Below are 72,089 nucleotides of genomic sequence, written 5' to 3' on the forward strand. Positions count from 1 at the left end.
GCAAGAACATTGTACAGATGTGGACAGTCTAAAGCAGCCCCGAAACATCACCTCATGCCAATGTGTGCATTACCCTGAAACCTAATTTTCACCCTACAAAAACCATTTTCCTCATTATCCTCAACATCCAACATATTCCTCAACATCCAAGATTGTTTGCTAGTCGGATTTTTGACAGACAGGATGCATCTTAAAATAAAAGAATCACTCTTCAAATTGTCTTAAAGTGCTTGATTGTCATTGTCAATATTATAACATCCAAAAAAAATATAATAGTTTTCATACCCTTGTAACCCCATCTTCAGCTTGTTTTATGGACAAGTTTCTCCATGGGCCTGCTCCTCTTTGCAATGATATTTTTCCACAATGGTACAGGGGCAACTATGAGAGGGGAACTTGTGGTGTCTTTTAGACACACTACATTTGAACAGGCTATGCTGTCAGGAAAAGGAAGTTAATTTTGACCCTAAGATGCATCTCTGATGAGATGTTCCAGGTGTGTACCACTGGGAAGAAACTCTGTGGAAGACCCAGAACATGCTGCAGGAACTACATCTCAGCTGGACTGGCAATGCCTTAGGATCCCCCCCCGGATGAGCTGCAAATGGCTACAAGCAGGGAAGTCCGCGTTTATACCCCCATGACTTGACCCCAGATAAATATTAGAGAGTGGATTGATGGATTTTGTATTGATGTTCATCAACATGCACTGTCCCAAATAATTAGACAAATTAAGTCAAATAAAAATTTGAAGTATATTTAAAAGATTTTTTTTTTTTTTTTTTAATAAAAAAAGGATAAAATGGAGACTAATGACACAGAAAGCAGTTTCATACAGTAAATAAACAAAAACATGTACACATGCAGTATATGCAATGATTCACTAGAGACAGATTATATATGATCAACAAAGCAGACATTTTACCACTTCAATGCCTTTAAATATTTGGACATAAACATTTTAAATTGATCCTTAAATTCTTTATTAGATCCTCAGATTAACACAATCTTTTATTTTTCAGTATCGTCAATGTAACAAAATGTAGGTAAAATACAGAAGCAGAGTGGAGGAAAAACTTTGCACACATGATTAAATGTTGAAAGATGTTCATTTTCTGTATGATCTTGTCTCCTACACTCCCTCCTTTGTATGAACCATTGCGACATTATGTTGTCTTTTTTGACCATTCTGTTATTGATTTGTTTTTTAAATCTTTTTCCTGGACATGAGCCATGCATTTTCAGCCAAGCTGCCAGACAGATAGCTTCAGATTGGAGTCCTGTGGCTGCAAAACAAACCCAAATCATCATCCGTCCAGACGCTTGAGTTGTTTGTGCTGATATGTTTTGTCTGCTGAAAATGTGCGTTATGGCCAAACATCTGTGTTTTTATCACATCTTTTCAAAAAACCTTGTTCCAGAAGACTTGTGGTTTGCCAAGATGTGACTTTGCAAACCAAAACTGTGCTGCCGTGTTTATAGAGAGAAGCTTTTCTTCTGGAAAATGATCCACACCGCTTGACCTCTTTCTGATTGTACTATCAGGAACTTTAACATTTAACATGCTGACTCAGGCTTCAGGAGTCTGAGATGCAGGTCTTGAGGTTAAGTAGGTTTTCTGAGCACTGCACAATCTGACCCAGAGATGAGCCTCTTTAGACAAACACCAGTGAAAACTAATAATCGTCTTGAAAGTTTTCCACTGGCAAATAGTTTATTTGCAGTATAATGGTGGACCTTAATGTTTAGAAATTGCCAGATTGATTTTTCCAATATGTTTTAAACCTCAAAAAAATTTACAGAGGATATGCTTTCTTTCCACATGACTTTTCAGGATGTACCTTATCTTCTTACATATGCTTTGCAAGAAGTCATTGGAACCACCTGTGAGGGAGCACCTCAGTGTATTTGGTTTTATTTATTAGTTACAACAGATTATTTCATTTAAACACATGTAAAAGAATGAACACTAAAGGATCCCATCAGGTTTAGTGTGCTGGAACTTTAAAACCAATCCATATTATGGTACCAAGCTTGCCATCTAGTGTTTGTGGATTTAGAACTGCAACTCGGGAGCTTTTTATGAGATATGCACGGGACCCCCTCAGGGTAGTAGGGTACCAAGATTCTGGTGGAGGTTCCCATTAATAAACTACTGTTCTTCAGCAACCGTCAGAGAAACATGCTAATGTAGGAGGAAGCCATTAAACAACAGCAACATATGTGAACAACATGGGTAGAAGCGCAAGGAGCAAAAAGACAATATTATAACCTTAGTTTTCATGCAGATATACAGACCATTTGTTACAATTCAAAAGTATTGAGGGAGTGTAAAGCAGGCAATAGTGTAAGGCAAACAGTCTTAGAATATAGACATTAAAGTTCAACCGTTTACAACTTCAAAATTCGACATGTTTATGTTAATAATGTATTTACTTGTTGTGTAACACCTACGACTTTCCTTCCAGCAGTGTCTGCTTTTGCTTGTGAACAAAAAGTTTTATTGTCCCTTGAAGGAAACTGCTTCACCATGGAGCCTATAAAATAACCAATACATAAAAACCAGACATGCGTTTCCAGTAAAACCATAAAGATCAAGAATGTGTATTACAAAACTTGTGTGGCTTCTGTCCAAAGAGGCTAAAGCTAATTTTCAGCTGGAGTGCAAATGTACTGCCCACAATTGCCGACCTGACAGACACATTTAACTTCAGTGGGACTCATAAAGATGTGTTGCTGGTTTTTATTTTAAAGAGAGATGCTTTAAAAAAAAATTTACCAGCAAATCAAACCTAAGACCTGAAATGTTTGATTTTTGCAAAAAGATCCACAAACTGAGTAGGCTAATCAACTTACTTGTTGTATTTGTTTGTTGTGCATACTTCTGTGGGTCAGTATGCATTCCTACAGCACACAGTAATGTGATGAAGCAGAGGAGTAAACTGGGATTTATCTCACTTCAAAACATCTTACAGAGCATATCTCCCGCCCTCTCTGTCATCTATATAAACAGCAACTGAGGTGGGTCTGGTTTGGTCATGAAGGACTCTTATTTATCAGGAGTAAAGCAGCTGAAATCCTAAACTACAGAAAGAAAAAGGAGATTCCTAGAATAATCTTTTCATGTCTTCAGACAGCTTGAGATGTCTCTGTTTGGTGCCAACAGAGTGACAACAGGAAACACATGGAGCTTAGAAATAAATCGCCTTCATTTGCTCTCCTGCCAACTAGTCAGAAGTTCTTTATTAAACATTTTAATACAACCCATACATGGAAACACACAGTCTAAAATTGGTAAATGGAAATATTGATTTATTAGCTTTATATTGTATATGTGTAGTATGTGCGAAAGTAAAGTAATAGGTACTAAATTTGTTTGGAAAGTTGTCTTTGATTCACTTTATTTCAATAGCAGTAAACACAAATTGTAAACAACAGAGGATATGTGAAATTAACAAAAGAGCAGCTGGCAAAAGGTTCCCTAAATATCACAACCATGTAAGATGTTTTGCACAAAAAAAAAAACCACGCATATTAATAAGTTTTCATCTAATCAGAATACAACAAGAAAAGCAGCGACTCCAAGACACAGATAACTTAAGCTGAACGTAGCTCCACTAACTGAGCGAGATAACAGTGAGGAGGAGGCTGTGATGGTGATTCCCGGCCTACAGATATCACAGTTTTCACCACAGAAGAAGCAGGAGTCCATGTTCTGAAGAATGTCTGAGTTATACATGCTTGCTGCTCTTCTTGCTATAAAATAAGAGAACAACTTGTATGTCAATATGTATGTATTTAGTATGTCAAACTCTGTATCTAACATAAAGCAGGCCAGTGCAACAGGGTTTGACAGCATCACAGTTAAATAACATTCTGCGTGTGGAAATGTGTTTGAAAGGGTACTCACTAGGTTCGTAGTAGTCATAAACCTGCACCGTAGCATCCTTCAAATGGGCCACTTTGTAATTTCTGATAACAGGAAGCTGGATGCAAACCTCAGACTTGTTGATCTGCAGGTGATTCAAGAAAATTTAAGTTAATTTTTAGATAAAGTAAATGTAGAGCCTGTATACACAGATCAACCACATGCTAAAAACACTGGCAAGTCACACTTATCGTCTTGTTAATATTGCACCTATCGAGTTTCAGTACATATCAAGTGAATGTGCTGTTGACAGTAAAAAGGGCAAGAGTAATGATCTGAGCATCTTCAACAAGGTGAAGGATGCACTGCTGAGTCAGAGCATCTGTAAAACCGCTACTCTCAGAGGGTGTTCTCAGTTTGCTGTGATTGATGCAAAAGAAATGTGGTCAACGGAAGGGCAATCGTTGAACCGAAGATGGGGTCAAGGGTGCAGGAAGTTCACTGATGGGAGGTCAGAGTGAAAGAAGGGGTCTGAAGTAGACGATAGAGGTAAAACACATCACTGCTGGGATAGTTAGTTAGCATAGCTTCAGAGCAGTAAGAGGATAGCAGCAAGTTGCACAATGGAAAGAAAGCAAACCAGTAACCTTTGACTTATGGGATTCTTGATTAAGCTTCTTTAACATGTATTGCAAAACTTATCTGAACATTGTTGCAGACAATGGAGTTTGGCTGTGGAAGGCATCTTGCCTTGTTCTGGTATCTGAAAAAAATCTCGTCCTTCTACCTTAAATGACCAGAGGCCAGTTGCCCAACCAGCCCACATCATGAAGGTCTATGAGAGATTTGCCACAATACAGTCAACACACCTCAAGTAAACACCTTTTCTGGTTTGCTTTTCATACTACCCCTGTAGCTGAGAATGCCATCTGCTTCATCTGCTCATCTGGACAAATCAGGCAGCAGTGTGAGGACCATGTTTGATTTGTGAGGTGTTTAACACAGTTCAGCTTGCTCTGTTATATGAACAGTTCCATTAATACCAGGTTGATACTGCCACAACCTGGATTTGTGGCTACCTAACAAGTTTGTGAAACTAAAAAGTTGTGGGTCTGAGAAGGTGCTCAGCAACACAGGGGTACCACAAGGGACTGTACTGTCGCCATGTCTCTTCACACTGTACCTCAGGCTTCCAATACAACTCTGACTCCTCTCATCTGCAGAAACACTGATGAGCCTGCAGCTGTGGGACTACAGAGCTCAGTACAGGGAACTGGTCAGACAATTTGTGGCATGGTGCATCTAGCATACAAATAACAGATTATTGTAACTTTTAGAAGGAAGGGATGCAAGAAAGCTGCGATGGACTGGCGAGCTGTCCAGGGTTTACCCTGCCTGTCGCCCAATGCCAGCTGGGATAGGCTCCAGCTTCCCCGCGACCCTGAATTGGATTAAGCGGTTTAGAAAATGGATGGATGGATGGATGGATGGGATGCAAGAAAGTCATTGTTTACATCCTGGTAGGAAGGGTGGAGTTGTTGATGAAGGACAATCAATACCTGGCAGTTCAGGTGGGCAACAGACTAAATGTGAAATACACTCAGGATGACATTAAAAAGGGTCAGAACAGACTACTTCTTGAGGAAACTAAGATCCTTCAATATCTGCCTCAAAATGTTGCCAGATATCTAAAAGTCTGTTGTGGAAAGTCAATCTGCCATGAAGCCATCTGTTAGAGTAGCATCACCACAGACTTACTGAACAAACTGATTAAGATAGCTGGGAGCGACTCTGCAGCTTCTGGAGCTGATTGTCTCGAGAAAACATGCTGCATAAGCTGCTGAACATAATGCACTATTCTTCACAGCCTCTACACAACAGAGAGAGGGAGAACACCAGAGTGTGTTTAGTGAGAGGCTTCGTCTGATCAGCTACAGCCCAGAAGGTACAGTAGCCATCACGCCCTCCAGAACAAGGGGAATTAAAAACCACAGTGAAGACTTGGCCTTCGTCAGATCAAGCATCTGTGTGTTGTGTCAAAACAACTCCAACCAGTAGAACCCAACTTTGTAACTTACAAGACCCGAATGATCTGCTGCTTGCTACTACAGAGAGTCTTGTGGGATTTGTGAATATACAAATCACATCAGTTTGGCAACCAAGCGCACCAGCTGTACACACTATCTTAGTAGTATGTGGTACACTTTCAATGTTTTCATTTTTTTTTATTGGGTAACACCTGATTTTTCTTTGTTTTTATTTTTGGCTGTGCTGACTGTTTTTAACAGACTAAAAAAAATCACAAAGGGTTTAGATAAAAAATTAAGAATACATTTACAAAATGTAATATACTATGGTGAGAAGTGGGGTTATTTTAGTGGGGACTCAAAATAAATCAAGTTTCTGTCGCCATCTGCTGGAAATTATAAAGAATGCAGATTTAGGAAATATATCAAACTTCTTGCAGATCTTTTACATTTAGTCTGTTTAGACTTCTATTAGAAATGAAGGCAGGAACGGGATTTAAAAAAAAAAAAATAGAAAGAAATGATCAACACTTACTGAACCCAGGTACAAGATGACTTTCTCTGGTGTCGTTTCCATCATCCTGATGAGAGCTGTTGGGAGAGCAGCTCCAGGGAGGAGGGAGAAACCACTGAGCATGCCCACCTCCACTATAACCATACCCGTCTGAGATATTGCCTGACTTTCCTGCAATCTACAGATGGCAAACACAAAATATCATGACTTTAAAGACTAGCATGCAATGAAAAAAAAAAAAAATAGAAATAAAAAAAAAAAAACATATCAAAAAGTGATCATTTTCTCATTTTATTTGAAACTTACATTTTCAGTGCAACAATCTTTGTTGCGGTTCTTACCTCGTGCATATAGATAACATCATGTGACTGCTGTCGTTGTCATCTGTAAGATCAACTTTTAATGACAATGCTTCTTCTTCTGTGGCTTTGCTCTCCACGTTGTAAAAAACATTCATCTGTAGGGATGCGTACGGAGAAACTGATTTGAAACTTTCAACTAGTAGATTAAATGTGCATTTTTTGCATTCAGTCTATGTATAGTTACACATTTCTACATACGGTACATGTATGAAGGTGTACATGGATCAACAAAATGAATTTTACTTGTAACAGTTTCTAATGCAAAACATGGCAAAATTACTTCTCTTTTACCACCGTCTTCCTCCGACTGATATTATCTAGACACATGAAAACTAGACATCTTAAGTATGAACTCCAGATGGTGGCTGCAAGGAGTCCGTTATCAGCCTACATTAGCATTTACAGTTTTAATCTGGCATTTATAATGTGGGGCATTGTGCAGGGAGTAACTAACATGCACCAACACAACCATCAATTTATTCACGTCATGCTCCAGTGGTTAAACTGTCCACCAGCCGTATGTTGTTCTGAACATGATAAAAGTATGGAAACACAACAGCTCTTTGAGGAATAGTTGGCAATTGTTTAAAGGTTTACTCCTTAACTCTACCTGAAATACTGCAAATCCTCTTCCTTCCATGTATACACTTAGAAGTAAATCTTTATCAGCATTAATCTGAGAAATAAAGAAAGAAAGATTAAATTCATAAGAAGATTCAATGAAATACTAAAATCAGGTTCTGAGAATAAGGATCAGCCTTCTTCAGCTACCTCTTGGCTTTGACGCATCCGGTAGTTGGTGGAGTTGATTTGAAATACAAATGAAGACGTTGGTGAGGATATATTAAATCTGAGGTCGATGGCGTTGGCACCACTGAATGCAGCATAATAAGCCAGAGCCTGCAGGGCAACTACTGTGTCCTGCATTCAGCAGAGACAAAACACATGCGCGTTATATCAACATTCATTTTACAACTACAGTTTACTAGTAAAATGAATTATACACATGTGTTTTTAAACAAAACTTGTCTAATTTCCCTTTTTTGTCACTAAAAATCAGTTTAAAACCAACATGAAGCGTCCAGTCTCACCTGAGTCGTCCCAAAGCCCCCTAAATGGTTCCTCTGTGTACTTAACCACTTCATAAGTGTAATGCCTTCAATAAAGCTGCCACGCTTAAATAGAGCCAGCAGCACATAGGAGGCCATCTCAATCTGTGCTGAGCGTGGCTGCCAGTCATGTGACCCCAAGCCAGCAGAGGAACTCCACATCATGATACCATCTTTAGAAAAAAAGAGAAGTTACATAAAATCACTGAAAAAGAAACTATTTAAAGGAACATCTGTTTACAAGTTTGAAATAAACAGGTGGCTACTGATAGCTTTAGAGAATATAACGCATATTACACACATATTAATTGACAGAAAATCATTTCTTATCACCTCTGTTGTCTGCTCTCCTGTTGAGCTCTGTAATCACTCTCCCAGCTACAGGACTGTTGCCCAGAGCTAGAGCATAAGCCGCCAGACACAGGCTGTAGTTACTGACCACACTGCTGGACACTTTGCTCTCCAGGTACCGCAGAGCCAGAGATATGTTGCTTGCATACATGCCCTTCACACAGAGAAACCAGACACAAGATCAGTGTGTTTCAACCTGTTCTAAAGAGCCAAATCTAAGCTTTCCAACTGGAAGGAACATTACAGATACACTGCTAACTTACTGCATAGGTCTCGTCCTCTAGAAATGCTAGTAGCACGTAGGCAGTGAGAGCCACTGGGCCATCATCCAGCCCCCCTTGCATCTCTGTGTGGATGAGCCTGCCGACTTCAGTGAACTCCCCCTGCGGTCCCTGTTGTTTCAGGAGCCAGGTCATGGCCATGGTCAAGACGCCTTGGTTTACCTGAATGTAGGGCTGAGCCTGGATGAAGCAGCGCAACACGAAGGCAGTCAGCCTGGCAGCACAGATCGCAACGTGGGAGAAAAGATGAGTCAAATGTATCATACTGAGGATTAACTGTAAGAAAATGTTCCTGAAACTTGTCACATGTGACCTACCATGTGCTCCCAGAGGCATCACTTCTTCCAAAAGCACTGAAGGAACCATCGTCTCGTTGGAAGGACAGTTGTTTTTGGTATCCTACGTCATTAAGATTATCTAAATTAGTATATGAGCTATGACGCAATAAAGTTCATAGCAAAAGGATGGAAGAGACATCTTCTACATTAATAGACATCTTGGGGATCACCAGCTGTGTATCTACAACAGTCTGATTGCAGCGTACCTTTCGCGATGAGTTCCACAGTCCTTGCACGGAGTTCTTTGTCATCCTGGGTTGACTTGACTAAGTACTGGAGAACATAGACACTTGGAGCAAAGTGGACCATATTCTGCTCCCCACATCCAGTAGGGACTTGAACCAATGACTCCAGGTTGTTGATTGACAAAGCCAAGATATCACCTATGTAAAGTAGTACATGGCTAAAGGAAAAAAGATTCAACTGACAGCACCACCCTAGGACTATTCAAACCAATGCAACACTGCACATTTGCTTAGTGTTTGATGTCACAGCAAGCAGAAACAACTGATTTGGCTTCAATTGAGGAAAACCAAAGCACGTTTCACCAACTTTCCTAAACCTGATGGAGCAAAGCCGAAAGATTAACAGTCGTGCAGAATCTTCCAGCTATAATGTTCCCTATCCAATATCTATCCTTACCATTTTTCACTATTAAGTATATTTGCAAGCTTACTATCAACAAAAACAGCAAAAATGTGGGTGTATTTAACAAATCCCCAACTAACCACACAAGTAAAAACATTAACTGCTCTCAGATGGGACGACCTTTAGTAGAAGAAGGACTACATATGGTAGACGTACCTCCCAATGCCACATAGGCCTTCTGGCTGCCTGGTACCACATTAGGTGGAAATGAGAAGGAGATGGATGTGGAGCTGTTGTACTTCTGTGGTAACATCTCCAGAAACAGAGTCTTTGAGAAGGACTTTTCAACTCCTTCAGGCTAAAGGAGAAAGAAAGTGTTATCCCAGGATTAACTAAATATCAAGCAATAGCCCATCTAGTCAAAGTGCCATACCTTCACCATCACTGTCCGAACAAGGAAGTCTGATGCCTCTGCAGATACGGCATCCACAGATATTTCCATCTCACCCAGAGCCAAAGGTCTTATAGGAAATAGGGCTGAGGCAGACACATGACTCCCTAAGGTGAGTTTCTGGGCATTTATAACAGACACATCCTTACGGTCCGTCAAAACAAACTTGAAAGCTTCACTCTGTGCCAGCAACACAATGACCTGTGCAGAGAAAGGGTCTCTTAGATCTGTGTCTGAAGAGGGAACCAGATGATTTACTTGTCCCAGTCTCATCCCGTAAGTTCTCTTCATACCTCAATGTCCGCGTCCAGATGGTTAATGATGCTTACTTCCAGCACAATTTCCTCCCCTCGGATGAGGTGTGGAGGAACGGCAAGAGACAAGGAGAAATCTTTGGATATGGTCAACTGTCAATAAGACAACATCCACAAACAATATTTATTGAGATAACTGATCAGAGTGCCTTTTAGTGACAGTTTGAGAAACACCACCGGCAGCAAAAAGCTTTGTTACCATTCGCGGCACAGGAGAGAAGCCCAAACCCAGGTTTTCTGACATCACCAGTGCAAAAGCTCCCAGAGAAGAGAAACCATCAGGTACTGTTATCTTCTCGCTGGTCCACATCTTACCACTGAAAATCAAAAGCATGTTGTGAACAAAATGTGTCCACTCATCCAATTCTGATCATTTAAATTCACACCTTTTCCCCACGATGTGCAACTTTCAGCTCTCACCTAACACTGGAGTCTAACCACTGCAGGGATTCAGAGTTTTCCATCCAGCGGCTCCAGTACCTCTCCACTAGTAGATAATCTGCAGGATTTTCACCTGGAAGAAGGTGGAAATTCGTCAACATTTACATCTGATTTGTGAAAAAGTAACAACACAATGGGATTAAGTCAATATGCTGACTGAACACTAGGGGGACGTCTCCAAATAAAAGTCATCTTTACCATTTTTAGGTCCATCTGACTGCTTTTTCTGAGGCAGTCCAGCATTGGTCAGCATCTTCATGTTACATTCCTGCATGTCAAAAAGAATAAAGAACATATTAACATGTTTGTTTGTTTGTTTTTTTACATGTAAAAGCAGAGATCCACATTTACGCAGTGAACTAGTGGTGCAAACAGGTCAGCTGATGCAATTTATAAAACAGTCTGCATGCCTGAGGGCCTCAGTTTTTAAACAATCCATTCTACTCAGTACAGGCCACCAGATATATGGAGATAAAAAACATGGTGAAGCTTTGTTTTTGCTCTTTATTGCCATCAGTAACCCCCAGGTCCTGCAATGAAAACTCTTTTGTTACCAGCTCCAGGAAAAAGAAGCCACCTCCAAACAAAGAAGGCAGATATGTTACATCCAGAGCAGCCGGTTCGGTGGCCACACTCGCAACACTCTCACAGTTTCCGACAGTGAAACGAGTGCTGAGGGATGAAAATGCTTGGGAAGCCTTCTTTGTTCCAAAACAACAAAAGAGACATGAAGTAATCCTGACGGTTTCTTTTCTCATAAAGGTTCACAGACGTTTCTATTTCACAGCTTAGGTTTTTTTTTTTGTGTGTTGTTCCTTTATATGAAAAGTATTTATTCAATGCTGATACGTGGCTTCAGGGTCCTGACCAAATGAGTCTAAATCCCACTTTGAATGGGTAAACTAATCATAATATTTTGGACTGAAAACAAGCACTGAAGGAGGGATCCTTTGCTAATCCAAAGTGTTTTCATACCCTTTCTTTAAAGTCCGGATCAGACTGCAGGGCGTCATTATGCATCCCCATTACCGCAATTCCTACTTGGAACCCGGATGCATGGGCAGCCACCGAGAGCGATACCTCCTCATCCGGCTGGGCCTTCTCACTGCTCCAGTGAAGAGTGACCTGGCAAGAATAAGCACACAGTCAGCTCATCATGGAATGCAAGATCACTACATGTACAGAATAGTATAATAAAATACAGAGAAGAGAACATGATGTCTTACATTGTTCTGTTGTTGGAGAGATATGTGTGTTGTGTCACTGATAACCTCTCCATCAGATAAGATACAGTAAACGGTGACACAGGCCTCGGGGGACCAGGACAGTGCCGGGGTCAGGGAGAACACCAAGGAGTTTCTTGTTCCAGCAGCCACCACCTGACCTTTAGAGCTTACCTAGAATTACAGCATGAAAGGGGATGGTTTTTTTTTTTTTTAACCATTTAAACACAAACCTGTCTGATACAAGAACACAGTTTACGTGTACATGGGAACAAGTCTGAACAAAACTCAGTTTCTAAATGTTTTTTCTTTTCCATGTTATCTTAAAATATGGAAATTGTTTTTGAAAAACAACATTTTTTATAAAAAAAAATAAAAAAAAATCTTTATAGTTTTAGATTTAGATTAGATTAGATTAGATATTGTTTCATTTCAGACAAAATAACAATTTAATCAACAGGTTATAAAAGTAGCAATAATTATAGAGTGCAAAAAGGAACAGGATGAAGCAATGCTTATGTATTCCTGCCTCCCTTTACAATTATAATCTTTTCTTCCTTGCAGTTGTTTAAATAATCCCTTAAATCGTTATTTTCTTTTTTTTCTTCTTTTTTATGGAAAGAAATTAACTAAATGCAAAAAATAATAAATATAGATGTATGTATGTACACATACATACTCATGTACACATCTGGATATATACATACATATACAATAACATATAAAATATATTATATCTAGTCTATAGTGAAATTATTCATGATTATACAATTTTAAAATCCATCCATCTATCCATTTTCTTAATACCCTTGTTCCATTGATTATCAAACATTTATTTCATCAAGATCTTCATGTAAAATTGTGTTTTTTGATTATTAAGCCTTCATTTTTGTCATAATGTACTATTTCCACCACAATTCTCTTCCCCAAATCATCACAAACGTTTACAGATGCACCACTGAGAGAATCGTGAACCTCAGCAGACTGCATGACTGGCTGGGTGGTGAAAACCACCAAATGCATCACACGCCAGTATGATGCTTGTTTGAATTTCAATATATTAAACTGTCCATGTTCCTCCCCTCTGGAAGGAGAAGAAGGAGCAGGCTGAGGAAGAGCTTTTTCACACAGCTGTTAACCTGCTGAAATTATAGGGCAACAAGGACACACACACAAATAGCATTCCCTGAACCCATGTAAATATAAAATCCAGTTCATTGTGAATCCCATCTGTATCCAACAAGTGATTATATACAACACTTTGCCATGTTACTTCATATTATATGCTTATGCACTTCAACAAGCAACTATTTGCACCTCTGGTTAGGTGTCAAACTGCATTTTATCTGAGAGTTTACTTTTTTTTATAATGTCAACAAAATGTAATCTAATCTAACCTGCATATATTAATAATATCTGTGGGTTAGAGGGCAGTTAACTATAATATGTTGTAAACAAAGGGGCCTTGCAGTGTTATGGACTGGTAACACATGCAACATGTACCCTGCTGCTTGGCCCCAGTAATCCTGAACTAGAAAAATCGTTTTAATTTTAAACAAACCTACCACAAAGTGAAGTGCTGTTGGTTTAAAGGTGCTCTCCACATTAAGTTGAAGGGGCGATCCAATCTGAAAATATCATGTTTACATTATTTATTTACACATATTAAAGAGTAATGGTGCTTCATGTGTTCAAGTATACCTGTGCAGATAATGTGTTAAGTGGGGAAATCTGAATAGAAGAGCCACTTGGAGATGAGTCGCTGGTGTGGACCCTCAGAGCCTCCTTACTGGCCTGGAAATTGGCCTGAATATAATAGTAAAGTTTTTAAAAAAAAAAACATGAGAAAATAGAGAAAAACATTCAACTGGGACACCATGAACGATGCCCTGATTCTTTTTGTGCTATTTTACATGGAAGACCCCCTCTTAAATTCAAGATTACATGATATAAATGTCCTCCGGTCATTCTATTTAACAGTAGATGTGAGCGGTCTTACTGGACTGAAACTACTCCTTTTACGTGAATCGAAACTGCTGGAACAGTGGTTTCCCTGAGGACTTCATTCCGGGAACTGTGACTCCAAACACTCACCTGGATAAAAACCATTTCTACTTGATCTTGTAATTTAAACTCTATGAGGATGTTTCCATCCTCGGGCAAAGGAAATGTAAGGGTTGTAGGTTCCTGGGTCATGGAACTGGCTCTCTGAGTGACGATCACATTGACTGGGTACATTAGGTCCGACGAGCTGAGAGGCTCTCTGTCATACCTTGTGATCCTCAGCTGTGAAATACACGCAGGAAAGACAAATCTCAGTGAATAATATCTTCAAATATTTGTAAAATAAATGCAATAATTTACTAATTCACTCACTTTTGTGGAGAAACGTAGGGATGGCTTCAGTGATGGTGGAAAATCATGGAACACAAGCTGGTATGTGTTCTGCATAAACTGGACTTGAGCTGTTCTTTTCACATTCAACCCTTAAGTAAGAGCAAAACAACATTCAGTAGTTTGGCCTTGCAAATAAACAACATTACATAGTTAAAGTAACACGTTTAAAACGGAGCATACCTGTGGAGCTGTCGGTAACACAGGCGGAAATGTGCACTTCAAAAGGATCATTTCTGCTCGTATCTGAGGAAGACCGTAGACGCTGAAGCTCATCCTTGCTGAAGGAAAACTGAGCTGAACCATAGATCTGGAAGAGGTTAAACGGCTTAACAGAAAACTTAAATGTGACCCATTGGCGATAAGAGACAGTGAAATCTCACCTCTTTAGAGTGTGTTAGCTGGAAAAGAGAAGCTGCATTGTTTATAGCAGCTTCCAAAGTGGCGTTAACAACTAAAGTTCCATGTACAGGTTGCCCACTGGAGTAGCTGCAGGGAAAACACACCATAGTGCAACGACGTAGTGTATTTGATTAAAATGAAAGCAAGTGTCATCTATTTAATTTAGACTCACAGTGCTCTCACTGATCCTGAGATGTCATTTCCAGTAAGGACCCAGGAGGGCATCTTCAGCAGAATTTCAAAAGGAGGGGGGTCTGCAACATCAATAATAACATTTATTATGACATTTAATAGATAGACAGATAGATAGATAGATAGATAGATAGACAGATAGATAGATAGATAGATAGATAGATAGATAGATAGATAGATAGATAGATAGATAGATAGATAGATAGATAAATTTTTAATTCATAATTTCGCTAGGTTCCTAAAAGGATTTTTTTTATCAGTGAAAATGAAACTAACTGTGCAGATGAATCTGTGGATGAGAAGAGTTTAGTCATTTTAAAGCTACTTATTGCCCTGTTTATTTTTTTTACATATTTTGTTGCTTTGAACCTTCTTGAAGGTCTGCAGATTCATCTATGAGGTTGATTTGAGAATTTTCACATCCTCCTCGCTTGAATTCTCTTTGAAGCAGTTTCATGACTGGGTGGCTGAGTGTTTGCCGAGGTGCAACTGGGTGGTGGATTCAATTTGCAGAAAACTTTGAAGCAATATTTTTTTTTTTTTAAAAAAAGCAAAAAAACATCAGGTTTGTTTCCATTTCCTGGCCTGAAGTGAGTAAAACAAAAGGCTGCATAGTGTCATAGGCAGATAGAAAGAGATGCAAAGCCAGTTTATTTGGCCAAATGCAGCAACAGTGGGAAAAATGGAGAGAATTTCCAGTGTGTATTTGGGGCTAAGTGGTATTCATCCTTTAATAAGAACTATTAGTCAAGTTTATTTTGTAGAAGCAAAGAGAGCTGATATTAAATATCATCAGTCGTGTCAGTAACATTTGATGTGTCAGAAAATAATTCTACTTTTCTTTTAAATGAAAAAAAAAACATAAACCATTATAGATGAGCACAAAAACTTCTGTGTTACATAAAGTTATAAGTAAGTAGAAATCCCTCAATTTTAAGCATTAAAAGACATTGATGGAAACCTTGGCATTGTTTCATAAAGTGCATTTCAACATTCCCCAGTAAACCTCCCATAATGGGCACTACGAAAGAAAAAATCAGGGTTACTTCAAACTATGTAGATAGATATCACTTTGAGACCTTTTGAGGACCACATTTCAGTAAATTGGCAGATATGTTACCTTGATCCTCCACAACGAATGCTTTCTCATCAGTCAAGCCCTGTAAAAATGAGGATGGAAGAACAAAGAAGTGACCTTTGTCTTAGTGAAAAACTGCATGCTAAGCACGGACACCTCACTGGTTTCAATCCTCACATTGACTGTTGTTGTGATCTTCCATTCTCCAAGAGGTGACGTCTGCGATAAGCTGAATTCTTGAGAGACAATCCCTAGATTCCCTGTGGACCCCCACCTGTCAACAACACCCCCACTGGGATCCTACATGTCAGAGGAACATCAGTCAAGCCTCTGATCAGAATGTGCCTGATGGAAAATTTGCTGATGTCCTCTGGCTTTGCTCTGCCACACAAAGACGTAACATACCTGCACAGAGAAGTCCACTCTGCCTCTGTACGGATGGTTATCCAACTGGACGGACACAACTCTCACCCTGACGGTGTCCCCCGGTTTGTAGCGTGATCTGTCCATCTGAATAAAGAAGGTGACATTCCTGCTGCTGAAGGTGAGGATGGTGGTGTTGGTGAAAATAACACTGTCCTCCTTGTAGCCCTTTACTGTCAAGTTTAAAAGGGAATTCTGCGATAAGGATCCAGGAATCTGGAGGGATTTATGGACACATATTTAATTTAATGTCAGACTTTCAGAGAAAAATGATTATGATCAAAAAAGAGATTGTGGTCAAAAATAAAGTGTACTTACAGGAGGAAGTGTAAGGATACTGGTTATGCCTAAAGGAAGAATTTAAAGACTTTTAATAGTCATGTTAATAGTAATCATGTAAAACAAGATTAATTTTCAGCCTGACTGTGGCGTCACCTCCTTGGAAGCCCTCTGTTTGGGCTACTTTGGTGTTGCCGTGTGTCACTTCAGCTGTCACTTTTCCAGAGAAGTTGGCAAAAACCGTGACAGCCAGCGGAGTGGGTGTACCAGCATGCAGCACCTCTGGACCTGAGATCACATACAACGCGGCGCTGGAACAGAGAAAGTGACAAATTAGTGCTTGTTAGTTAAATCGGTCAAAATGGCTTAAAAGAAATCCAGTTCTTCCATTCACAACTTACTCAGAGGAACCCTGTGCTGAATGAGAGAGTGTAATAAACACAGCGATGGTCCAGATCTTGTTCATGTTGCCTTCTCAGTCACCCATTCAGCTTTGGGTTCACACCTCAAGATGACAGCTTCTTCTTCAGACAATTAAATCACGTCAGAGGTGCGAGTGACAAAACTCCACCTCCTGTCCCCATGGCAACACTCCAGAAAGACCACACTCCTGCTTGTGCACACATGAGGATGCAGATTGTCACATATATATTCTTTACCCGGGATAGAGCTAGAGATGTCCTTACATGTGTCTCACCTTTGCCCAGAGGGACAAGTGTCCCCTGTCTATTCAGAGCCTGACAATTCCCAGTCCTACCTGTGTGTTATTGTATCCGTGCTGAGGGGGAGAGAAATGTCAGAAGGAATGATATGTTACCCAAAATCTTTCTTCCTTTGAAAGATAATAAAGACACTGATTATTTACTGTATATTACCAAACACATTATGGAGCCCTTCTTTGATTACAACATGAACACTATCGCTGAGCTCAGCAACATGAGAAGAAGACTTGACATTTTAATTATCTTGTGACAGCACAGAATGTGTGTGTGTGTGTGTGTGTGTGTGTGTGTGTGTGTGCTTTGACTCAGGAAGCAATTATGAGTGATCAGGCACCAAACTGCATTTGTGCAAAACTAAATTGATACAGGATGTTTTTCAACTAAAGAAAAAATAGATTTCTTATAATTATTTGTTTATAACTAATTCAATCTACCAGATTTTTGAAAAAAGACATTTAGAGGAACTAATATGACACTACAGATAATATTTTAACCAGTAGGTAGTAAATAAAATTCTCCATGAGACACATTTTGATACAGGAAGAATAAATGCTTGTATTACCTCTTCTTTACCAGCAGTCGGCAGTAACACCCCAGCTAACATGAGGCTGCAGAGAAACCTGCTCCTCCCAACTCCAGTTAAAGAGTTGAGACAACTTGGCTGAAAGCCTCTGAATGGATGCTCATGTCTGTTATTTTTACTGCAGCAGCTGTTTAATATAAACTTTGCATGATTACACAACTCTCACAACCATATTTCAACAGTTTATTGCTTTGGCATAATCTTCTCACATTAGTAACATATAAACATATTTTACAGTCAGGCATTTCTGTCCAAAATTTGGCATGCACAGCTTTGGCAACAAACTCAGCATTAAACATGCCTTAACAGTACCAGTTGTGCATCTGTGAGGATGCAGGTAAGAGGTCAGATGATGGTGCAACTGGATGTGCAAGCTTGTGTAGGCTTGTATTTTTGTCTTTGCTTCCTGGCATTCTTGCAGCACACATCCCAAAGCTCCTAATCAGTGCTGGCCAACTTGTGATAACACAAAGGCACTTATGGACCCACATCACCAGTTGATCTATTGTCATCTTGACCAAGCCATTAGTCACTTCTCAGCAGACTGCAGCCTCGCCTTCATCGAACTCTTTAAATATACCGCAGCAGTTCTGTGACATTTGTTTTATACGCTGTGAAATCCTGACTCCTAACAAAGTGCTGGCAAAAGTGCATATTTACAGGGTGCTAAACGATCCAAGAAAATACAGACTTCGATGAAGGCATCGCACAGAAAAATGAAAGGCAAAGATTTTGACAGTCAAAATGTTGTGCAGGTAAAGAACTGCATGCAGATTTACATGTCATACAGTCATTTCTGCCCACAAAGCATCAGTGTGGAGACATTTACAGCAACTTAATATCATTCTGATGGACTTTTTTGGATCACTATCACTTAAATGAGCATCATTGTTTTGTTTTTTTTTAAAAAAAAAAAAAAAAGGTACTTTTGCTCTGTTACCCTTTCCTTCTTACCTGGTCTGATTACTTGCACGTCCCAGCAGTATGCAACATTCTGTAAATACTTATAGCATATACACTGTACTAAACCCATCTCATTGCATGAGCCACCATCTCTTAAAAATAAATGGAAGTGGCCAGAATATGCACATTTGAACGCATCTGTTCCTCCGTACTATGGTTATGCAGGCTTTTTTTTGCCATTGTTTACTGCTTTTTCTTTAGGACCCTGCACTTAAAATTCTTTCCAAAATGTTCCAAACTGTAGCTTTAAATTTCATTCATGTCCACCAGTGTTCATGGAACATGAATAAAAAACACTGAATTTTCCTCTTTAAAGTCCTGTAATATCCACCCTGGACTTGTCGGTGCCTCCAGCGGTCACATCTCAAAGTGACGATATATGCTCTCCACATAGCTCAGGACCCTCTGCCAGTCAGGACCGCCTGCTCTTAGCATCTCTTCTACTGTCTGTTGAGCAAAGATTTCAGACAGATTTATAAGGTTAACACAAACAGAACCTACAGTGTGTGTGTGTGTGTGTGTGTGCTATGTAAAGCTTACTAGAGACTGTGCAATCCCTACAGTCTCTCCTGTTTTAAATGCCAGACTCAGATTCTCCCGCTATGAAGAAAAGAACAAATCAAACATTAGAAGTTGCTCTGTCCTGTTCGTAACGCAGCAAGTTTAGACTGTTCATACCTTATTCTCTGGAGCGAGGGTGCCGTAAGGGATGTGAGAGGGGAGGTAGGTGTGGTAGACGGCACAAAAAGCGAGACCATCAGCCCAGCTGCTGCTGAAGTTGGTAATGTCGATATTCTGCATGAAGAGGGAAAAACTGATCACACTCATTGCCAGTGTTCTTTCAAAGCCCGTAAACTGGAACGTAGGTCACCTACATGAGTTCAGGGTAAGAAAATCATTTTGCAGACTGTAGAGTAAATCAGCAGCAGCATCACCTTGTAGCCTTGGGTTCGGCTTTGACACCAGCGGAGCAGCGAGTTTCTCTTTGAGCCTCCGTGGCGACGCAGCAGCAGGTTGAAACCATCCTGGGACCTGACATCAGGATAGAAACAAAGTAAGAATTACAAGCCGGGACATAAAATAGTCAAAGTTAAACAAGTTAACTTTTAAAAAAAGTGTGAAAAGTTGGTGGGTTTTGTTAACACAGTTGTGTGGGAAAAGTGTGTGTCTGCGAGTGTTTGTGTGTGTGTGTGCGTGTCTGTGTAGACTTACTTAGTGGGTGGCAATTCAATAAGAGCCGAGTTGTACTTGTTTAATGACTCCTCTCGTCTTCCTGCACAAAAGGAACATTGTTCAGAGGAGCAGCTAGCGGCTGTTTTCCTTGTTGATTGAACTATTGATCATTTTCTGGATTAATAATTAATGTCATTAACAAATAATAATCAATTTTTCCCAAATCCAAAGATGACATTTTACCACATAAACACAAATGCTTTGGATTGTTTTGTTTTTTTCACTTGTTCATTGAGGGATAGTTTCCATGCATAAACCAACGTGAACCTGAACTTATAGTATTGTTGCTTTCTTTAGTACTAATTAACTTGAAATTACACTTAACTGGGCTGAACTGGTTGCAAATGATTCTGAACACACTGACATGTCCATTCAGTATCCAGTTAGCTTTTTGAAGTAAAAAAAAAAAAAAAAAAAAAAAGGGCTGCAACTCTACATGAACAATAATCAAATTAATTAATTAATTAATAAAAATTTTCTGATGTTTGAAGAATGAAGCTATATATTAAAATAAAATTTAAAAAACTTCTTGAGTATGACTAATATGGAGAATGTATTTCCTCCCTCATAAAATATTTCCTTTTACTCTCTTGTTTCTTTATCGGTCCTCCCCATTATAAACATACAGCAGTTGGTTTTTTTTTTTTTCCAGTGTTTCTATAAAAGCATCTTTTGATGCATTAGTAATTATAAAAATGGGCCTTCCATTAAAAATGCAGCTCCACATAACAAAGGTGGGGAACAAACAAAGCTCCACCAGTTGGACAAACACACTGCATCCAAGCATCCTGCACAGAAACTGACCTGCGTCATTAGCAGACTTGCTGTCTTGCCAATCCAGGTTTCTTCGGCCCTTCAATTCCCCAAAGTTCTGGGAAACATACAAAATATTGTTGCATAGGCTCATCAAAGCACATCAAACATGACATGTACTCATCAACGAGCTGCAGGATCTTTTTCACCTTGTTTGCAGGCCCAAGCGTTGAAGCAGAGTTGGGCTGGGACGTTCCGTTTTGCATGGCGAGGGAGGATGAGGAGGCGGGTAATCTGGACAGGCTTCTGCAGAACAGTAAAAATATCAGGCTGGTTACACCAGCTGTTTATGTCTGGGACCTTTCGGCCACTCAGCTGCAGCTAGAAGTTAAAGTATTGAAGCTGCTATAAATTGGCTCAGTGCGCTGCGTGTAACACATTCAGAAGAAACCACAACCACAGTTCTGACCCTACTTGGTAATTGTTATTCATCTTTGCATGCCAGAGGAAAGAAATGTGGAAGGAAGAAAAGGCTTTGTTTTGCAAATCTTCTCACACAACAGAAAATGTGCCTCATAAGTTATAAGAAGAAGTTTTTGTGTCGTTCTCAGAAAACTGCCCAGTTGCTCGTCTTACCTTGACCTCTCTGTGGTCGCCATCTTTCGTGTCTCACCGGGTCGCGCGTCTGCTGCGTCTTTGTCCTCATTGGTCACGTTTCTCAGGTAACGTTTGGTCACACCTTTGCAGTCAATTCTTACATCACTACTAATTTCCCCTGTCTCTCCTCCCCTCTCAGTTCCAGCTTTGCTTTCAGACTTGCTGGTTTTTCCACTGGGCCTCTCTGGTTCCTGACATGCAGCCTGGGTGAGGGTAGCCAGTCTTTGCTTGCTCTCTTTCAACTCTCCTCGCAGGGTGACGAGCTGCATATCAGCCCCCTTCTGTCTCTGCTGGGCAGCCGCCAGCTCCCTTTCAATGTCTTTGTGGGCCGTTCGGAGTGCCGTCAGCTCTTCCTCGGCCTCGGCTCTCAGACGGTCTGCCACTGACACAGCAACCTGGAGGTCTGCCTGGAACTGCAACCATTCCCCACGCTCTGTCTGCAGGGCAAACAGCAACGGTTATTGAAAAGAAAAGAAAAAAACAGAGCAATATTTAGGAAATGGAACTCTATTATCACTGTACACATCTCTATAATGTAGGAATATTCAATATTAGCTGTTTTACTGATATCCAATATACTGATTTTATCCTACTTTTAATTTCTGATACCGATATCAACCGATATCAAGTTGTGCCAAACAAACAAAATCTTTGGAAAACTACATGACATCACTTATATTTTGTCATTTTGAGTTAGAAGAGACTTAGCTGAATAGTTTGATACACCATTTCTGCATGTTTTGTAAAAGTTATGCCATTAAAAAAAAAAGTAAAAACACATACTGACCATTTCTGATGTTGCAGTTTAATTCGGTATGCTGATTCATTTCAGATATCTCTACTTTAATGCCAACCTGAAGCTTCTTAGGCTTTGACATATGTACTGCTGGCTGGTTTATTCTGTTTGTGTCATGATTTTTGCTCTACTCTTAATGCACTCTGCTCTGCACTCTTCCCCTGCCTGTTTGCTCATTATCCTCGCCTGAGTTGCCCTCTATTTAAACACCTGCATGAGATCTGCTCAGTGTGAGATCATCTGTCTTTCCACAACCGTCAGGCATTGTTCATGTGCCTGACTGAAAGAAAACCTGGTCTTGACCCTGCCTGTCTCCTACCACTGTCTTTGCTGCATCCTTGTTGATATGAATTGATTGCCTGTTGCTGATCCTAACCTTGCCTCTTGCTCGCTCCTTAAATTTCTTCAACTCTTGTGATTTTTGGTGTGGACCCTGGACTGTTTTTGAACCTTGTTATCCTGGATTGTGGAAAATGTTTTTCCTGTTCTGGAGGAATACTCTGAGACAGTCTATTCCCCCATCTCCTGGTAAACCTTTTTTTTTTTTGTCCAGTATCATCTCATTTCTGGTTTTTGCCTCACCTCTGTCTTTTGCGTTCCAGACCTCCTCACGATCAAACTAAGCAAGCCCACCTTCAGCACCATCTCTATTTTAATAAATCTGTTTAGACTGCTGGGATAGGCTCCAGCTTCCCCGTGACCTGAATTGGATTAAGCGGTTAGGAAAATGAATGAATATTTATATATTTCCATTTTACTATCTGCTTAGGTAACTTGCATTTAGCTCGATATAGTGCAAACTTTTAGTAAACCCTAAACAACAAAAAGAAAAAAAAGCAACTGCACTGTATGCACTTTCTTACGAGCAGCATGTAGCAAAAAAAAAAAAAACATTTGTTCCCATTATTTAAGTTGATTACCAAAGATAACACAAGATGATTGACATAAAAGTGTGTGCTTCCAACAGCAAGGGGATTTTTCAAAGTTATTAGCCAAAAAGCTAAGAGACTGGAGGATGTTGTGCTGTGCATCTGAACATTTAGTTGATCTACTTCTTCCTAAAGCTGGATCAGAAACAGTGTCTATGGATGGCTGTGAATAAACCAGTCTTAAGGAAGTGGAATGGGAATAAAAGCCTGGAATACAGATATGACCAAAATCTCATATTCAGATATCTTTAATGTACATAACAGGAAATTTGTCTAAATTTGTCAATCACCAGTCATTTGTCAGATGTGCTTGGCAATGGCAGTAGTGATCTCCTTCCATCTGGGGGAACTATGGCTGCATGGTGTTCTGAAGGTAAAAGCTTTTTGCAGCGTTTGAGTCTAGAGTTTCTGAGTGCTTTCACCACCACTCTATGTAGCTTTTGCTTGTTGACTCTCTCTGTGTACTTTGTCCTGACTCTTGCACAGGTGATAAAATAAGTTAGTTGTGTTGGAGTCCGCTGTTGGGACTGGGAGCTGGCATATTTTACAAACATCTGTTGTCTGTTCCCCGTTAGTCTATTTATATCCAAACCACATCCATGCAATAGAAGTTGCATGGATGTGGAACAAGCTCCTATGGTTGGCTGAATTATCCTGCTCTGAAACGCATCTGCTGCTACTGTCTTCCTCCATGTTTGTTCATGTATTGCAGCATGCATACCGTAAAATGCATCTTGAAGTAAAACACTTCAGTAAAGCACCTAACTGGGCGTAAACAACAAGAGCCTCATATGAAACGATAGACCTTTTCTATCATATCGCCCAGCTCTACTGGAAATGGCCTTATAACATAAAAACTGGACTGAAAACTCAACAGTAACAGATCTTATGGAGGAAGGAATCTTCCAGTGAGCCTGGATAGCAACTATATTGCAGCAGTCGCGTCAACTTGACAGGGAGCAAACAAAAAGGTTGCCAGCATTCAAAGAAGGACTCTGAAATGTCCTTATGCTAGAAATAACAAGAAAGGCTAACAGGGTTCATACTACATCATGAATATTGACTTCCAGGCTTGCTAAAATCATACAAACTCAAACTCTGTTTAGGTTTGTCCATGCTTCAATAAATCGCTGCATCTATTACCCCGTTTCCAGGCAATATGTGCGGTAATGAGGGTTGGCTCAAAATCTTTGCACAAGACTGTAATTTCCACACAAGCGTTACATAGATATTAATTATGAGTGGAATATTTAAACATAAACTGATTGCCTGAAGCAAACACAGCTGCCCCTGCAAACTATAATCAAATGAGCAACCAAATATCTGTTTGGCTTCCACTGGTTGAACTGAACTGATATGCAAGCTTCTACAAGCTGGGAGGGGTGGAGCTGGTGGGTCACTTCTAATGAGGCATAACTGATGCATGAGCCAGAAGTGGGCTTTCTTTTCTTCTTGCTTTTTTTTTTTTTAATACTTTTTAAAAAAAAAAAAAAAAAACCTATACCAAGATTAAGCCGAGTCTTCTGTGTTCCAGCTGAACTGAACTGTGGCGTCCATCCGAACTTTTTTTTCACCTTTTATTAATAAGGTAACAAGAGTTTGATGAGAATCTCATACTGGAACACAGGGATGGGTGAAAAAGTTTCCACTTTCGCTCCTGTCAGACATGTACAAACATTACCCCGAGACATCCAAAGAAGGACTCTAAACCTACAAAGCCAAGAGCTATACGACAGCGGGCGCTTGCGAAATTTTGAGCAATCGTTACCATAACAAGAGCAGCATGGCGGTATGAAGAGAGGAGAAGAGGAAGCAGAGTGGAAGTCACACGCAGGTTTAATGGAGGCAGGATAGAGACAGTGGGGCGGTGTAAGCCAGAAAACTGTGAGCGAGAGCCGAGTAGCGGGGTTGGGAAGGTTTGGTAATTAGATGAAGAATGGATGGAGATGTGGAGGAGGAGGCGATATCTGAGCCAAGTTGCTCCCTCATCTGACCGGTGATTCAAGACCACAGCTGGGCCTGATTACACTGGATGCACGCGCACATGCACGGAGACACACACACATCATATCATGTTCCATTCCTCTCTCCCACGCATATATCCTCATCCTTACACCTCAGCAGCAAACCACACGCTCAGCGTGACAACATGAAATGAGCGACAAGATGGTGGTTTCTGTTTGGAGTTTGGAGCTCGAGTTCTATATTAAGCAATCGTGAAGCGCCAACTCGTCTTGAAAGATGTTGTCTTCACATGGCGTTTCTTATCTGAATGTGGACGCTCCAACTGGAGCATGTCTGCTTAAGGAAACAGGAAGGGGTGCTCCTCAGTTCATAGTGAGATAAGGGTGTGGGCTGTCAGTCTCGACACACAAACTCACTCAGTCCCTCAAGACCTGAACTTGTGTTCCACTGCAGGACCAGATGTGGTAACAGGAACACATAGCTTGTCTATACTCTTGATGCACATCTGAAATCCTGACAGCTTTGGAAGAGATTAGAGATTGCTCACTCTGCGTGCAAACATGTGTGTGTGCTTCAAGCATCTGTCCCTAGTTCACCTCCACACCCAGTTATACGTACATGAGAAACATCCCAGTTCTGTAATGTCTGCTGTCTTTAGCTTTTAACAGTCTGTGGTGTGGACTCTGAAAGAGCTTAAATACTTTCACGCCCACATAGTTACTTTCATTTAAATGATTCCAATACACAGTGCAAAAACTTGTCTCACAAAAATGACTTCATCCGTGTGTATTAAAACCATAAACTGTAAATAAAAAGATGGATGGGGCCTCTGTGACGTCACCCGTAGGTTTCTGAAGAGCTGAATTGAAGCTCGGTGGGCAGTTCCTACCATCGCCATCTTGGTAGAGGCATGCATGTCGTCTTGCCGGAAAATACAAATCTGGGCAAAGAGGTGGAGCTGAGAGGAGGGCTGTGAGCGTCATGGTGGATGATTGACATCAAGCGAAGTCTGAGCTGCCTGTAGCTAAGAGCTAACCAAGCTAACCCGGAGATAACAGGAGATAACTAGCTAACGGATGTAAGCGTGCTAAAGCTAAGTCACGTTGTTAACTGGCTAAAAACCACGGTTGTTCTGCGTTCTTCTGACTTGAAGCAGGAGATTGGGTACCTGTCTATCAAAAGGACACGCCCCAAATATGCCAAATTTTGAGATTAAATTACTTTTAAACAGGTGAGTTAGGAAAAAATTTAACTCCCCCCACAATTGTCATGAAGGTAAACCTGATCTATTAACCTGAAAATGTATTTCTGAACCAGGATGTAAACATGTTCCTTTTAACATGGGAGTCTATGGGAATTTGCTCTGTTTTGTGGCCCCTGGTGGATGAAGGGGGAACTGCAGTTTTATGCTCTTCCGCATCAGCTTCACTTTTGACCGTCGGAGGCTTTGTTTATCTTTCATATACAGTCTATGATTAAAACATACAACAGCAGTTTTTTCCATGTAAATGTGACACAAACTGCACCATTTAGGCAACTGGAAATGACTGATAGGAAACTGCTGCTTTTTAAGGACATTTAATCAGTTTAATTGATTGGCTTTTAAAACCAGATATCATGATCAATACAGCTAAAAAAATCATTAAAAAAAAGTTCAACTAAGATATACACTTACTTAATATTTTACCAGAGATTTGACCTGCTTGTCAGGATTGTGACGTCGTCATTTTGTCATCATTACAGAGCAAAATTGCCTTATTCTCAACAAGTTAGCCACATAAAATGACACGGAAAAGTCGATAAGTTAGCTAGATTCTCTGAAGGTCAACAGTTAGATTAATAAGGGACTAGTTCTGCAAATAAAATAACAATAATGGTACAGTGTGCACATATCCTGTCTCATTTCAATCCTCCCTGACAAACTAAACCTCTGCTCTATATGTGACCAGTCTGCATGACGTCCAGATACAAGGCCTTTATAAGCCCAGCTTGTAGGAGCAGCCTAGCAAGGAGAACAGAGGGCCAAGCAAACCTGGAGATCATTCCTGCAAATCTCTGGCACCATCCACCTGGAACTGATTCCAAAGCAGGGCTTTGAGATCGACCGGAGGGAACACAAATCTGAGCAGCCACCCACGCACCCCCAACTGCCTCCCGCGAACGTCATGTTTTCATTTTCAGTTAGTTAAGACAATTGGAGACTGGTCGTGCCCATAAGGACATACAGATGGTGCAGGAATGTTGAGGCACGGGCACACGGAGGAAGAAAGGAATATTTTGGAAAAGCAGCGGCAAAGAAAAATGAAGAAAGCATGTAAGAGAGGCTTAACTGGGAGAATGTGACAGGAAGACTAATGGCGACTTAAATTACAGAGAAAAAAGGTCAGACAACTGGGTCAGATCTCCAGGAAAAGAAAGGTTTAACCAAGCTGGGCACAGATACCAAAAAAAAAAAGATTGATAGAAGAGGAAGAAATGAATCAGGGGGGGGAAAGAGTTGAGGAGAAGAAGAGGTGAGGTAGAAGATGCTCCTGCAGGAAAAGTTGTAGGGTGATAACTGTCGAGGCTGCGGTGCTACAGGAGGAAAGAAGAGGCTGAATAAAAGAGTGAAAAGGAGGAGGAAGGCTTCAAATGCATCTGTATGTGATTGTTAGCCTTTTGTCTCATGCACTGAACACTAAAACACGGTCAGTCAGTTGAGCTGTACCCCCCCTCTACCTCACCACACTGCACAAAACAAATCAGGTTTTGTGTCCTGAACAGCCGAACACGAACCCCCACTCCTCCGCACTCCACAAAAAAAAGACCTCAGAGCTCACAGAGAGGGTTCGTAAAGTTGAGCTTTGCTGGTAATATCACCCTACTGAGGGCCTGTATAAATGAATGAAAAATACTTTATTCATCCCCAAACAGAAATTCAATAGAGTATATAAAACAGTATAAATACTGTTTTATATACTGTGTGCTCTGTATGTAAAAGAGTATAAATAAATAGTATAAATAGTATAATATTTACAATAGTATAAATAAATAAATAAATAGTATATAAAACAATATAAACAGTGTTAGATTGCCCTCCACTTGCACAACACGGCTCCCTCGCAGCGCTTTACGGCAGTCTGCCTGAGGTTAGCCGACCTGCGGAAAGCTTACATGTCTGCACTCCTTATAAGGTTATGGGAAAGTCTGCAAGACGGGAGAAATTAAATACGGAGTGGACTTGAAAGAGGTGTGGTGTACAGGAGGTAGAAGTCGTGATCATGTGCAACAAAGAGTGATCTGAAAAACAACAGATGTGAGGGAGACACAGTGCAGGTCGTATTCCAGTCGTGGTAATCTGCGGCAGATTGAGAGGAAGCTGAGGGCCTCTCGGCTACAATCCTCATAAGGGAGGGTCAGGAATTGGAACGAGACGCTGACAGGAAATTACCAAAGAATATTAGCCTCATAAGAGCATGGAACACATGAGCAACGAAACCGATGAATATCTGATTTTATTTCATTCTTATTGTGCTTCGGTTCTTCAACTCAGTCCCGAGTTGCTCCCTGACAACATCTTCTGCCCTGAAGTTCAAGGAAGAAATCGGTCTTTCAAGTTCTTACTTAAGAAGCGTCCGTCTGACATCTAACGCTCGTATTTTCCTCTCAGAAGGGAGTCACAACTGTCAACCCTGAGATGATCCCAGAGATTTCCCTCCATTGGACCTCTCAGGAGGAGAAGAGGACAGGAAGGACTTTAATTAGCAAATCTGCAGCTCCCGGCGGGGCCGAGCACGGACAAGAATCCAAGGTCTGTTGTGATTGGCAGGAGTGTGACAGAATGTGTGTGTTGGTGTTATCTCGCGGCTGAGCGGTCAGAAGTACTACGCTGACTAATCTATGACTTCCTGTTTGGATAAGCAGTTTTTCTACTTTTTTTTTTTTTTACATTTTTTGGGCGAGAAAAGTAAAACAAACTAATATGAATTTGGTGTTTTTCTCCATCGGTGAGTCCCTAAAAGGAACATTTGCCGACCCCTCTTCACTGGAGGGGTTAGCAGAATGGTTATTTCCATTGGTTGAAACGCATCTTATAATAATAAAAAAAACAAAACAGGAGGTGGGTCTCACCTGCAAAGTATTCTTTAAAGTCTTCACTTCTGTCAGCAGCTGCTTCAGTATCTCTGCGGGAGAGACACAGAAAATGTCAGAAGACATCACGTGCATACCAAAACCGCATAAATGTCAAGGAAATTGACTTGCCCTTCATAAAACTGTTAAATATTGGCTCACAATGAGATGAAAACTTGAAATACTCAAAACTCCAGTGGGCCAGAAACATTTTGCAACAGCATATATCATCAGTTCCCATCATTCTTGCCTGTCGTGTTTGAGGTCCCATCCTGGCTGGCAGTAATTCCCAGCGTTCTTTTACTCTCCTCCAACAGCTCCACCAGCTCCTTGCTCTGCTTGTCCTCGTCTTGAGGACTTGGCAGAGGAGACTGGCTCAGACTGCTGCTTCTGTCTTTCCACTTGTGTCCCAAAGAGCTGGTGGGAGGTGAGGCGCTAGACACAGAGGAAGGAGTCTTCATAGGACTGATGGCTACGCTCTTAACTGGGGAGGCTGAAGTCCTTGGTGCAGAGGCCGTAGCGCTCCCATTCCTCCCCGGAGAAGCCTGCTCTCCGCCTGCGACGGAAGTTCTCGTGCTCTTGTGCACCGCGCCAACTCCTGGACCAACTGTGGAGCTGGTTGAGCTTACTGGTGGAGGAGGCTTCCAATTCGGAGGTGGAATGGGAGAGCTGGGAGTGGCTGGAGTGCTGTTTTGTGATTTCTTCCCACTGGATGATGTGATGGCTGAAGGTGAAGAAGGGACTGCAGCGGAAAGTTGAAGCTGGGAAGCAATGGGCATCAAACCAGCCCCATCACTCTGCGGAGAAGAAGGTGGAGTGTGGAAGCTCTCTCCGTGGGCCACTAGAGAAAACAATAAGCAAAAATTAAAGAGGTCTTTTGATACTTTTCAGGGTTTCCCTGACCTTCAGCATGCTAATGCATTTCTTTGTGCATGCAAAACACATTCAAAGTTGAAAAAAATCAGTCCACAAAGGCCGATTATGCTCTCCGACAGAAGCTGCTTGTCCTGAACTTCCTGAAATGTCTTGTTTGTAGGATTTCAGTCCTTTTCATTGTATCATCAGGAAACACATTTGCATTATTTCTGTAAATTTTGCCTTCCTAAAACAAAGAATGAGCCTCTCTCTCACAGTTTGGCGTTCTTCCCCGGCGGGAACCGACTGTGTACGTGCAGAAGAGTGGCTTAAAGAGAAAAGAGCTAAAATGAAGCATCTCAGACAGAAAATGACGACAGGCGCTGCAGCAACGTCCAGTGTGACTCCTTGAGCTAGTAGCTGAAGTAAAATCATCAATCTGTTAATGAGCTTTAACATTTATCCTAAAACTGAAAGGTGGATACGATGGGAAACCTCAAAGAGGTGAACCTTACGTTATGCCATGACTGATTTCCAAACAAGCTGGAACGTCACCGTGATATCAAGCTTTATGACTGAAAACAGTTTTCAGCAAATACAAAATAAAACCAGCTGAAAGGACCGTCTGAAGAAGTGGAGCGGAGTCGGAAAGAAGACAGAAAACTGTCCAGTTGTCTCCAGTCTGGCATGTTGACAAGGAAAACACAAGCGAGTGAGGTGGTCAGAATAACATGGTTCTCGCTGACCGACCAAACACCCAGGCCATACCCCCCCCCCCTCCTGAGGATGAATGCTGTAACACAGACATTCCTGCTGGACTGCTCATCCATTATGCTGCTGCAACACTCATTTTCCAAACTCAGGAACACACACATCCACACAAAGGGACTAATGTTTCCCAAACAGAGGCATACTTTCAGCAGTGGGCTATCAATACATTTCCAAATCGGACACAATAACAGAAGTGATTTCCACATTTTTTGCCTCAGCATTCCTTGCCTAGAGCAGCATGGCAATAATAATAACTTAAGAAGCTATGGGAACCAAAGGGTGAAGTGTCTCCTTTTCTTTCTTTTCCTTGTTTGGACAAAAGCCTGACTGCTTGCAAAGTGAGGTGGGGTTTTTTTTCTCTCTTCAGTGATGTCAGAGTGAACATTTACAAAGTTATGCACCACCTGCTGCAAGGCCAGAATCCCTGAAAGGAATGACAGGATTGTTTAATAATGCTCTAATGCCACCCCTATTTTTATTCTCCTCCATTCCAAACCTTAATGTGCTCTTCCAACCGGGTGGCAGGACTGACTGAATGAGAGGTATAATGTGTGTTTCATCAAGGTTTCTGTGTGTGTGTGTGTGTATTTGTCAGACAGCATTAGGCCTTCTATGATTAATCCGCTGCCCTTGTGCCGAGCTGGGGAATTCTGCCGATTCATCACAGCTGGCCCAGCGGGGCCAGAACAAATCACAGGGGGGACGTGAGGAGAATGACCACTCACTGAGCGACACACAGGAGGGCTGCCAAGATTCCCGCTGCCACACACATAGCCTTTCTGCTCGCTTCTCCCTTTTGTTGCCTTCAGTTTCACGATTACCCCTCATACACCCACTCTTTCTTCCAAGGAATGTAGAGTGCTCGCTCTTCCTGCATCTATGACTAGTTTTGCTTCTTTTTTCTTCAACATGGGTTTAACTGTCCACATAAAGTAATCTGTGCAAAATAAACACAGATAAACAGCAAAGAAGGATCAAAAAGGAAAAAGATCAAAATAAAAGGAATTCTGGCCTGAAGGATGTGTGTGTGTGTGTGTGTGTGTGTGTGTGTGTGTGTGTGTGTGTGTGTGTGTGTGTGTGTGTGTGTGTTGACTTACCTGAGGGTCCATGGCTGTCCTTGGTGGAAAAGTTGCCCATTCTGCAGTGACAGTGTGGGCCAGCAATGCGCCCTGCAGGTGCTTGGTGCTCCTTTCACTCAGCCCAGGTCAAAGTAGCAGTGCGACCGTGACCTACACACGCGCACGCACGCGCGCACAGACACAAAGACATCCAGTAAGTTGACGCAGAGGGTCACGGGCTGTCAAACAGCCGGGAAACACTCAGAGACGCAAAGCGAGTCCTGGCTGGCACTGAGTTCGGGGGGATTTTACGCATCGTGCTGATTCTCATTTGCATAGTAAGAAAATCAACAGGTCAACCTTTACATATGGAGGTTAAATCACATGGATGTGGTCAGAAGCTGAGCCAGGAAATAAAGATGATGCCTTGTCGCGGATCAACCGCTCGCGCACGAGAAAAAGCGCAAAAAAGTGCAACAAAACCGAGAATATCTTGTTCACACTGACAATAAAACAAACCCGTTCTCATTAAAAGTTACTTAATTTTTTTTTTACCAAAGACAGATCCTTGATCCATTGATGCGTGATCTGAACTTCTTTCCACAAGATCAACACCGATTTTCTCCAAAAGTTGTGAAGAAAAGTGACTAACTTTCCTTCTTCTGCGTTAAAACTCGACAACTTACATTCAAAAAGCCACACAAGTGAATACAAACCCCAAAAAGCGGACAATTAACTCCACAAATCTTCAGAGCTGTGTTTCATGAGTCCTCCTCCTCCTCTACGCCGTTTTGCTTTCTTCCCTTGGCGCGCGCTGGCCGGCTGCGTCCTGATCCTTATGGAGCGAGGAAGGCAGCAGCAGAAATCCAACTGGACAAAGTTTCATCCAAGCAACGTTTTACTCCTGAAAACATCTTGGTAGAATGAGAAACGCCTGGATTTAATCGACGACACAATAAAGCAAAAGAGAACTGTGAAAATGGATGATCAGCGCCACGGACTTTCCTGAACGCGTCCACTGGAGGGCACATCGAGTCCGTGCTGTGGAAAACCTGTTGAATCCAACTTGTGGAATCCCGCCCCCATTCACCTCTTGTTTATGAAGCAGATGACCTACTGACCTACAACAACTCACAGCTTCAAGCTGAAAAAGTCTCGAGATCTGGAGTTTCTTGACATGTTTTGCTGAGTTCTGTCTGCTCACAAACCTTTAACTGTAGCTTCATTTGTTTAAAGTCCCACACAAGTTTCTTTTTTATTTATTTAACCTAATAGATCAGTTGTTCTGATACTTTTTTCTTTATATGCATTGCTTTCTAAATACTTTTTGTACTTTGTGCTCCATTGATTTTGAATAACATTTGACTGACATCATTTTTAAAAAAAAGTCATGATTTATGCAAGTTATAATGCATACAACTGAAAAATTTAGTTTCTTTGAATGTAATCATTTTAATCACATTTTTTACTGCAGTTTTAACAGAAACATTATGTCAAATATTGATGTAGAAACATCGGTATAGTATGTGTAAAAAAATGTCATAGTATAGTTTGTTTCACGGCATAGTATAGTATGTGTTAGAATTGTCAAAAAATTGTATGGGTGGGGGGTTCAGTTTCCATAGATGGCAAAAGAACAAAACAAAAACTAACACATGGACAAGCCTGCATATGTAGAAATATTTGTACTGACACTCAACAAGCCCCCCACAACTTTTTCTTAAAAGTCAAATATGTAACTTATACAGAAACAAACATGTGCATGTAACCGTGCTAAAGAAGAAAAAGTTCACCAATAATAAAAGTAATCTTACCTAAACCAAGCCAGCAGTTACCTGCAAGATGCCAAGAGTCTCTGTCTTTCTCTCTTTTTCTCTCTACGAGGTGTTTTTCTGTTTTCTCTTTGTAATACAAAAAAAATTATGCAAAATAAATAGAAAAATAAAATAAGAATCCACAATATCAAGGGGAGCGTTATATCTATAATCCTTCCCTTGGCAAAGTAAAGTTGCCCAGCAGAACACAGCATCCAGAAAATCATTCTGCCTGCTTAAATACTGGACAAGACAAAAAAAAAGAAAAGAAGTCATAGTGAACATTGAGCCCAAACAAGAGCTGATGGAATTAATGTGAGAAAAAGAAACCTCCACCAAAAACTGGACAAAAATTTCATCTAAAGAAAAGAAAAGAAACTGATCGGGATGGGGGAAAATTACTAAATTAAAAGAAATCCTTTAAGCAAGTCCCCAAATGTAAACCAAGCTGTAGCTTCCTTGCTCCGTTGATTTGTTCTGCAGATAATAAAGTTCATGTTCCTTTCATTGCCCCCATTCCTTCTCCATTTCTACTTAATTACATATTTAAATGGCATCACTTCAGGAATAAATAACACACTCATTACATTATTTAACTTGTTATTTTCCTAATCTTACATTTATCACTTACAAAACTAGAAGATATCACTATATCTAGTTGTGCCAGTAAACATATCAGGGACCGCCACTGTGCAGCCAATGCAGTGACTTGAAAGAGTCAATATTCTGCTCGTTTATATGCTTATATTTAATGTTGAGGTTCTGTAAAAAAAAAAAAAAAAAAAAGCAGTTTTCAGTAAGTGACCGAGGAAGCCTGAACATGAGCACCACTGACATAAAAAAAAAAAAAAAAAAAAAAAAAAAAAAAAAAAAAGGTGTTGCTGTGAAAAAGTCATGGCATTTGACTTTCCCAAATTGGCCAAGATTTTTAGATTTTGACCCACAACTGTGACTAAAGTACAACAATACAGAAGAATGGTTTCAAAATACCTTTATTTCACACACAATTTCTCACAAAAACAAAATTCTACACACAGAACAAATCTCCGTCTTTATGTGCACACTGAACACGGACGTTTGCAGAGCCACCCAGACTGTTCCAGATGACCACTGGTGCATGACACATACAGTAAGCTACCAGTTAAATGCTGTGCCTTCAAACATCCCTTGCATTTTTATCCCAGCAGCAAATGTTTCTGGATATTCGTTTTCTCCAGTGCACGCTCGTGACAGTGCCCCCCCCAACACACAACCTGCACAATACTGAGTGAAGGCTTACTGCAGAGAGGAGACAAGCTCTCCTCCGTCACTCTCTGATTGAGATCAATAGGTTTCCACAGCACTCGCTGCTCACTGTGCACCACTGCAGTATAGAGAGAATCCATCAAAACCAGTCAGGTGCATTACACAGCCTCCAGCCTAAAACCACATCGATTTCAGAACTCCTGCAGGTGCAAAGCCTGGACCCGACCGCTGAATGCAGTTTGGAGCGAGGATGACAAATATGTCAGACTTAGATAATGAAACAAATGAATTGCATGTTGAGTCAGACATGTTTGCACGACAAATCCACTTTTTTTTTTTTTTTACTATAATGTCTCTATCTCAACCCCATTATGAAGGGGATTTAGATGTATGAGTGTGTGTCTAAGACAAGGTGACCAATTGTTCAGCATCTGACGCCAACTGGAGACATTAGCCCCTCTCTGCTTAGTGGATTACAACCCTTTTGCCAGCGACCTGCTGTGCTAGCATTACAGAAGGCCTCTGTCTCTGATATTCCCAACCTGCTACAACTTGATGCGTGTCCAATTTGGCAGACAGACTAGACTGTGCTCTTCAGCGACAACAAAGATTAGAAGGTCTGGCTGACCTTGCACTGATAAAACACTCAACATCTCCATGGGCAACCTTTTCCAACCCACCTCAGAAAAGCAATCAACTCCCCTTTCTCCGGTTCTAGCGACCAGTGTCACCAGAAGATGTGCTGCTTCTCCACATCTCTACCACCGAGAGCAAATAAAGACGGTATAATCCTGTGCAAGCGGTAAGGCACAGCACGCGTTCTCAACCACACTCAGTGTCTCGCCACATCTCAAGTCCCTTGTCACTAGTTCCTTCCTGGTGCAGACACAAGTGAAAACACCAACCTTTAAACCTCTAAACCCACGGGTGACTGTGAGACGAAAGGTGGGCACCGCAGGGGGAACGGCACAATGTTTGGCTGCACAGGTACTGTCTGCTTCTCACGGGCCTCCTCTCTCTAATGCCAGATTAGGTGTTAATGAGTATGTGAGCTAGGATTGATCTTCCAGCAGGGTTAATCCCTACTGAGGACACAGATTTATCCTGGTGGAATCACCGTTCTGCCTCGCCCGACTGCCACCTGCAGTGTCTCAGACACGCAAATTAGGACTCATAATCCAGCAAGGACCAGTTTTGCTGTTGTGTACATGACTATGGGAATAACTTTCTCCTGATAAATGTATTTGTAAGACTTGACAAGCAGTTCGGACTGAAGCAGAGGGGGGCTTGTTGATGGACACCACCTGCTTCTCCTTGGAGGAAATCAATTGAAGTCATGGGCAGGATAGGCTGCTCAAGCACTTCCACATGGCTTTCTCCCTGGGAAAGGAGAGGGGTGGGGGATCACAGAGAGATGCTGCCAACCATCTGCGTACAGAAGGGCACTGCCAAGAGTCTGTCCCTTTATCACACCAGGGTTTGGGAAGACGCACAATGTCTCCAAATTAAACATGCGCGCTCACTGAAGCACTAATCAGCAACAGTCTTTGGGAAGTTCCAGCAGCAGTTACACACTCATCCAGCCACTTATTGTTAAATATCCTGTAAATGCTTTGAGAACTTTTACAATGAGTGAGTTTTACAACCAAGCTAGAATGTGAATATTCTTACTAGCCACACAGTTCCACTTTGCTACAGTTCCCAGTTCCTGCCTGCATATAGGTTAAGTCACACACACACCACACTGGCTTGTCTTCAGAGAGCACATGGGCCGCATTTTTTTTTTTTTGTTGCAATGGGCCAGCATTGCTACAATCTTCAACACGTACAAGTGCAGCTACTGAGACTTAACCTATTATGCTTGCAAATCTATTTCTGATACAAACACAGGGATTATTTTAAGGGAACTTTCTGGCCCACAAAGGAGGGAGGTGGGATCTCCTGGTAGGGGGAAGCCCAGCGAGTTACATCCAGGACAGGGGACCGGAGCGCCGGTGTGCTCATGCTGCTGGCATCGGTGTGGGTGCCAACCCGGTGCAGCACACGGGTGGAAGGTCGATGATGGAGGGCCAACTGTCGGGAGCTGTAGCCACACATCCCGATGCCCACAGCCCCCATCAGCATCGCCATACCAGGCATGGTGTTCTCAGATGGAGGCATCACAGGCATATTATGGTAAGCCTGGGTCTGAAAGGAGAGAAAAAGTTAAGACTATCTGCGTCAAACAACATCCCACCTCCGCTTAAGCTCCATTCAACCTTCCCACTGAAATCTGGAGGGATTAAAACCCCATTTTTCCTCATTTCCTTAATTGTGGCCTGCATCTTCTTACAAACAAAAAAAGCTCATCTTTCTTATGACATGGACAATTTCCTCTAAGAGGCTCTTGATAATTATGAAGCACATAGAGAAGCAAAAAATGGAAACTTCATAGTTTCTAATGGAGCAGTGTCACAGGCAGTTAAGAAGCCATTCCTGTAGCTCACTCATCCACTTCCCATTTCTACTTAGAACGCAATGGGCTGTCACAGCTTGGGTTTCTCCATTGTTTGGGATAAACACGATTACTGAGCTAAAACGCAAGCCATTCTCCAATCACTGGGACAGCAGCCTGGAAATATCTCCTAATTGTGCTTTGTGAGTGTATAATAGGAAAGCAATGTGCTTCATCATCCTGTCACAACTGAATTTGTTGAGACAATGGACTGAAAAAAACGGCTGCCTTATGGTTGCATGAAACTCACTGAAGGACTTCTGGAGTGCTGTGTGAGCTGCTGCTATTGATAAAACCGTGCATACGCTGTAAAACGAGCACCCTGCAAACAATTCAATATTTAAAGTTGTCATAGTTACCACATCTGAGGCTTTATTCTAGCTGTGAAGTTTCAGCAGAAACAGCATGTTGAAAACACTTAACAGGTTTCAGATCAAACCCAAAACTCCAGGCAGATTTTCCTTTTTGCTTTGCTTTTAGAGACTCCCACATTTCCTCTGTTTTCATTCTCACATGGACAGAACTCACCTGCAGCAGCCTGATGTAGCCAGGAGTCAGTCTTGGGAGTCTGAAAAACATTTTGGAGCCCTCCACGATGTTATATGTGGTAAATGAGACGAGTTAAAAGCCAGATAGAACTTGGCTCTTCTTCTCAAGCTCCTCTCCCTGGACTCCCGGGCTGGGGAACCCTGTCTGACTGCGTCTGTCGACTCTCCAACCTGCGCTCTGCTGTCTGATTCAGGACAGTCTGATCAGCCCTTATACTGTCTCCTTCCAGTGTTTACATAATAGGAAGGCTGCGGGAGGTGAGACTAAGGGGATTACAGGAACTGGCACACATGGGGACAAACATGTCAGGATAAGGAGAAGGAAGGATTGCTATGATGTGAAAGAATACCAACTTTTAGGGGGATTGCGTTGGATTGACATGTCAATATTACACCAAAATATTCCACATTTTATACTTTGTGTAATTTAAAGTAAATAAGACGTCTTGAATTTGGTTTCAGGTACATTACAGTGGCATGAAGTGTAAAAGTTTTCAGAAGTCAGCAGCTTTGATAAAAGTAATTTAAACTCACACAGAAGCACCACAAGCCATTAGAATCTGCTGTGAGGTTTTTCTATTGAAGTCTAGGATGGCTTCTCCCGCTATGTCAGCAAGTTTCTTTAAGCTTTAATATCCCTACAGGCCTCAGGGTCCTCAGCTCTGACCGAGGTTTCATAATGAGGTTGCTGTGCTGAATGTCTCTCAGTAGGAAAAAGGGATTCTCTCTCACGCAGCGATGACTCTCTATTCATAGCGGTTAGTAATGTTAGTAGTGAATCATGTATCCATGAATGAGGCACAAACTCTGGAAATAATGCTGCAGCACCATGATCCCACTTAACTGGATGTATATCGTACTGACAGCAGTGTATGAGAAGCAATCAGATCATAAAAGACACTGCAGGAAAAATGTTACACTGCAAAAACACTTTTATTGTCTTAATTCCCCCAAAGACACAAATATGGACATAAATACAGATAAACTAATGAAAACCTTTTTGCCAGTTGAACAAAGGCAGTCGAGATCTTTCTGTGGCAACACTGAGTGAAAACAATCTGCTTTCAGAATCACAAAACCTCAGCAAAATGTTTGAAGTCATGCTATATCTGTGCTTAATGGGTTTCCATAGCAACTCAGCTGGTGACTTGCATCTACCTCTTCTTCCATTTTAATTCAGGACAAGGATTCATCTGTATGACATATAAAGTTATTGAGTCAGAACCAGTTTAACGGAAAGTGAATCAGATTTTCAATTTCAACCTATTTACAGTTGTGCTCATATTTATTCATACCTTTCATTAAAGAAGGAAAAAAAACAGCTATCTGTAAAATAAGCTGAAATTAACTAAAGTAATAAGTAAAAAATTTTATGAAAATCATTACATTATTTTCTAATTCTGGTTTAAAAGATTTTTTTTTTTTTTTTTTAAAAAGCAAACAAAAAAGGTAATTTATTACATCACTCATAAACTAATATTTTGTTGAACAATCCGTTAATGTTTCCGCTCCAGTTAGGTGTTTTCTGTTCCTCCCAGTCAGACCTCTGCACCTGTTGACAGGTATTTTGTCCCACTGTTCAACAGAAAAGTGCTCTAATTTGTCCAGGACCAATTTGTTTGTTTGGGTTTTTTTTTTTTCTTCAACTCAATAAAATGAAAAAAAAACCTGTGTCTTATATTACTAAATTATATTTTTGCAAATTTTTAGTTATTGTTCCTTTTTTAAGTCTCCAGTTATTTGAGTGACTGTTGTAAATTCAGCCTTTTTTTTAATGAAAGTGGATGAATACATATATGAACAACTGTAGATGAAGGGGGAATAAAAACTCAGATTTGTTCTTTTTTTCCCCCATTTACAAGGATCTAAAAACTGGATCATCAAACTCTCCTGAGTGAATTTCCCCCAAAATGTTTAAGATCCCTAGTGCCTACAGAAAAAAATGAAAATATCCATTTTTAATAAACTTATAAAACAAAGAAAAAAACATAAGGTCCTTTAGAAATGACTATGTGATCATTAATATGGTAAACTAAATACATTTGTCATCATGTTGGCTAAAATAAACTGCTTGTAAAAAGCCTACACACATTTCAGTGGTTCTGTCACATAAATGGAAATCATTCCAAGTTTTGTCAGAAAATATGTAAAATGAGCTCTCAGGGGAGAATTCCCTAATATCATTATCAGGCGGTTTGGCTTTGCTTTCCCTTTGAGTGTGGTGACATGTTGTACGACTGAACTGAATCTGGGTCACCTGTTAGCATAACTAGCAGAAAGTTGGAGTAGTTCAGCTTTCTGAGCAGCAGTGAAGCCTCCAGCTAATCGAAGTGCCCGACTGGCTGATGACTTGACTTATTGCTGCAATCCTAAATCCAACCCACACCCACCGCTGCTTTGTGCATCATCACAGAGTCAGTATGCACAAACACAAAATGAACAATTTAAAAAGGAAACAACAGAAGAGTTTTACAGATTGTACAACAGTTCCGCTTTAACCTGGATACAGAAGTGCAATAAACGAATGATTACCTTTCTATGATCTTATAATCACGTCACACAGTCTGCCCTTACTTTCTCCTCTGGCTAATATCTGCATCGTGAGCCCCTGAACTTCCATCAGATGACGCACCTGCAGCGTCCATCCAGGAATGGAGGCTGCAGATGGCAGCCCATGTGCTAACCTTTCCATACCAAACTCACACACTCAGGTCTGTCTTGCAGTGTGAAATGCAACCTGCTGCTATCTGTTGGTGTATCTCACATCTAGAACAAAAAGTTCCTCTAAAGTTAGTAAATAACAAGCAGCTTTCACTTAGGTCATCAAAATGTCACCAACATCCAGCTGAGATAATTCTTTGCTTTTTTCCCTGATCCTGTTGCTTGGCGTTGAGCTATGGGGAAATGCATTTAAATAGCTTCCCTGAGCTGCAGACAGGTATGTTGTTCAAGCTGAGGGCTAAGCTACAACCTCCCCAGGTGGTACCAGTTTAAAATATCCATCCACAACAATCCCTGTTGGTTGCTGCATAGTTAGATAACAGGGAAGTGTGATTATGAAGCTGCTGCTCATAATTTATTCCCATCATCTGGAAAAAAAAATACAGGAGCAGAAATGAGCTTCTCTGGCTGCTTTAGGTCTATAGCATTAAAAGGAATGTGTTGCTACAAACCATTTCAGTGTCATTTCATTTCATTTATTTAAACTACATTAAAAACATGCTAGAAATTTCCCTACCATTAGCTTGCATCAGGTTAATTAAGGAAACTCGGGACTTTGTTTGGTCACATTAATGGGACAATTTAAGCTAAAAAAAAAAAAAGAAAAAGTGCAGACAGGAAAAAAGTAACATTTTTTATAATAGAAATACATAATTCACTAATATAAAAAGCTTTCAATTTTCACAACATGTATATATATAAAAAAAAATCTTCCAATTTGTGTGACTGACAGCCTCAGGGCTGAGCTGTAGGAAGCTGTGTCTTCTTGTCTCTCTGAATGGGAAGGATGTCTGTGATCCAGTATTTGAACAGTGAAACGACAGCGGTGGTTTCCTCTAAAAACACAAAGAGACAAAGTGAAACACTTCAGTTACTGCTGACAAACACCACAGGAACACTCAGACTTTTCACCAAATTACTCCGGGATGTATTTTCAGCACATAGAAAAACCTCCAAGTCTTCTTCCGACGTCTTCCTCCAGCAGAGGAAGAATCTTGCTTTATTTTTTTTCCTATGATTAAAAAGTTAGTGCTCAATTTAACCGGTGAAAAACATCAAATGTGGACAACACAGTATAAAGGCATGTGGTCAAGCCTGCGTCATTCCTTAGAGGACCTTGGGAAAGAATAAAAACATGCCTGAAGGAAATCTGCATTAAACCTGCCCTTGCAGTGACTGACTGCCACTGCAAGAGTCAGACAGAATGAGGAGAGCTTTGGAGCATTCACCTGAAGGGCTTTAAAAGCACGCATACTTCTAGATTAGCTCCTGCATGGCAGTGTATGTATGCTGCATTACTAAGCAAAATGCTGCATGAATAAAGCTGATGGTAATTAAAATATGAAATATGCTGTTTAGCAGAATAGCTGCCATTTTAATGATAAAAAACATGAAGACATAACACGACTGTATCTGACATTAAACAGGCCAAAAACATCTCACCAAATCCAGTTTGAATGGTGCCACAATCCTCAAAAAAGTTTGAGTTTTTTAGTTTTTAGCCAACATAGAATGTAATTTTAAGTGAATGCTGCTCACGGGAAGCTGCAAACACAACCTGAGTCATGCACACTTACAAAAAAAAGCAAATAGCACAATAACATTTTATTTCAGCGTCATGTTGAACATACAGGAAATATCAACATAATTTAAGCCCGTTCCTTTGTATTTATCTGGGGGCTATTAAGCGGGTGGTGAAACAAAATCAGTGTATTTCTTTTTTGTTTTACAGCAGAGTTACTCAATCCGTTGCAACAAGCTGCAATGCAGCAGCGTTTCCATGCATCTCTGCTCTGATGTACCTGACTGACGTTCGAAACGAAACCTCTGCCATTGTTTTCCCAGCAGCACAAAAAAAAAGAAAAAAATCTAACAAGGATGACCTAATTTGTTTGTTTGGAGGAAGGAACTTATGCTTTGTCATACTTTCCCACTCTGCAACACCTCATCCTCAGCTTCCAGGGAACGAAAACAAAGCAACACAAGTGGGTGTGGTGTAACCCTAGACTCTGTATAAAAAGATGGATGGTGTCTCTGTGATGTTGTGCGTTGTGAATGATTGACATCTATCAAACTCCAATCAGCCTGTAGCTTAGAGCTAACTGAGCTAACCTGAAGCTAACCTGAAGCTAACTGGAACCTAAAGTGGTTTTCTGTACCAGGCTGCAAACATGTTTATTTCTGCTGTGACGTTGACTTTTTTTTTAAACATGGCACTGTGGGAAATAGCTCTGTTTTGGAGTCCCGAGCGGATTTGAGGGAGGGGGGGGGGGTGTCTCAACTGCAATTATTGGCACTTCTGCACAAGCTTCACTTTTAACCAGCAGAAGTTGCCGCTTGGGTGCAACTGTCTATGGGTGAAACTTTGTTTCCGTTTCAAGCACGACTTGCGCTGATCTACCAATATGGTTTGAAAAAAAACCCTTAAAGGACAGTGGTAATAATGTGTGATTTTAAAGATGAATGAATTGCCCCATTTCATTCCACAATAAATGGTTAAATCAAGCTGTCCTGACATCTTTGCATCCTGCAATCTCAGCCTCGACATGTCCCCAAAAATGACTCTTTTTAAAAATATCCATTTATTTCCAGGTATCCAAAATCCCAGAGATGTGCAGAAATTGCTTTAGCGCTCCACGATCTGTAGTTAGCCTGGCACGCCACACTGGAGAGCTCTATATATTCAATGCAGAGAAACGCGGTCTGGAGTCCCTCACCATTTACGGAGATTCGCATCAGTCTTAAACAAACCGGCCACTCTTGACTGGTTGATCTGAAGAGAGTCTTGCCTCTTGCCTTGCGTCACTACGTATTCTTCAAAACATTCAAGTTTGTTCCTTTTTGCCATAAATGCTGTTTTAAATGATTGCCGTTTAGGTTCAAAAAGCAACGCAGAGTTGCAGATAACGCCATGTAGCCTCAGGTTTTTACAGTAAAACCGACGCCGGTCATTTATGTGTTCTGTGCTGCTCGCCATGTTTATTTTCTTCTGTTGCGTTCGCTCTACTAAACACTTCCGGACCTTGTAGGCTGCCGCTTTACTGACGTCACGTCCGCCATTTTTCAGATGGGTTTACTCCGCGCTTGTTTGTCCCGCCCTAGAAATCCGTTGATGCAGGTGAGTCTCCAGACTCTACGCTGGTACAGCGAGAGAGTCTGGCTTACCAGGCTACTGTGATGTGACGACTGTGCAAACTGCAGAATGGACGCAGCATCGTCATGTTTTGCAGCCTTTATCAGTTTTACAAATGCCTGAACCACTAATACAGAAAAAAAGAAAGTAAGCTATCTAAAGCCCAACAAAATTAAAAGATTGACCCATAAGACTCTGTGCTGTTTAGGTGTGACTGATAAATCCTCCTCTTCTCTGATTTGATTTGCTGTCATGTTTACGTCAAAGACAGCAGCAGTTTAAAAGTGGGAATGGGTATTAGGGGGTTTAGAAAAGCTTCGCAGCAGATGTGGACAGCAGGTGCGCGGAGAGGATAAACACAGGTTTTCAAGTACGACAGAAAACTAGTTCCAAACAGAGGCTAAGACAGTGGCCTGTATCTTTCTGGCTGGCCTTCTCTTAAGCTCATTCTTACACAAATGTGTTTGTGTGCGTGTAGCAACAGCAAAGTCCCTGCTGATCCTGTTACATGGCTGGCTTGCCAACAAATGCACAAACACACACTCAGTGGGTGAGACGGTGTCTGGGGATGCAAGAGATGTTTTTTTTTTTTTGCTGTTGACAGAGTTGAGGCAAGATAAAACATGTTTGTTAAATCATGGTGGGGGTAACTTGAATATGAGCTGCGTGGAATACTCATGGGCAGGTAAGTGCAGGTTCAGGCTGCTGAAGGCAGGGAAAGGCAGCAGAGCTAGAAAGATCAAACACAACAGTAGACAAGTGGGGGCAAGAAGAGGCATGTATTAACCTGCAGGGACAGATGAAGGATGTGTTTGGGGCCGGTTCCAACATGCAGAAGATAGAAAGCCAAATTTGGGATGGTATCGGCGATTCCAAACTGAGTGTCGGTACAAAAGTTATTGTGTCTTTTTCAGACAGACAACATGAAGGAGAACAAGTTAATAGTTCACACATGTGACTGAAATGTAAACTGGCTGCGAAATAATAAAATAAATAACTAAATAATTGCCACTATTATTGCATATGTGTATCAAACCGAGGCCTGTAGTTTCAAATACTCCAGTAACAGTCGTAACAATTCAGATCGGAGCATCGATCAATCAGCCTATCTGGATTTTCTATTTAATATTTTTCAGTTGTATTTTTCCATCCATCCCATCCCATCCCATCCACGCTGGAGGAATTATATCTCTCGGCTGGTCTGGGAACGCCTTGGGATCCACCCTGCAGAGTTTGCATATTAGGCTGGGGAGAGGGAAGTCTGGGCTTCCCTGCTTATGCTGCTGCCCCCGCGACCCGACCCCGGATATTCGGCGGAGAATGGAGTTGTATTTTTATTTTTTCAAAAATGCAAAGTGGTTTTTTAACAACAGCTTAGGAGGGGCGTACAGGAGCGTTTTTAATTTTCCTGGCGACACTTAGGGTGCAATGTCTTCACTAATTGGACAACTTTGTTGTTTCTATCAATCTCTACGGTCGCTGACATTCTGAGGGAGACGTTCGCTCTACCAGTCCAGAGCGGGTGACTTCGCCTAGACGAGCCTGCAAAGCTCTCATCCAGCTTGTCTTGTTCATTTGGCTCACATACCATGAAAAACTGATTGATGAGGAAAGCAGATCACACCTTCATGTAAGCAAACGCCATGATATTCCACGTTTTACAACCGGCTCCATTTTTGTTGTCAAATTCCATGATTCAGTTTCTGCATTGTGTAATCACGATGACAACTCGCCTCCCGTCTGTCTCCACTTCTATGCTGCTGCTACAGGAGGTGTGTTGGGCTCCTACTCTGGGACAGAGGTGGGGCCGTGAAGTTGTGTAACAGTCAAGAAAAGGAGAAATGGGTCCTTCTTGGTGAAATTCTCACACAACATGAACTCTACGCTGAGATAAACAACAATCTCTAATCCTGTATCTAGTGTACAACTATATCATTTAAAATCTGAAGATATGACTCCGTCCTATTAGAACATAAATAGCTGATATATGATGTGTCGATATTTTTGTACTGATTCCAGCAGCACTAATGTGGACTGGGACACAAGTAGCTGATAAAGACACTCCCCAATAAAAGGTCTCCTATCAGAGAAATGAACTGTGTCTTCAACTTGTGACATTTTCACCCACCTGTAGACATGGAAGGGTTGTGGTTGAGCCCCTCCAGTGCCTTCTCTAGGCTGTCTGCCTCATTGTGTTGAGCAAAAGCCTTGAGACGGCACAGCTGCTTCAGCACAGAGTCAGGCTTGCGTCCACTCTCCATGCTGTCCAGAAGGTCATCCACTGTGGCAGCCAGGTGTGGAGCTTTAACAGCTGGCAGCGAGGCTGTGGGACAACATATAAAGCAAAATATGGTCTGTCAATACTTTTTTTTTTTTAATTCAGTAGCTGATCATCATGGTACAACCACCATATTTGGAGTCAATTATGTTAATGACACAAACTTCTTATCTCACTGCCAGGCAACATGTGTCATTAGACATTACTGCTTTTTGCAGTCTGCTTGCATTTACAAGTACAAAAGTACAAGTTCTTGTTAAGTTGCCACTGTTCCTTCTTGATGATTCATACATAGAAAGCAGAGGAAGTTCAGCATCGGTCTGACCCTCCCAGAAGATGCTAGTGTGAAACCAGCTGCGGTTTCATAATGGTGGATAGACGCCATGCCAAGCCGGTCCTTTAAACGACAACAAAGGTGCATCAGTCCTGTATTGAAAGGCGCATTTGCCCATTTGAAATGCCTTTGTTTAGTATGCAACTAAAAAAAAAAAAAAAGACTATCTAGCTCCTCTACACACCCACACAGAGTTGGTAAAAGAAGACAGAACTGTTTCCTCTCTGTGAGTAATAATAATAATGACTTTGTGACTGGCCAGTATGGTTGCTGACTTTCAGACAGCAGCGTGGACATCGGCTCTACAATGCCATTAATATACTATTCAATCTGATGCAATGCAACAATTTAATAATGATGACAAACGAGGCGGGAAATGGAAACGTACACGGATATTTAGCATTTATGCTTCACCAAAGACAATCACAAAACAACCCAAGGAGGAAGAAATGATTAGTTTCAGTGCAGCTAAGAACAATAAGATCAAAAGGACAACAAACATTTCCTTGTTACAAAAAAAAAAAAAAAAAAAAGAAATTTCTAAACCATCGAAACTAAAAATAACATTGTTCGGCAGAATCTTCCTGCTGTAGGTGCATCTGCATTTACTTTCTGTTTACAGAGCTTGTTAAATGTTTACAGGGTGATGCTGTGAAACAAGCAGCAGATCTTCTCTGCCGCTTGATGAACTTCTTTCTCTGGATGACTTCAAATCCTTGATTAAAAACCAAGAAGCCTAAAAGACTTATTGCTCACTGTAAATAGGATCAGTACTATTAAACTCCCACAAATAATCTCAACATTAATCTTTTTTTTTTTTTTTTTAACCTCGCAGACGATGTGTATCAAAATCAAGTGTTCTCATCTTGGAACGTTCAACTGGGATTGCAATGAGATTTTACACTTTTATTCCATTTCTCATAACGTTTTAGCTACATCTGCTTATGAAGAGCTGACGCAGCTTCTTATGTCTTGAAAAACATGTTTTCTGAGACGGCCATCATAAACTGCCATCAGATGTGATTGATTCTTCTAGAATGAGCCAGAACTGAATTGTGTGTTTGTAAAAACATTTTGTTTTCTTTCATCCAACAATCAGGATTTGCACCAACTACAGTGTAAAGTCCAAAAAACATGATCGGTGTTGAAGAAGATAAGCTAAGATGGTCGATACTCACAATCGGACATATAGATTTTTGTTGTTGTCCTCAGGAAGTCTGACAACTCAGCAGCTCTTCCCTTGTTATCCTCCTCTTCCTCCTCCTCCTCCTCTCCATCTTTCTGGTAAGTGAACTCCAGCGCAGCAGCCCGGGGCATCAGACCCATGGACATCAGCTTCTCTTTGTGCCTTTTTTTCTTCAACTTTCTTCTCTTGTTCTTGCTAACGCGCTCTCCTCCCTCATCTGCGGACGCCGGTCTCGGACTCGTGCTGGACTCGCCAACAACCGTCCCATCTTTCTCACAGTTTTTAGGGGTGGATTTCTTCTTCCTTTTTCTCCTCCTTGTTCGCCCTTCCGCCGCTTTCTCTTCTTCTAGTTCCTCGCTGCTCACTTGGATATTTTCCTCTGCACACACCAAGGGTACACTTTTGGTCAGTTGAAAATAAAAGAATGTGAACTTTAGTTGTGAACAGCTGTAATAAACAGCTATGATCTCAATCGAAATGTCAAATTTGCGAACACTGCAAAAACAACAGGACCAGAAATAAAAACAACTCCAGACATGACAACAACAGCAAGGATGTTATAAAACGGGGGGAGTCCTGTTCCGGTCCTGGAGAGCCACAATTCTGCAGGTTTTCAATGTATCCCTGCTCCAACAGACCTGACTCAAATTAATGAGTCATTGTACTGAAGTTCATCGGCTGTTAGATCCATTTCATTGGAGTCAGGTATGTTGAAGCAGGACTACAATAAAATCCTGCAGGACAGCGGCTCTGGAGAACCAACTTTAGACACTGCTATACTAAAAGGAAGCCAGGTAGCATATACCGAGTGATGTGATGACTAATACAAAAGAATAATGTGACAATAAGTAAAACAAAACCTTGGGTGAAACATATCTTTTGGATATACTACAAAATATCAGATAAGTGTTCAAACAAAATGGCTAATAAAAGTACAATGTGCATTATGAATACATGGTAATAAAAAAAAAAAGAAAGATACAAAAGGATAAACCAAAAGGAATATGCTGTAAACACTTTCATGATAGATTAAAATGAACCAAAGTTCCTGACTTCATTGTGTTTCTAAGACGTGAAACACAAAACCTCCCAAGCCTGAACGCTCTGCTTAATTAGCCACATTTCTCACAACGAAGTTACAGCTAGAGGAATAACACTGATGAGTAAATATCTTCGCCTGATCATTCGAGAGGTTATCAAGTACAAACCTTAGAAACAGTGTTTCCCTGGTAACCAGAGGACAATCGCTGAAACATCCAAATATGCACTGCGGCACAGTCTGATGGAAAAATAGACCTTTTGATTCAGAAAAGGTGCTGAATCTTTTTATAAATTGTAGAGTAAACTCAGTCAACGTAGAAACAGAGATGACAGATTTTAAGAAAAAAACTAATATCAAATTGTCCATATTCTATAATAAAGTTATAACACTGCCTCAGTCAGGGTTAGGAGGTCAGGCTTACTTTTCTAATGAAGCTGCCACCCACACGGAGATACTGTAATTCAAGACACCTATTATTTGTTTCTTTAGCTCATCGCACATTAGTCATGACTTTACTACACGAACTATGTTTGCTGCACTGCTTTTATAATACAATTTTAATAGTTTTCTGAAGGTGAATTCAAGCAAAAAAAAACAAAAAAAACAAAACAACCCAGGATGACCTCAAACAGCACTCTGAATTCCAATTCCCCTGAAGGCTTACTAGCCACTAAATCAAAAATATGGTAAATTAGGAGCTATTATGCTGACAATGGCAATTAATCAAATTTAACCTTGTCACTCATTGCTGTATCTACACCTCAAACGATGCCATGCATAAGCCAGCAAATATCTTTCATTTTACTGAGGTAAGCATTAGTCAGTTAGGTGGAGCTGCATTAATGAAGACGATGAGGACATAAATGAACAAGGTCTTTAACTGTAGATTGAGCATTTCATCTGAAAAAAAATAAACAGTCTTTATATAAAGCATACCAATGTAAGTCAGTGTGATTTATCTTTAAAGACGCTCCACAAATTACAAGACTAGGAAGGTTTAACCTGGCAACACGTATAACCAAGTAAACATGAAAACACATTCAGCACTATGACTTTTTTTTAAAACATGCAAGTGTGTGTTTGCTTAGCTGAAGTTGCGGAGATCTAAAATGTTGACTTTAACACAAGACACAGAAAGCCTGAAGAACACTCATGCTGTAAATCTCCTCTAGGTAAATGATGTGTAGCACAAGTCTATAAAGATCAAGATTATGGTTATCTTACCAGCTGGATTCTCTGCGCTATTTATGCTTTCTAGCTGGGGAAGTGTGACAGATATCTCTGAATGTATATTGTAGTCTGAGGGAGGAGGCAGGACTGTGTACATCCGCTGGCGTGGATTTGCTGCACTCTTTGTCTTCCCTCTATTTCCTAAAGCAAATATGGCAAATTAAGTAATTAAATATAAATACAGAGTATGAATGTGCTTTAAATCAGGTGTAAATAATGAATATGTTATCTTACCTAAAGAGACCTCTGTGCACGTTTTTCTTTTCCTTTGAGTTTCCTCTGCAGTGTCTGGAGGGCTGTGTTGCTTTGCCGATATGGGAGTTGCAGGGTAAAGCTTCTGAATAACTTTAGACTGAAACACTATAGTTGACCAAAGAAAACCAAAACCAAACAAAAAGTACTTTTAAACAACAAAGGTAGGTCTTGAAAAATCCCTACATTTAAGATCAGTTTGTGGACTATAAGTCTAAATGAAAGGGGAAACGTTAAATCTACCAATGACAGCAAACAGATGACGGCAATTGGTACACTTTAGTTCACTGTTCCTCAAATGGGGGTACATGGAGTTTATTTGAAAACACATCTTTTAATTTTTCATTTAAAACACCCTTACACAAAATAATACAAATATATTATATAAATATATTTCAATAAATGTAAGTGTAAATTTATATGAATTTATGAATTCTGAACTGATCCATCCGTTACGAGCCAAGTCATATCCGTCAGTCAATGGTTGAAGCGTAGCAGAGATTTTGCACGGTTAAAGTTTAATAAACCAACCACAAATGACAAAGTCCTGTATTTCATGTTTTTTCTTAACCAAAAATACTTTTAAGTGGTTAGGGGTACTTGGCTGAAAAAAAAGTTTTTTATAAGTGGTACTGTTGGGTTGAGACTCGCTGCTTTAGTTCATAATAATGAACATGTAGTCGTTTGACAGAAGACCACGTGCATTTGTTTACAGCTAAGCTATTCACCCAATTACCGCGAGATTGAGCTAGTCTGCTATATTAGCAAGCTAGCTCGCCACATAAGTACTTTAACTTAAATAAGATAATTTTGTATAACACCTTGTGCTTACCCTCTTTTCTTTGTGCCATATCGACAAGCCCAGCTTAGCCAACGTAAATAAAACGCAAATGTTTAGCTCGGTTTGCTTGCCAGACAATTAAGCTAGACCTAAGCTAGCTAAGTTTGCTAGCAAAATATGCCTTTAAAGTTAGCACGCTTTTAGCTTTCTCGCCTTCACATCGCATATCACATCTGCTTGACACGAAGACATTTTTTCGTCTTACGAAAGTGACAAAACAAAGTGAAAGCCATTTAACAACGCTAATCAGAGCAAACAAGTGCTAGAAACGTTCCTGCAGCTTCCCACTTCTTACCAGTCACACTGTGGTAAGAAAGCGAGACTTGGAAACTTCAGCACGGCTGGTCTGCACCAATTCCCGTTCAGAATATGTACAATTCAAAGTTGAATTGGTTACTAGAACAGGAAAACAACAATTTCTTTGAATATGCTGCATACCCTGGACAAGTCAAATATACTCTTTAAATCGGCATGCGATTTATGCTTGTTAATTTAAAACAATGGTAAACTCAGATATATTTCTGAACTATTTCATTCATTAAGGTACGTGGCGATGAAGGAGATTCAGACAATAAGTGCATATATTTAACCTCTAGCAGTTTATACCATATAGGACGAATTCAACTTTGACTTCTAATTTTTCGAAATATAGTTGTTGATTATGATTTCGTCGCACTAAATCTATCAAACCGCGTCTTTTTTTAATGTTGATTTTTAATTCCCAACTTTCTTCTTTCAAGTGTGATTCGTCAAGCTAGAGCTCCCCACGTGTTTGAATCCAGTAACAACAGCAACTTGGGGCGTGCTCACACCACGCCAGCTGTAGGACGGAGTGGAAGCGAGATGAGAATACAAAGCAGGTACCTCATGGCTCAGCATCAGCATCAGGCTGAGTTGAGATTTGCGCACCCATCAAACTTGGCTTGGGACATCAGCATGTGAACGGGCTTTGCGGAAGGAGGATCCACCTAGAATGTCAGCTCTGAAGAAGGTAATTCCCCTTTATCTCCTCTGCTGCCATAATCTTCTTGCAAACATTAAATGATGTTATTGATAAGGAGATATTTCAGTAATAGCAAATGGTGTGTCTGTCTGCAGTTTGATTTGTTGGATTTTTATTTATTTATCAGGGCAAGTAGTCCAACAATCACATATATGTTTATTATTAAACAGATTCTAAGAAAAGAAATATAGTATAATATTAAATTGCTTTTGCATGCACATGAAATTTATTCCATTAGACCTCATGGGTTTCATTCCACTTGCATTTATTCCTTTGTTTGGAGCCCCGTATATGAGGAGCAATTTGGGCAAGAAAAAAGTGAGCTTTGGAGAACTTCTTAAATTAATGTTATATGATGTTTGATCTCATCTTATGCTCTGTCACGTAATACTGTAAGTGCCGACTGTATTCTCTGTGGGTGGATGAGCTTCAGTGACTGCCTGACAGTCAGCGCCCCATCCTGAATGAGAGTGGAGCCTCCTACAGCTTCACAGAGAAAAGCATTGGACGTGTAAAAGGTTTTGTAAGACTGAAGAAGACTACAGTACGCTGATACGTGTGAACCTGTTACATAACATCCTGCGGTGCAGAAGACGCTGAGAAACACATGCTCTATTTGTACGGGTCATTTTATTCATATCCAAGGGATTTGCACACCTGTGAATGGTTTTGATCAGTGCAGGAATTTTGCTGTTGAGCTGATCTTGAACAAGTTAAGTGCCAATCTGTGTAAAAACCTTGTCATCACTGTCAGGTGTACATTAACAGATTGTGTTGTTTAGGATTTAGTACTGTTGTAAGTATTTATGTCTCAGCTCCAATTGATTTCCATTGCTGAATGACACACACTCACACACACACACACACACACAAAAGTTGGATAGAATGCCTGCTTCAGCACTGCTGCCGAACTCATTGCAAACGCACAGCACTCAACGTGCAGTGTGAGTGACAAAGTGCTGGCTGCCAGCGCTCACATAGTCAGACATCATAATCACAGAGCTACTAAAAATAGGGGGCCATATTTATTGCAATTCTTTGGAAGCTCCGTGGAGTTATTGCTGTTCACCCTGGTGACTCGAAGCTTTACCACAATAGTACTCAATGCTGTACACCCAGCCTGTTAAATAATACAAAAAAAGTCTTTTTATTTTTAGACAGTGGCGGCCAGGGAGTCTTTCTTAAAAGACACACAGCTGCATGTATGGTAGTTCAATATATGGACTGAAGCGACCCTTTATATACCTGCAAAATGCATTTTCTGAAGGTTTTTTGTACAATCTCGGAAAAGTGTTTCATTTATTCATGATTCAGGTGATGACTAGTGCAGTGGACCAGTGGTCAGACCTGGCAAAGAAAAAAAAGCCTGGGAGCAGAATTCTGGTTAGCCTTTTTTATTTATTTATTTATTTATTTTTTAGATAAAGCAAATGTAATGGATTCTGGGTCTTTTGAAATTTTCTGAAATGCTTTTTTATTTTATTTATTTATTTTTATTATGACTAAAATAAACCAGGAAATAAACAATTAAAACCATTTTTCCAGAAATTACACACATGTTCAGCTCTTCCCAAAGAAATGATTCACCTCCCTTGAGCCTTGTAGGTATAATAAATAAATTATAGAGAACATAAAAGCATTTTACTTCTGTCTGAGCTTTGGATTTGTTCTTTACATGTTTGTTGCTCATTGATCTGTGCTAGCATGTAGAATGTAACAGAAACAGGCCATGCAGCATTAGTTTGGTGCTTCCTGTATCGTGGACAAGAGCAAGTAACCAAACAAAGCCCTATCATCACCAACCGTATCATGTTGCTTGTCAGGAATTTGCAACAACTCATTAAAAAATAGGCACATGTACGAGTGACGATCATGTTTTCCATGAGGTTTTTAGTCAGTTAGGCTATTTTCAGGCGAAAACGAAAATGAGAGCCACTCTTTCTTTATCTCACCGTTCTTGTTGTCAGTGAACGTGTCTTGCTGAACAGCATCTGCATGCATCCTGCGTCATACGGGTGCATGCTCTGGTGGAAGCCACTCACTTTGCAATGATTTCTACAGTCACAGCCTTAATTATTAGATCCAGAGTTAAAGCAGCGGCATTACAACAGTTGCAGACGTGCAACTATAGACACTTCTGCAGCTGACAATATAACAGACACTGATGAAAAAGTGGCATACCAAGACAAAAATAGGTTTCAGAACAGAGAAAAAAAAAGCGAGGCCTGACATCTGAATTTGAAAGGATGTGCGGCAGAAAATCAGAAGCGGATACCTGCAAAGCAAGCTGAAGTTTTACTTTGGTCTCACTACATATGGCTCCTCATGTTCTTTGACTCTGATCTGTTTCAGCTATTGCCGTGTTTGATTTTATCTGCTATCCCCCCCACCACCACCATCAGGAACACCCCAGTCAAACAGCAGCTTCTTGCCTGTTTTCAGAGTTTTTTTCTAGGTGTATGACATGTTGCATTTCATGTTGCTTTTTTTTTTTTTACTTGCTGCTGGAATTACCTTTTAGAGTGATGTTAGTGTTGACACTGGAGTGTTTCTCACAGAGCCATTGCTGGACAAGATGCTTTCATCAGTGAGCAAAAGTGGTCACATAAAGGATGTGCACTTAAAAAGGTGCTTTTAGTTTATCCCAGTTTGATTTAGTGTGAAGTGTAATGGTTCAGCATTGTCTCTGGTTCTTTGTTAGATCTTTTTAATGCACTGCTACCTATGCATTTACTTTTTGTCTATTTTTTTTTAAGGCTCTGTAATCCTTCCATTGTATATTTTGTTCTGAATCCTACAAGGTGGAGCAGCAGCATGAGAAAGTTGCTGGAATAAACATGCATGTTGAGCGATGTATGTATAGTATGCAGACAGGCTAGTAAGAATTTTTGCACTTTGTATCCTGCAACACCTCCCAGCCAAAAGCAATCTGTTGGACAGGTGGTGGTCTCTATTGTAGGTCATGAGGAGTAAAAAAAATAAATGACATGTCGCTTACCAGCTTTAGGAGGCTCCACCTTTTATCCAATCTGCATCACCGCTTCAGCTTAACAGATAACTGCTCTTTCAATGAAAGAGGATGATTCATAATTCATGGTCTGGAAAATCTTTACTCATCCTTCCAGGCAATTTCTTTCATTAAAAAGAGAAGACAGCTCATTTCAAAGCTCCCACTTGAATTAAACCAGTGACAAAAAAAACAAACAAAAAAAACCAAGGTGATTTTTTTTTTTCAGTATATGTCTTAAAGTTGTTATCTATATGCTCAAGCTGATCCATTCCTACACAAAACCAACCAGTTACCTACAGGAAGCTCGTGTTGACTTTGCCTTCTTGGTGGGGTACAACAAAGCTCTTAGTCTATCTGAAGGTACACAGTAAACTTGAAGCGCTAAATTTATGTGTGTGATGTCATCTTGGTGTACTAGGGGGAGAGAAGCAGCGTTCAATGTAGACTGGTTGGACTAAAGCAAATGTTAAAACATTCAGCAGGCTCTTTTCTTATTCATCCACTCCCTGGGCCAGATATGTTTATGCTTTTTTCCCTTTTTCCCTCATCCTTCTTTTCCTCCCTTCCGCTTGCTTTAATGCTTTCTTTTATCTTACTTTCCAATGAACTCCTATTCACCTCCTTCCTTTCTGTCTAACCTCTTCTGTGTGTTCCTGTCTTTTCATGCCTCAGTTCATGCAGTGCTGAATCCCCCCCCCCGTACGTCTGTAATGGTTTGGCTTTGATATAGGTATGCAGAGGGAGTGTAGGGGATGGATGGGGTATTGCTTTATGAATACAGTAATGCACGCAAGCCAAGTGTGTGTGTGTTTGTATGGAGGATCTTTTTGTGCTTTTGTACCTGAGTGCCACCTTTGCTGAGTTTAAAGCCTTTGAGCAAAAGGCAGGCAGAGATCTTGCTGGCAGATAGGGTATCGGTTCGTTCCCCCAGTGTTGCATCTGATGCAGTCCCCGCCAAATAGGTTAGGTGTGACCATAGACCAGAGGTGTTCAGCTCCGGTCCTCGACGGCCAGAATCCTGCAGGTTTTCTATGTATCCCTGCTTAGACACACCTGATTCAAATTAATTAGTAGTAGAGCTTAATCAGTTGTGCACGTCATTGGCTGTTTGATCCATTTAGTGGAAGCTAGATGTGTTGGAACAGGAATACATGGGAAACCTGCAGGACAGCGGCCCTCGAGGACCGACTTTGGACACCCCTGCCATAGACTGTATATAAAGAGATGGATGTAGCCTCTGTGACGTCACCCATAGGTTTCTGGAGAGCTGAATTGAAGCTCGGTGGGCGGTTCTTACCGTCGCCATGTTGTCAGCATCATGCACATTGTCTCGCCTGGAAAATACAAATATGGGCAAAGAGGTGGAGCTGAGAGGGCAGCCGTGACCGTCATGGTGGATGATTGACATCGAGCGACTCCGAGCTTTCTGTAGCTAAAAGCTAACCGAGCTAACCCCGAGATAATGGGAGCTAACCAGCTAACGGAGGTAAGCGGGCTAAAGCTAAGTCACATTGTTAACCGGCTAAAAACCGCGGTTGTTCTACGTTCTTCTTACTTGAAGCCGGAGATTGGTACCTGTCAATCAAAAGGACACGCCCCTAAATTTGCTGAACTTCGAGATTAAATTACTTTTAAACGGGCGAGTTAAAAAAAAAAAATCACTCCCCCCACAGTTGTCATGAAGGTAAACCTGACCTATAAACCGAAAAAATGGATTTTTGCGCCAGGCTGCAAACATGTTTATTTCTGCCGTGAAGTTGGCCTTTTTAACATGGGAGTCTGTGGGGATTTGCTCTGTTTTGGAGCCAGCCTCTAGTGGATGAAGGGGAAACTGCAGTTTTATGCACTTCCGCATAGGCTTCACTTTTAACTGCCGGAGGTTGCAGCTTGTGTGTGACCCCTCACAAGATCCATTACCTGGTGTAATACCTACAACTTTTTGATTCACTCCAATTGGGCTGTATTAACCCTTTCATGCATAGTGGCCACTATAGTGGACACCTTTTTACAAGTTTTTTTCTTGCATATTTATGAATGAGGATGCTGTATTTATAAATGAACTACTTCAGTGGATGTTAGTTGGTGAGTCATCCAATACATTACCACTCACTTAAGAATAAATAAATAAATATATGATATAACTGAACATAAGTGCATACATTGTAATTATGAAATAGAAAAAAAGGAGAAACAGCTATATTTTATAAAATGTTTACATAATATAGTTATAATTATGTGATATTTTATAAACATTTTATAGAATACATAAAAAATCAAACAAATTTAAAATATCACAAAATAAACAAAAAAGTATTGCACATGTTTGTAGAAGTAAGATTTTGTATTTAAAAAAAAGTGGAATTTTTTTTCCATTTTTATATATATATATATACATATATATATATATATATATATATATATATATATATATATATATATATATATATATATATATATATATATATATTATTAATGCACGCCTGAAAGGGATAAATTCAAGCAATTTGTAATAATACCATTGATTTTGCTTTTACCAGCTTCCTTCAGACACATTTTTCATTTTAAAAATTACAGAAGCTGCCCTTTGAATGTTTGCACAGAGCTGAGAAGAGTGCCCACGTCTCTCATCAGCTGTAAAGCTTCTGGCTAGACTCAAAGATAAATCATCTGAAGGGCCAAACGGAATCCTAAATTTGTCCCTCACAGCTTGCTGTATTAATATACTGTCAAAATGTGAAATTTAAACCTAGTGTAAGAGCGGGACGCCACACAATTTAGTACGTACTTGAGTTTCTCTCTATAGAAAACACAAGTCTTATGTTACTGTTACTGTTGGCAGTGGGCCCACCCTTTTAGATTCTTTACTGGTCCCCTTAAACCGAGCCACAAACATGAATATATCAGTTTAATTAAGCAGCCCACACTAATGACAAAGCAACAGAATGTTTGATCAAGGTGAGTGGAAATGGTTTGTTTAGGCTCCGGAGAATAGTTTAGTGCTTTAATTGCCTTGATTGTCAAGCTATTTTGTGTATCTCTCTGACATCATCAAGGCTGTTGAAAAATCACAAGTTTTGGATACGTTTGAAGCGTTGAGTCGAGTGACTGCTGGAGTGTGGTTTGGCTATTTAACTGGACCGCCGTCCTTGTCCCTTTATGCCTGACGCTGCAATGCTGAGCACTGTGTGCTGCTTCTAACTTTCCCTGTGGGAGATCATAGTGTCAGAAAGCCAAAGTCACAACAAAAATGCATCTTTAATTTACCTGAGGAGTGTTTTGTAAGATTATGCTGCAGTTATAAAAAATCAGGATTTTTATTAGTTCAGTGACAGTCTGGGAATTCTTAGTGGCAGCAGGTTGAATTTTAATGTGCTGCTTTTTAGAGCTTCTGATGCCCTGAGCCATCTAACAAAAGAACAGCTTTAATGGGAATTTGGCTGCATTAATTTTTGTTTACTTGTGAACAAATGATACAAAAAGATTAAAAAATGAAATGAGAAGCATTAAGATATCTGAGATGTTCCAGTTTTGCGTCTCTTTTTAGTCTGCTGGATGGTCCGTTTGTTTTCCCACTGTCAGGGCAGCGTCTTTGGTCTGCACTGCAGTGCTATAATGCATGTCCACAGTTACAGTCCATACTGTCTTGACCAAAGTGTGAATGCTCTCTTAGAGCTTTGATTTTGTCTAATTGTGCTCAAAATTAAACATACCTGCATTTTAAAAAGTCAGACTTTGGTTGGACAAACAGTTTCACCTCTAGAGGGACATTGTCCAAGAAGTCAGTCATGGAAAAGAAAAATGAAATTTACAGCAAAACTTAAAGCAGCAGAATTTTTACCAGAAAAGCAAACATCTCATATTTAACAAAAACTGACTAAACCAAAGAGTGATTTTAAAAATCTGAGGTGGATTTAGAAAACAATCTTTTTTTTTTGCCGTACAGTTTTGTTCTAATCTCGTGAAGCGGGAGAGCTCATTGTTTGCTTCGTTCTGTTCAGTGTACTGTGTGATTTCTGTCATCTTACAGGCTGACTCACATGCTGCCTGCTTTCCATTTCCAATCTATTCTAAAAGTCCTAAATGTAAGGCATATTGGCTGGCAGGCTGCTCACATAGGCTGATCTGGAAGGGCTCTCAGCTTCGTGTTTTCCTCCTTCATTTAGAAGAATTTCTAGATCTGACACATTGGGGTAAATTCCACACATTAACTATGCCTTAAAATGTGTTTAGACAACAGTTTAGTTTAAACAATGAAATATTGCATTTTATGAATGTGAATAATGAGAGTAATGTTTTAAAATGATACACAATTTGATCTTAAAACTCCTATAAACCTTTATATAACTGTGAAGTATTTCTAAACTGAGCAAAATGCCTATTTATACTCCAATATGATGCTTTTATCCTTAATATAGAATCAGTGGAGGATCTACAGAATGAAGCTACTGTATTCACTTTTAAACATGTACATTTATGTGTTTGTATGCTACTATTTCAAGATAATTAAGTGCTAACACTACAGTGTTAATTCAGTTCAATGAGGTCTGAGTTGGATGTGTCATTCACCTCAGCTTCATTACACCAAGAGGCATCTCGTAATCTATTTTCTCTGCTGGTGTGTCATGTCACCTTTAGTAGCTGCGAGGATGAATGCTCAATCTGTACACTACGGCATTTCGCTGCTTGAATGGACAGGAAGGAAGCAGACAGCTCTCAGGTAGACAGGAATAGCTTTGAAAAGCTCTGTAGTTACTAAACTTCCTGTTCATCCTCTGAGATCTCCATTAGCTCTCCAAGTGGTGCACTCTACCCCTCAGCAGTAGGCAGCAAGATATCCCATTATGCACTGCCACTTGTGATAATTGCCTGTACCCCGCAGATGGAGTATTTAGAAATGACTTGCAAGCCCACAGTGAATGTGTGTGTGTGTGTGTGTGTTTCTGTTTAAATGGCTGGTATGTAGATGGGTTTTGTTTTATCAATATCCTGGAAGACCTCTGGGATAGTAGCGGTCCCATTGCGGCATGGTCAAATAAGGCTGCGATGCCTCATGCATCAATTCACTTCAACCAGTAGATGAATGTGGACACTGGGGCTGAACCTGTTTGAAGACATTCAGAACAAAGACTGCATAACCAGGTTGTCAAAAGGCCAGGCATAACCCAGTCTCAACCAAAAATAGTAAAACAGGAAAGTTTGTACTTGTACTTGTAGTGGTTACCACCGTGGCCTCACAGTAAGCAAGTCACTGGTTCGAGTTTTGGCTGGGGGGGGGTTCAAATGATGGCCTTTCTGGCTTTCTCTCATAATCCAAAGACATACGTGTTAGGTTAATTGGTCACTCTAAATTCTCCCTAGTTCAATATGTGGTTGTTTGTCTCTTAATATTGGCCCTGTGCCCAGGGTGTACCCTGCCTCTCGCCTGCTAACTGCCCTCCCGCAACCCTAATGAATGAATGACTGAAATGAATGCATCACGTCATAAGAGCTGTAACCAGTGAGCATCAAACTGTAGTTTTCACACCGTATCCATGTACGTACCTTTACCTGAACATGCTTTAATTCCTATTCGAATGATGTGCTTTTAACTCCGCGCCACAGCCTTTGGTGCATGGCAGTGACGATGAAAAGTAACTGTTGAAGTAGAAAAATTAAAGTTTTTGGAAAAGTTGTGCAAGAACAGATTTGGACATAATCCCTTCCTTTATGTCAGGAGTTCAAAACCCTTCACCTTGCTCGTTTTTATTCTGGGGTCTCTTGTGCTTACACCCTAGGTTTTTACACTGGTCAAAAGTTCAAATTGTGAAATGAAATGGAAAAAAAGGTATGATGATAATGTATAATTTATTATCAGCTGATGTCTTGTTCCTGAGGGTGAGGCCTGCTGGCAGGAATGACCTCCTGTACCTTTCTATCTTGCAGTGAACCTGCAGTGGTATCTCACTGAACACGATGCTGTTTCACCTCGTTCTTTACCTGGTAAAATGTTTGAGGACGAACTGTCATTTGCACACATGACATGGCCTGGTTGTGCGGGAGATGTGAAGAGTTGTGCGTCATGTTCAGCAACATTCTTTTCCTGACAATCAACTCCAGCAACTCCGGCGTTGTCATCATTACACAGCAGCTCTCTTCATCTGGCGTCTGGTTCTGATGCAGCCATGCCAACGAATGACTGAAAAGCTGATTGCACTTTCCACGTCAGACTTACATAAGATGTGTTCTGTCCCTTTCTGACAGAACTGAAGGACATTATATTCCTCCACTGCTGTAAAATGTGCTTTGTTTACTCTTGTTACTCCTGAAATCAACTATCATCTCTTTTGTTTTTATTTGTGTTTAAGATGAGATGATTGTTTCAGTACCATCTAACAACTTCACCACAGTTCTCTGTACTGAGCTTCTTGTCCATCACTGATACATCCCACATCTGCAGAGTAATCAGAGTATTTCTGCAGATGACAGGACTCAGAGATATATTGGAAGTCTGAGGAGTCAAGTGTGAAGAAAAAAAATCTCTTGAGAAATTTCAAGCCCATTACAACAAGCAAACATCATGGTCCCTAAAGTTGTTTACTTGTTTATTAAGATGAACCATAAGGGGTGTTTAAGGATGTGAGATGTTAGTTGGTTTGTATTTAATTCTGATGGATGAGATGGTTTAGGTACTGGAACAAGGCAGGATGTGTTCCACAGCACAGAAACCTTTTTCTGGCTCAGGCTGGTGCTGAAGAGATGTTGAAGAATCCAACATAGTTGCTCTGAACAGGTTTTCAGAACCCTGGAACTGACACCATCTGGACCGGCAGCCTTGTTCCAGTTCAGTAGTTGCTTCTGGTAGTGGAGAACGGAGATGGGAAATCCTGGCTGGTGTCTCCCTCTGCAAAGCAAAGTTTAACACTATATCAGGGGAATGCAATGTAAAGTGACTAAGAGGGAATGCAAAGTTCTGTAACTAACCAAGACTCGTTCAATCGAACTATTAGCTTTTATAAGTACACTTTATGTGCACATGGGTTTATGCATACGTTCAGTTATGAAGGCTATATTTTACCCTCACTCTCCAGTCTCATGAGACAGCCTCCATCAGGCATTAGACAAAACAACTTAGCAGTCTAATGGATTTTTGTTATAAAAGTAATCAGTACTGTTACATCTGTGGCCATTTTCAGAGAGTTTATGAGACAGGAAAAAAAAGTTTCCTCACAGACTCAAATGGTGTGTGACTCATCTGGTTCATCTCAGTTAATGAGCATGCTTTTGCTTGTTTCTCTCTTCTCCTGCATCTGCCTCAACCGTCTGTGTGAGAGTGCTCTAAAACTCTGAAGTACACCTCTGCAAATGGATCCAGGACTGTTTGTTGGAAACGTCTATGTTTAACTAGAAACCATGTCTGTAAGAAAACAGAAAAAGGTTTACATTATTAAAGTTTCATATTCCACTTAAACCTACAAACACATAATATAATATTTTTTATGGGGTACGTTATTCAGAAGGAGCCTGGTGTTGACAGTAAATAGTCACACTGGTGTATTATATTACATGTTTTCACATATTATCTGGATCCATCACATATTAATAATTCATATCTGCAATGCAGAACACAGCCAAAAGAAGAGGTGTGATTCTCTTTGTTTATAACGTAAAAATAAACAATCAGGAAGCCGAAGCAAGTTTCGGTCAAGTTGAGACTTTGAAGGTCACAAAACCTGCTCATAAATCATTAGGAGATTGAATAAGAAATCTCTATAAAATTGTCAGGAAGATCTGATAAACTCTAAAATAATGCAGCCTTACAAAAAGAAATCACGATTAAAATATGAAATCTGTTGCATTTTTGAAAAAAGAAGGAGAGGCTGGCAAATGGACTAATGAAGTTAAACCAAAACTTTTTGGCTACAAAGAGCAAAAGTACATTTAGAGAATAAAAAGGGTAAGATGAAAAGAACACCTCTCCAACTTCTAAGCGGATCGATTGGACTTTGAGCTCGTATTGCTGCCAGAGGCGAATGGAACATTTCACTGGTGCAGGGAAAATGGGTTCTAATTAGAGATCTACGTATATGGATGCAAACATAACGCCCTTTTAAAAAAAAAAAAAAAAATGGTGCAGTATGACATCTACACAAGAATAATTACCTTTAACACACACATTTTAATGTGGAACTTTTCCAGACACACGCTGAAGGTTGGCATTAGGCTTCATTTGGGGGGGCTTTTTTAATTTCTGCTTTGAACCGCTTTCCTTTTTTTCTCATTTAAAAAGTGTTAGGGATGTAAATAAAGAATAGTAAAAAAATAAATGAGTAAATAAAGTTTCTTATATCTGTCATGAGGTGAACAATGAGGTACATCTTAGACAGATTGGCATCTTGAATCCCCATTTAACTCAACATTGCGTGTTTGGATAGTGGATACCATAACCAGATCATCTGAACAAAACCTAAACAGGTGCAGAGAGCAGATGCATAATACTAACAACAACAACAACAACAACAACAACAACAACAACAACAACAAAAAAGGAATATTGTAATAATTAGGAACTTCACATGATGCAGCAGTGGTCACAACGACACAGCGATGGCATTTTTTTAGACTTATGATTTGTGAAATTGTGCCATGTTTTAACTGACCTGCTGGTAACAATGTTTACAACGTGTCAGGAACTTGATCACATCAATCTTCATGTGACTAATACTGGCACAAAATAAAGCAATTTAATGAAACTGTGAATGCTGCTCGAATTATCTGTCAGGAATATAAACCCAAAGCTGTCTGTGGATGATGTTTACTTTTCAGATTTTTTTTCCATTTTGTGTTTCTTGTAACAGGCAAAATAAATAGTTTCATAACCATAGAACTTAAAAGTCCAGCCTTAGACGCTTTTAAAGCGTAAATGAGAGGTGAGCGACAGACCGTCCCTGGCAGCTCATTTTCCACACTCCCAAAGCACAAGTCTCTGCCAGCCAGCAGCATCAGTTATATCTGTACGTCATGGTTGGTGTTTGATAGATTACAAACCAACTTGTGTGTCGTCATCTCTGCAGAACATTCAGTTCGTGTGTGCTCATCAGCTTTTTTTATGCTTCTTGGCTGATTAGCATTTTGATGGCAGACCTGGATGACAGAGCAGTACAGGAGAAAATATGTAAAAAAAAAAAAAAAAATGTAGCGACAACAATAAATGTAATTTCTTTTGATAAATTGCATGGAAGCACATGCAAGGTACTTTCAGAAGAAAATTGACTAATTCTGCTCTGAGTGAAATGATTTGACTATATTCAAAGAAACTGAGCAAATCTTCTGGTCAGGTTTTGTTTTAGAAATGCAACACAAGAGGCGTACAAATCATAGCGATGCTCGTGAAGAGTAAGAGGTTGCAGAAACAAAATTCAGTTTACTTATTATTTCACAGCTGTTGTTCTATAAAGTGCAAACAACAAGCAGCCTTATGCAAGGAGTACTGCATCGTTAGATTGGATTTAAAATCCAACTTCTGATGGTGTGTAAATGTGTGTGTATTTGTAGCAAGCTGCTGCAAAGATGATGGTGTGTGCAGAGAAATGCATCCCCACCAACTTCATGGAGCCATTAGACATGATTGAGGGCATTTCTTTTTGTATGAATTCATACAGTCTTCATCATCCTGTCAGACTTCTATCAGTTTTGCATTAAGGCCTTCAGATATCTTTCACTTATCTGATTACTTTCACTCTGAAACCACCAAGCTGTTTTATGCTTGCCTTGTCACACACATTGCATGTTTTTCAGAGTTGTGTGTGTGTGTATCAGATTGTACTTACGGTTTTTTCTGTCATGATCCAGATATGCAGTATAAGTTTTTTCAGTCCAAACATCTGCATCCTGGATCAAGTTGTCATTCTTAAATTAGATATGAGTGTAAGAGTATTGGGTTTACAATGGTGACCAGTCCTTCCCTTGTAGCAGCTGGGACAGGCAAAGTGAAGTGGGAATGGAAAAAGGATGTTGAGTATAAAACCAATATTGATCATAACATTAAGGGAATTCTAGTCAGAGAAACATGCAGTTTATTGATGTTTGATGTAAAATCCTTTTGAGATGCATGATTTTCCCTCTTGACAGTTAATGAATGAAATTCCAGGTTTGACCATGAATGAAGCCATTATGAATAAAGGTGTTGGGTAGAGAAGAGAGTTAGCTTTCTAAAACTAACTCTTCTGTATTCTGTACAGAACCAATTTCTTTATAGAGCAAAAACGATACAAAAAAAGACAAAAGCATTTCTTAAAGCAGCTTGTAAAAAAGATTAAAAACACAAACAGAAGCTTGTAGATAGATGCAGAATATTGACATTAAGCCCCATTCTTACAATGTAACGTCCTCAAATCTGGTGGGTATTCTTTCTTTAGAAGATATACCAAACTCTCCTTGTACGCCAAATATTTCTCAGTCTCTGAATAAAGCAGAGACATGAAATAAGAACAATTAAAGAGCTTCCATAAGAGGTTATTATAGTTAGATTCCATGTCCTTTTGTTGTCATCTAACTCTGCAGTGGCTCCATGTCAGTTTTCTACCCAAATCCTGAGAGGACAATATCTGTTCCTCAGAGTGAACTCTAAGGGACAGAAACCGCTGTGGAGGTAATCCCTCAGTTTGTGTGTCAAGGCCCTGAGAATGCCGACTACCACTAGCAGCACTGTCGCTGCATCTTTTCAGTGTCTTCCTTCAGCTCTTGGTATTTTTCAATGTTCTCGTCTTGTGTTCCTTCTTGGGATTACCACATCCATTACTTCTCCCATGTTCTGTAGTTTTGTTTGTGGACTACCACAACCCAGACAGCAGACACATTTGGGCCTGCTCTGGACTACTTTAGGCTCTTATGCCTCAGTTATGATGCACATGTCCAGGTGTAAGCTGCTGTTTGGACATGCATCACAGAGGGTGTCAAATGGGCCAGAAGTGGTTCAAGTATGAGAAGCTCATCTGGACTTGCTATACTTGTGGACCACTTATGGTGACTGTGGTTTTGGCGCCCAAACTTGAAGAAGACGTGGCCAAAAATGGGCCAAACAAATCTGCAGATGTGGGCTATATTTTGGGCCAAACTTTAAATTTTTTTTGCCATCTGGGAATGTAAAGTTTGTTTACCATCATCAGTTTACCAAGTCTGGATCTGGAAGTGTCACTGGATCTTGGCTCAGACATTCCCCACCAGTTCCAGAGAAATCTACAGGTGTTGGAGTAGTTAGGATAGTGAGGGTCAGTTCTAAACTCTGTTGTCTTAGTTTTTAAGTAACTACATGATAAATATTTCACATGATTTTTCAAATCCTTCCACGACTCCAGTCATTTAAAAAGTTGCTAATAAAAATACTTTATGTTGACTTTGAAAATGAAAGCGGATGGTAAAATCATATGTCCTCCAGCCTCCTCTCTTGTATGACTGATGTAGTTTCCTGGATTTCCTTGAGAGATGAGCCAGTTAAACTTTTTTTTTTTTTTTCCTTTTCATATCTGCTCTTTACTTTCGTTCCAAGAGCGACTCTTTAATTAAAAGGGATGCTTATCTAATGTTTCTTATTCAGTCCATGAGAGAAGTGAAATAACTTTGACAGAGGCGCCTGAGATAACCAGAAAAGTGCAAATGCGAAGAAATGTTAACTTTATTAAGACTGAAAACAAGAAGTTGAGAGAAAAGAGAAGAAATCTGTCTTTATGATAGAAGTTTAATCATTTTGGACTGCTGTGAGCCTGTCAGTCAGATGCAAGGACAAAACGGTTTTATTAGCACCTACTGAGCTCCCCCCACTCATTCCCCATCTTTGTCTTGGTTCTTGGGGATCGTTTCATGTAAAGGTCTTGCGTATTTGTTCCTTCTGAACGCTAATAATGAAATTCAGTCTCACAGCAAAACTGTTATCATAGAAAGAAATGAAAGGCGAGTATTCTGTTTTGATCTTCAGGTCTGCGGGAGATGATTTTGTAATGTTTCCAGAGCATGGCTGATGGTGCAACGTGTTTGAAGCTCAGCTTTAACTGCAGATCAGTCAGATTTTTAGTGAACACACCTCACAGAGTAGATTGTTGGCATGCATTATTGATCAGTGTGACCACCTCAGGCCTGTAAGTAGTCCAATAATTGGTTGTTGTGTTTCAGCTACAACTCCCTGCCATAACAAAGCTGCTGATGAAGCAAAGAGAGCTTCTGAAATTGCCAGCTTGTCTTTGCTGCGAGCCGAGCGGTATTTTATCTTGGTACTTTTATAAAGAGTGTCGTATTTGCCATCACGTGTCATTTCACCCACCTTTGACTGTTTGTAGACTGAATCCGAGATAGAAAGTTGAAAATTAACCTTCCAGGCACACAACCACTCCACTGCCATCATTTAGTGCTCCACTGCTCTGATCACAGCGTAAATGAAAGGTCTTAGATAAATGTGGAAGCGGCTGCTTTTGATGCAAATGGTGCCAGGAATGAGTATCGGTAGCTGATCTGTTAAATGAGGGTCTCACTCTGCCTCAGTGCATTCCCTCAGAGCTCTGACTTATTTATCTTCTTGGAGCTGCTGTGATATTAACATCTTTTCCCATCTTTCTATCTTCTTCTCCTGCCACCCCCACCCTACCCATACCCCCACCCGGCCCCCTTGTTTCCTGGAAGGTGTTGCCAAGCATACTGCAGAAGCATTGCTGCATCTTACCAGACGGGAACGCAGGTAAGGACTGAATAAAGGACTTCTCCCCACTAAACACACCGGTCACACACAGTCCTGAGACAGAAGCAGAGAGGTAGACTGTGAGAGTAACGAGTGGGCAGGGATGCTGGGGAATGGATACTCACAGTTGCCTGTTCACTGTTTTTGTCTGTTATGTGAGGTCATCCTGTCTCCTCTTCACTGATGTTTCTCGCATAGTTTGACATTTCCCCGACTGTCTTAAACGCACAGAAGATAATTTCATCTCATCATTCTGACCATTAGCTGTGCTTTTGGTGCCACTCTGCAAAGTTACCTCTGGCAAAATGAACATCTCTCCGAATGGCCTGAAATAAGATGGGGTGCTCATGCCAGAGGGAGGGGGAAAACTGGGAGCAGTAATTTCAGACTTGTGATGATGACAGGCTTCTTCACATTGTTGCAGGTGTGAAGAGGTTGCTGATGAAATTGAAGAGCAGGGAGATATATTCAGGTACCTGGCCGCAGTCCTCTTAATAACTTCATGTGTGTCTCCTTTTAGTTCTCTGACCTCTTGACTGTACTGAGACTGCATGCATGGGCTCACACACTGTCCATCCCACTAACAAAGCTTCAGTAACTCTGCTCTGAGATATTTCTTGGCCTCGCTTCCATTGTGTTATCCTAATAATACCAGTTTCTACATCAAACTTTGAGCTCCTTTACGCGTCAGAGCATTTCTCAAAAGCAAACAGCACAAGCTGAACAGGTGTGAAAACACATGAAGTATAGAAAGTGCAGCAACCTTGGGAGTAATAAGAGACTTTGAAACTTCTCACAAGTTTTAGGTTGGACTCTTGAAACTAGCATGTCACATGTGATGTCTGGAAGTCAACTGATGAATGTTTGTTGGGACATTCACAGACCAGGAACTTGGAAGTATGGAAGGTAAAATCTGACTCACTATTTGAATACTGAAACAAAGGTTGCCAGATTTGAGGGACTTCCTGCTTTTTAACAGTTCTCAGTGCGTAAAATTCTTTTTTTTTTTTTTTTTTTTTTAAACAAGACTTAACTTTTTCCACCATTGTTACGACCCAAACTCCGCTAGGGCAACTGAGCCGAACAAAAGAAAGATCTGTGGCAAGGTGTTCACATGGACCAACATAGATTTCTTGTTCAATTTGGGAGTTGAGGCAGGAACAGGCCAGAAATGGCAATATGGTAGGAATGAGCTGGGGCGTAAGGATGCAGCTTGAAACCACAAAAGGCCTCAAAATATCAAAACCAAAAGGAAAACAGGCATATAAAGCGTTTTTCCCCCAAACAAAAGCAGCACCGGTTTAACCATAAAAAAAGAAAAAACTAAAAAAAAACAAAAACTAACAGAGGTAACCCTACTGGTATCACACCCACAAACAACAAGATTTCAGAACTACACAAGAGAAAACAATGTTGCTCTATCAATGTCCACGGGAAATACAAAAGGTCCAAGTCCAAACACCAACGCAAGCTTAGGGTAGACCACTACAGAGCCAGTGGTTGCTGCTGAGTGAAGGACTCCAGGTGTCTTTTAAGTCCCGGCCATTAGTGGAATCAGCTGCGATTGGAGCTTCAATTATCCAATGAGCAGGGAGGAGATGAGCATGTGATGAGTAGGACCAATCCCAGCCAGGAGGCAGCAAACAGAGCTTTGAAGGAGCAAGTGATTCCAGGTGAAGGCTATCAGAATTAGCAGGCAGCCGTAACAACCATGATGAGTCGTTGGGTGTTTCTCAATTCAGGGTTTGCACACCTCCAAGTGCGGATTTGTCATGCGTCTTAGCGGTGCTATATATAGATATCTGAAACTCCGAAGCTTTTTCCATGGATGTTTTGGTTCACACTTGTCTTGGAGGGTAAACTGCATATTTATTGATAACATTTGCATCTCTGTGTGTGTACAATAGGCGACTTTGCCAAAGTAAGCGTGCGAATGCAAAGTTGGCAGCAATATTTTGTTGGGCTAAACTTGTTTACATATCCCATTTCATTCTGAAAAATATCTTTATCCTGATAGATTGCCGTGTCAGGAAGACACGGTGCATGGCGCTTCCCATGTCAGGAAGACACGGTGCATGGCGCTTTTCTTGAGTACTCAGCAGTGGTGCATCCACAAATGTCTGATTCTGTCAAAACACTTCCATCAAAGTTTATCGATCTCCTCTGAGCAGCATTTTTCATCTAAAATTTAGTCGTGGGTATTGCAAAGAATGGTCTACCTTGGCATCCTGTTACCATGGCAACACAGCCTGCGGCATGCGTAGATGCAAAGTCTGCATTTGATCCATTCGTTTGACACATTACTGCTCTGTAGTGATTTGATGATGCTAGATTTGTTCATACTGAACAGATGGTATATTATGACGCTGGCATTTGATTTTGGGAAGTTGCAAGTAGTGTTGACTGTGGGCTGCATCTGCCTGATGATTGACATGAGGAGACATTCAGGGTAAAGTGGAGTTAAAGAGAAGAACACACAGATTTAGAAAGTAATGGCCATGAAATATTTTGTTTTCCTTATGATGAGTATCATAAGGACACTGCATTGCATGTTTGTTTGTGTGTTTAAGGGCTTTTCTTTAGTAATACTTTGAATTAGGGCTCCCTCTCCTGGACGGTTTCACGGTTTCTACCAATGCATCTTCTCAGAAACTTCTCTCATGTGTCTTCTGCTTCTGTTTTTTGGTTTGAAAGCCTGTGGAAATAAATAGAGAGATGAAGATTATCCTAATTTTCCTCATTCAGTTTTAGCAGAATTTCCCTCTTTTCCTAATAGACTCCATATTCAGACCCTCTTGTGCTTATGAGCACTCTGCACATCTATGCTTCTCATTCAAAGACTTTTCCTATTTATAGACATTAATTAGTGTGCGAATATTTCACCATTCTCTTGCTATTTTTCATGTCCATGCTGAATTTTTTGCATCCTATTATCATCTCTTACTGTGCCCGAGTCAAAGCATTCTTGCCATATTCTGCTCTAATATTCTGGAAGAAAAAATAAACTAGCAATTTCCACACATCCAATTCACTAAAGCCTCCGCTTTGAGTTTAGTGTGCTAGAACATGATGATAGTGAGCACATGTTCACAGCCACTGAATTAATAGGATGGTGGTTTTGTTGCAGAGAGCAAGTAGATTAGCATTTTTCATTGCTCGTGTAGTTTTAAATGAAGTGTAAGAGTGCTATTAAGGGGCATGTAGCTGCATACTGTGAACCCTTTCTACTGACCTTTGAATAAGTGCAAGCTTCTGTTTTGCATTCATAGCCTTTTACATATCGATTCATGTTTCCCTTTGAGCCTCATAACCACCTCTAACAATGTAACACCCATGCAAATGCACACATTTTTCACCATGCCTCCATATTTATTTCTGTTTCCTGTGGTGAAAATCTGTGTTATTGTTTATCTTTTTGCTTTAACTCCAGTTCCAAAAAAGTTAGGAAGCTTTGTGAAATATAAACAAAACCTAAATGCAGTTTGTTTCCAAATTTCATATCAACATTTTTCTTTAGAACACAGCGTCCAAAAGCTGGACTGCTTACAGACCAGTCCACCATCTGGACTCTTCTATGACAAAGCCATGTTGTATTCAGAGTTCCAGTAAGTGGTTTAGCATTGCATTGCTAAAGTATACAAGACCAATGCTTTATTTTATTTATCTTTATTATTCACTGATATTTCCTAACTTACAGTACTGTGTAGAGGTCTGGAGCAATAATTATAAAACCTCACTTCACTCACTATTAATCCTACAAAAAAGGGCAGTTTGTGTTATACATAAAGCTGGTTATTTAGATCATACAAATTCTTTGTTTTTACAGTCTAAGTTACTAAAACTCCAGGATCTGGTTAATTATCATACAGCACAACTTATTGTTAAGGCTAGCAGGAACTTATTACCACACCATGTACAAAAACCTTTTAGTCAGAGAGATGGGGGGGGTACAGATTGTGAGGGAACATCACTAAGTCATTATACAAAGACATGATAATTGAAGAGTACCGAAATATTACAGAATGAAACATATTACATACACTGAGTAGTTCTGTTATTATTGTTGACATAAATGTTGCTATTGTTTTCTTATTGTTATTGGTATTATGACTGCATTGTTCTATTACTGTAACTGCTTATTGTATACATATAGATTATGACATATAAAGGATATTGTTATTATTGTTATTTTTATTTAAGTATTAATAATATATTGGGTTGCTAC

At 40.4% G+C, this 72,089-nt stretch overlaps 3 protein-coding genes across 3 annotated transcripts in view; 1 reads left to right on the plus strand and 2 right to left on the minus strand.

The window, feature by feature from the left end:
- Positions 1–3,553: 3,553 nt before the first annotated feature.
- On the minus strand, positions 3,554–32,109 carry LOC306772138 (CD109 antigen; the record flags this gene model as incomplete). The annotated part of the gene is made up of 41 exons (XM_079261552.1): positions 3,554–3,756; positions 3,911–4,013; positions 6,431–6,587; positions 6,751–6,866; positions 7,382–7,447; positions 7,543–7,692; positions 7,863–8,053; positions 8,214–8,385; positions 8,495–8,726; positions 8,830–8,911; positions 9,057–9,233; positions 9,655–9,796; positions 9,872–10,090; positions 10,183–10,296; positions 10,403–10,520; positions 10,624–10,717; positions 10,843–10,912; positions 11,620–11,769; positions 11,871–12,041; positions 13,569–13,673; positions 13,962–14,153; positions 14,244–14,353; positions 14,445–14,571; positions 14,645–14,750; positions 14,836–14,917; positions 15,976–16,015; positions 16,111–16,233; positions 16,339–16,572; positions 16,675–16,703; positions 16,792–16,946; positions 19,265–19,350; positions 19,444–19,503; positions 19,582–19,698; positions 19,839–19,935; positions 20,116–20,176; positions 20,941–21,007; positions 21,099–21,195; positions 21,526–21,983; positions 29,347–29,399; positions 29,597–30,187; positions 32,070–32,109. The coding sequence occupies 41 exons, from the start codon at positions 32,107–32,109 to the stop codon at positions 3,554–3,556; spliced, it is 5,757 nt and encodes a 1,918-aa protein (XP_079117678.1).
- A 9,478-nt stretch (positions 32,110–41,587) lies between these two features.
- Positions 41,588–51,158, minus strand: erich1 (glutamate rich 1; the record flags this gene model as incomplete). The annotated part of the gene is made up of 6 exons (XM_079261553.1): positions 41,588–41,688; positions 46,114–46,308; positions 47,776–48,162; positions 50,050–50,196; positions 50,290–50,415; positions 51,140–51,158. 6 exons carry the CDS (start codon positions 51,156–51,158, stop codon positions 41,588–41,590), a joined length of 975 nt encoding a protein of 324 aa, XP_079117679.1.
- A 17,132-nt stretch (positions 51,159–68,290) lies between these two features.
- The window catches only part of dlgap2a (discs, large homolog-associated protein 2a), a gene marked incomplete at its 3' end in the record, with an annotated part of 177,501 nt that continues 173,702 nt past the window's right edge, over positions 68,291–72,089 (plus strand). The window contains exon 1 of the mRNA XM_079262003.1: positions 68,291–68,336. Coding sequence (XP_079118129.1) covers positions 68,306–68,336 — 31 coding nt within the window. The 5' untranslated portion in view covers positions 68,291–68,305. The remainder of the gene's footprint in view (positions 68,337–72,089) is intronic.

The sequence above is a fragment of the Telmatherina bonti genome, assembly GCF_933228915.1.
Source record: "Telmatherina bonti genome assembly, chromosome: 22".
NCBI lineage: Eukaryota > Metazoa > Chordata > Actinopteri > Atheriniformes > Telmatherinidae > Telmatherina > Telmatherina bonti.